Below are 71,107 nucleotides of genomic sequence, written 5' to 3' on the forward strand. Positions count from 1 at the left end.
CCGCACGGCTGGGGGTTTTTACCCTACAAATTCGAGTTGCGTACCTCGCTCGGGGTGCAGCCTCGCAAGCCTGGGTTCTTTACCGCAATCTGCGGCTCCTGTTTGAAATTTAGAGAGGGAATCATCTTTTATTCATTTTTCTCACTTCTCCACAGTATCTTACATTTACATTTACAGTTATTCATTTAGCAGACGCTTTTGTCCAAAGCGACATACATCTCAGCAAAAGTACAATTTATGCATTACAAGAGAAGGAGACATAGCTACAGACATGAAAGTCTCAAGCAAACCTAGTTCGTTACCTACCACTTGCTGCACCGAGGCTCATCATTCAAGTAGGTGCATAAAACACAGAACAGACAAATCCCGATACCCACACCAATTTTTTTTTTTTTTTTTAAATATTCTAAGACACACAAATAAGCAAGTACAATGCCAGCGTAGTGGCTGAATAGATTTTTATGTTTGTACGCTCAGCTGCTTACAATTATTTACCTATTTACACAGCAGGTTGTGTTTCTGTTTTTTTACTGCTCTGATTCAGAGTACATACCTTGCCCAAGGGTACTACAGGGGAAGCTGCGACTGAAGCAGTGACTCTGAGCACTACATCACATGCCGCTCCCTTGTAGAGATGGGGAAACCAGACACCTTTTTTCCCCCTCCTTCTCACCCGTGACGATGCCGACAAGGAGTATTCCTGTGCTCACGCTAACAGTAAAGGCCGTTTGTCTTCCGCTGACACCGGGCCTCGCCGAACGTCGGCCAGACAGCTTCGCACCGGCCTTCACGTCATCCTCCGCTGCTTCCCGAAAACACGAAGAAAGCGGTGAACTCGGCGGTGAGCGCCTAATCTGGACGCCGCGTCCTATGAAGGGAATCATATAGTCAACACCGTTGCTGAGGATTAACGCTGCTATTTTAAAAGCCTCGTCTTTCCGCTGGAAGCAGATGCCCTTATTTGAGCAGAAGGAAACGTTTTCCCGAGATGAGCGAGGGATCGCGTGGATTCACACGATGGCCAGTTCTTTAAATATTGTCTCGTTTACAACGTCCCTCTTTCGACGCTGTCACGAAGGGTTTGCATCAGCTGGGACCCCAATCACCTTCTGCCCAAGAGAACAGACACCCTGGAAATTTCCTCAAGCCCCTCACAGCCCACGCACGGAGTCATGGATAAAGAGCTTTACACTTAATGACAGAGGAGCAGCGCATGTGTTTTACGGACGTTGCCTTTGCCGGAATGAAGCTCTAGGTGACACCAAGCTCTTTCTACAGGCCAATAAAGCCCCCCAGGGCACAGGGGGTGGATGTGAAGGACAGCACAAACTGACATCGTCAATCCTAGTACACTGTTGCAGGAGCACACTATGTTGGTTCACAACCCCCTGCAGAGAGAGCTCACAGCGTAAAGTCCACATAGACACCACCAAAATCCAACTCTGCGAAGCAGCCCGAAGAAATACAGTTGACATTAACAACTGCAAAGGAGGGGTGTTGTGTTACTGAAGATTCTGGGTTTTTCTGCAGTAGGAAGGCAGGTAGTGTGGTTGATTGAGCTGCTGCCTTTCAACCAGTCGATATCAAACAACTGCTCTCCTTGAGTGGGGTCGCGGTGAGCCAGAGCCTATCCCGGAAACACAGGGCACAAGGCTGAAGAGGGAGGGGGAAACACCCTGGATGGGACTGCAGTCCATTGCAGGGCACCCCAAGTGGGACTCAAACCCTGGACGCGCCTGGCCCCGGACACTGTGGGTACCAGCCAAACCCACCGCACCCCTTTTGCTGCCTTTCAAGCAGAAGATTTCAGGTTCAAATCCCACCTCCTGCTGCCAAGGCTTTGATCAAAGTACTCACCCTAAATAACTCCAGCAGAAGTGACCCAGCAGTGTAAATCACGGTAAGCAGCGTAAGGTAACACGTTGCTTTGGGGGAAGTGCTCAGGTAAACAATTACATGTAAATGTACACCAGTGTGACAGGTTCTACTAGGTCTGTGAACCTGCTTCTGATTACTTTTTTTTTTTTTTGTTTTTTTTTGTTTTTTTTATTGTGTTCAGCTTGGAATTCAGTTCTTGCAAATAAATCTGATTAGCGACTAACTGAAAACTGTACCGGAGCTGCGGACAGGACTCCGTAGCACAGTTCCACGTGTGTAAAAGTGCACGTGGCTAAAAGATGGCTGTGAGCTGTGTCCTGGGGACTTGTAGTGGATGGGAACAGGTGAACTCCAAATTTCAGAGGCCTTAATAAGAAATGAGACTGACTGCGGGCACAGTGAGCGAACGCAGCCGGGTCCTGACACGGTACACCGGATTCTCTCCCTAAGAGCCGTTGAATTCCTTTTGACATTCAAGAATCGTCTCGAAACCCTTCTCCTCCAGATCTTCTAACCGCTTCATAAACGTGCATCCCATCATCTGTCACAACCATTGATCATCGCCTGTCAATTCCACAGGCGGTTACTCCCGTGAAAAACAATGGTATCGAGCAAAGCGACCGCTTCCACAATCCCGTCTATAACGGTTTGTTGGCGAAGTGCTCTTTTTTGCTCTGAGCCGCCCTTAGTTTTGGAGAAAAGCTTCTGCTAAACGTAAATGAAAATGAGAGGAGAGAGGAGACCCCCCCCCCCCTTACCGTGATTTACGCATTTGTAACTTAGGGTAAGTATCTTGCTAGTGGGTTCTACAGCAGGAGGTAAAGTGGGATTAGAACCTGGTCCCAGTGAGTCGACAGAGTTCCTCTAACCATTACGCCACCTGCTGACGCGGTAGAGCAGCGGCTCGGAAGTAGACGCACGTTGGGAGCGGACGGTGTGCTCTATTCTACTCAAACATGGCACAAAAGAGCCGATGAGTTGGCAGAGGTACGCAAGAAAAATGTCCAGTGCAGGCAGAATGATAAGAAAAACTAACCCAACCCCCAGACCAAACTGCCCGTCAAATGAAGCTACAAACCAAAGCGAAGCCGATAAAGTCAGTCTATCTAATTGCAACTTGTCCCTCTACATTCGTGCCAAATTCTTTCGAGGCTCTGCAGGTCAGTCCAACGGCCTTAGCAGCCGAAGGCTTGACCGCACCTGTTTTGCGTTCAGCGGAGCTCTAGAAATAAAACGTTATTTCTCAGTCGTTCGTCTACGGCGGAGCGAATGGCGCATTTGGTTTGGTTTCATTTCACCAGCAAAAACCGACTTCCTCGCCCCGCCTTCCCGAAGAGAGGCGTTCCGTTGGCGGCCCTTCGCGCAGCTCACGTGACAGCAACAGAGGCATCTCGTGGGGCCTCGCGAAGTCGCCCGTGTCGTCGCTCTCGGAGACACGAGCGAGGGGGCAGGATGCGGAAAAGCGAGGGATGAAGAGGGACGAAGATGATGTCTAATCGGAGACCATGTCGGTTAAAAAATTGGAGAGGGGAATGGCAGGGGTGTAGATAAGCCGACGTAAGGTTGGGAATAAAGGAGGGAAAGAGGAAAGGGTAGAAAGAGGGAAGGAAGCGATGGATAGAGAGGGAGGGAGGGGAAAAAAAGACAAGTTAGTTAAAATTCAGGCCGCCACACCGGAGCTATCATTACCGTACATCAAGACAATAAACGAGCCTTTCAGCTGGCTGTAATAAGAATTTGATAAATCATCAGCCGGGAATTAAGGAGACGTCAAAACAATGTGAGGGTCCTGATGGATTGGACAGGGGAAGGGGGGGCGCGATGGCACAGATTAGTCTGGCTGGGCAGCTCCGAGAGAGAGCGGCTGCAGGAGAAGGTGGGGTAGGTCCCGGCAAGGTCAAGACAGACAGAGATAAAGGGAAGGAGAGAGACACAGGAAGGTGGGACTTTGGAGCGGTGGAGGGGAGCTGGGACCGAGGGAGGTGGGGACATGACCTGTAAGATATGTGAGGTGGTGTGTGGGAACGGAGGAGAACATGTCCAGGGGTTGGTCTGGGAGGAAGAAAGTGAGTGGGCCCCTGTGTGGAAGACAAGGCCAACCTCAGGAAGATCAAGGAGAGACTCTCAGCCATCTCCTCCGAGGTCAGCGCCACTGCGGTACAGCCATCGCCGCGGTCATCAGCGCAGCCATCGCCGGGCTCCACGGGCTCCACGGGCTCCTCTCCCCTCGTCCATGTGACCGGCGCTGCCAAATGCACTGAAAACGTGCACCACTGGGCACAGAACATCAGCGCTAAAGCAAACTGGCATCGATGGACTGTGCAAATACACTGAGGGTGGGGTGGGGTGGGGGGTGACCCGAGAGCGAGCCACTTGTTATGGGCCCCATCATGTGGAGGATTACAGTTGTAACAGCCATTAGGAGCTCCTGTCAGAACGGCCGCAGCTTCCCCTGCGTCTCCCTCACGGCGACAGAGGAGCTTTAATTGCGAGGCACTGACCTTTCCCGAGTCGCCGTGACAACAATGTCGGCGGGGCCGGAGGTGGCGGGTGCGCGATCGCTCCTGACAGGACACTCCGGGCACAGCGGAAGCACTGCTAATTGGGGTTCATCCTTGGCATCGGTTCACTTCGACAGGGCACTGGGAGGCTTGCGGGGGGCGGGGGGTGGGAAGCTGGGGGGAGGTAGAGGGGAAGCACGTCGGCTTGATTCAGCTCCTCGCCGCGCGCGTGTCAGTTCCAGGGGCGAGGGGCTGAGTGGAGTAGACAGACAGATCAAACGGAATGAGGCATGATTACGATGAGACGCTCCGACGGTCACGGCGGTCCCCGGCGCTCGGCCCCCTTGTCTGACGAGGCCTCTAACGTCGCCGAGCGAACCCCCGCCCCACCGAGGCCTCCCGCTCGCCCTTCTCTTGGATCCCGCCTGCACTACACGGAGAGCTCCACTGGGGGCCGCCAGCGTGCACACGCCACAGGCGGCACCAGAGCCTGGAAACGATCACCGCTTTAAACCGTTGTGGCTGCAACTGCAACTGTGTGTTCGGTCATCGGTCATACACAGCGTGCCTTTTGTCATACGGACGCGAGAGGTTTTCATCGTGAATACATCCATCCGTGCACTGTTATTGCTCATGAGGAACAGAAGGTGGCGTAGCAGCGAAAGCCGCTGGCCTTCGCCTCAAAGAGCCCAGGTTTGAATTCCATCTCCTACTCTAGTTATGCTGAAGGGCACTGCGCCTAAAAATTCTCTGGCAGAACTTGCCCGACAGTAGCAGGGAGTAAATAATTGTAAGTTGCGGTGGAGACAAGTGAATTAATAACCTGGTTAATAACCTGGCTCTGGGGTCTTGTAATGCATTTGGCCCTTAGAGACTTTAACCTGTGATGTTTCGCTCACCTTCCCGCTTTCTTCACCAGCATGGACTCGAAGCCATTGCTGCGAAACGCCTGAAACCGCAGGTATGCCTTTCTCCCGCGATACCCCCCCCCCCCGCCCATTGTTCCCAAAGTTGTCCTGATTATCCGGTGGAAAAAGGAGGAACAAGTGTTTGAAGGAATTAAAAATAGATCCTTAAACAAGCAGAATCTATATAAGGACAGAAGTATAGATGCTTCCCCACAGTGCTACAAAAAAAAAAAAAAAAAAAAAACAGGAGTGACAAGACCTTGGTTAATGAGCGCCATCTGTCCCTTTAATGAAGAGACTCGTCCAAATGGCTGTTTTTTAATTAAAGGTACTGCATTAGCCTTGATATGTTGCTTATCAGCAGTCACAGTAATTATGCAAATGTAATAAGGATAGTCAGGCCGCTTTATAATTAATAACAGCCGTGTCAGAAAGTTTCTCCAAGTTCTCCAAGATGTGATGCGTGAATACAGCACCCCACCGCCCCCCCGCCGTGTGCAGGAAAATGTATGATGACGAGTCCTCATGAACAGTGCCAATGGTACAACAAACAAGTGTAAATGTAACAGCCTGTATCCTGGGTGGAGCAGAAGGTAATGCTGGTGCCTTGCGTTCCTGGGATGCGGGACTGGACTAGGGTTCAAATCAGGCTCCGTCTGTGTGAATTTTGGATGTTTTACCAGTGTTCGTGTGGGTTTCCTCCAGGGGCTCCGGTTTCCTCCCACGGCCCAAAAGACACATGATTCAGACATATTGGTGACTGTAAATTGCCTATAGTGTGTGAATGTGTGAATGCACCCTGCCTTGCCTTACCCGGTGTTTCCAGGATAGGCTCTGGACCACCATGGCCCTGAAATTGATAAGCAGTTACTGAAAATAAATTAATGGGTGGAATTCACAGTCCCCACAAGAGGGTGTGGACGGACATATGTCCTTTGTACGGAAAAAGCACGCATGAAATCGGACGCAAGAGATGGTGGATGGTGGTGGCTTGGGGACCATGAGGCTTTCACGATACTCTCATCTGTGTACAAAGACTCCGCTCTTTGCTCCTGACCCCAAATCCACATACGCACATCCTTCTGGGTTCAGGTTAACTCAGGTTTCGCTTTTCAGAAGCCCAGCCTGAGCTCCTCTGGGTCCTACTCAGGGCAAATTCGGGTGGATGTGCACAGAAGACTCATCCCACGGAGGAGGGGATGGAGCAAACCACTGGGCGACAGCAGCAGGGATGTATCTCTCCCCCATCCCGGAACAAACCTGCCCAGGTCCGCAGAGGCAGAATGACACCACAGGTCCCACCTTCGTGTTGTATGAGCGCTGATAACAAGCATAGCCAGAGATGTTTCCCGGTGAAGTGGCTCTGCAGGAGGGGAACACAATCCCCTGCATCATACACTCACGCACAGTGTGTGAGCAACCTTGTGCCGGACAGCAGCTCCTATAGGGCCGATAGATGTGCGGCGTAAGGAAGAACATGCGTAAAGTGCAATAGCGCAATGCCGGAACATGGACTCGTGTTGTTTTTTGACGAGCCGCTCTTGTCCAATATGTCCCCTGCGGTCAGCGCTTTCATTCGTCCCACGGTCCTGCCGGCGCGCACGCGAGAGGCCACGCGGAAAAGCGCGCGTGCCCCCCGTCCGTCGGGTTTCGCTTTCAGACAGGGCCGCGACGGAAGCGCCCGGAAACCCCTGCCGACGCCCCGCAGACGGAGGCTTGGGTTGTGTCACGAGGGATTAGAAATGCTTGTAAGAAAAATTACCGTGCCTGAATTATTGCACTTTTTCCCACTCTCGGCCCATTTTACCCCAGTGAAAGCAGAGGTTGTCTGAATCTAATCCAATATGTCAAGACAATGCAAAGGCAGTAAGAAGAACTGGCGTAATCACGTTTCCCTGTCATAAATCGCGGTAAACCCCATAGCATCAATTCCACTGGTGATATTACGCTGACATATATTATCGAGTTTGTGCTCCTCCATCGTGTGCAGTGCATTGTTTGAGTGTGTGTGTGTGTGTGTGTGTGTGTGTGCGCGCGCTCATGCCAGTGAGACTCTCTGCTGGGAAGTGTTCTGCTCCTCTGTGACCCTGTGGCCATTAATCTCCCTGCCTGTCAGACACTGTTGGATAGACCACTGTTTGCTCCTCGTCTGTCCACGCCCCCACCCACTCACTCACACACACACACACACACACACACACACACACACACACACACACACACACACGCACAGCACCAACAAACCCCGAGCCCTGCTCCCACTGACAGCTACACCCTGCAAAGCCATGCACTGTGCTGCACTCAACCCCGCCATGTGACAAACAGAGCCCCCCGCTAAGCCCCCCACAAAGCCCCCCACGAAGCCCTCTCACAGCACCAGTGGGTGCTGCACCCTGCCCTGTTCTGCCCTGCACTGCTCTGCTCTGCTCCACATGCACATTTTGTTACTGTAGCGCCCTCCTGTGTTGACTTGGGAAACTGCAGACAGCTGCTCACCCTCCTCACCCTCATTTCAGGACTCCCCTCTTCCCTCCCTGTGTGTCTCCGCCTGTTTCCATCAAGACCTGAGACTGACAGCCCGTTAGAGTTAGAATAGGGGGCGAAATAAGTTACTTTAATAGCCAAAAGCGTTGCACTCTTGACTGGAATGAACCCCTTAAAAGAAAAATAAAGCACTGGGGTGAACATGTGACTTTTCTAAAAGGAGTGTGTTGGAGCAGGAAGGGTAAGCATGTCTTTTTAGGGTGGCGGAACATGAAGGGCTCGGCCCGTCTGTGGAGCATTTATCCCAGAAGGCCCTGGCGCGGTCTACGAGCCCCCTGCTCCTGCTGCTGGTGGCGCTGCTCCCCACAAAGAGAGACCTTGAGTGAGGCTGCCCTGATTTATGTGGGGTACGAAGGAGCAGTCCAGCGGGGACCGAAACATCCAGATGTGCAGGAACCTTCAAAAAAGAAAAGTGCTTTACCTTCCAGGACTGCGGTGTTGGTTCAGCGAACGCAAGGTGAAAATCCAGGTGTGAAAAGGATGCGCACGCACACACACACACACACACACAGAGAGACAAAAAAAGTACCTGTCTGCTGAGGCAAATGGAGGGAACATTCCAGCAAGCGCAGCACTTCCCAGGGCTGTTCAGAGGCGTCCCGATGGTTTGTGCGCAGACGCACACCGAGGCCAGGCACCCCCCCCCCCCCAACCCCGCCCCACCCCCACAGGCCAAGATCCGGGCACCTCTCCCTCCAGCCTCCTCCGCGTCATCTCCTCCTTCCCCTTCCGCTCGGTGCGCTCGCTCCTGCGCGTTTCGAAGCAATTACTCCGTGTTGATTTACTTGTCATGCGGGGCATGTGTTTTAACATGATTTATAGACTGTAGCACCGTGCCAGTTGACTTGCAATAAATTGCACGGAATTCAGGAAGGTTCATTTGCTTAGCATTACATTAGAGGGCCGATGATTGCCGCACAAAGAAATGTAAATGAGTTCTGAGAGGCCCATCACTCATAATGTCATGTACCCAATCCTATTATTATTTATTACCATAATTGCCCAATGTTTCCTCAGGCCACGGCTAGGAACTCACGTATCAGGGGACGGCTTCACTCGGGCGCGCGCTTGCAGCGCAGCCTGTGTGTGTGCGTGTGTGTGTGCGTGTGTGTGTGTGTGGGTGCTGAAGCGCTTTTGTTTGCTGGCATGTGTCTTTTCTTGCTCGAGCTGTGCCTAAGTGCGTGTGCCTGCGGGAGCGCGTGACGGAGAGCTGGTTGAAGCGCTGCGTTTCCCCGAGCGATCGACCGCAACCGTCTATCCGACGCCGTTTCCGTGACGAGTCTTTTACCGTACGCGAGGGCCTGACGGGCGACGCCTTTATACTGTTGGGAAATTAACCTTGTTGTAAGCGGCGTGCCGGAGCAGCGCTTTATAACTGCGCGCGCTGCCATAAAGGCAGCTCTGCTGACCAGGCTAAGGCCGAGTGAAATATCACCGCAGCGGCAGCCGTCTGAAGCCATTGCTCCCTGATTTATTTACTGTCAGATCAAATGAACTGCAGTCATGTACGGCAGAGGGTAAATGAGATATTCATAGATTGCAGGAGCATCCTTGCCAAGCGAGCGCTGTGTCGTTTTACTGCGTTCCTTACGGGAGATGTATTAGTGAGCGTTAATGTCTCAAGTGTGTGTGTGTGTGTGTGTGTTTTCCTGGGAATAACTGATCAGTCTTGGAGCAGTAGGGTTATCCATCCATCCGTGTTTCTGCATCACCTGTGCAAGTTTCCAGCCCTGTCGTGAGCTCCATGCGACAGATTGACTGGTGTGTGCGTGTGTGTGTGTGTGTGTGTGTGTGTGTGTGTTCAGGAGCTGTCGTGCTCAGCCAGTTCTGTGTCTGACAGCATAAGCAAGCGTGCTCTTTTGAAAGCCTTCCTCCTGTGATCTCCGCGAGCAAGGAGTCGGCCCTGCCGCGCTACTCACTGCGTCGGGAGCTCTGTCACGAGGCTGAACCGACAGCGCAGCCCCTACAGTTGGCATAGCTCTACAGTGGCACACACGGAGAGGGGGGCTGCTGCGAGCCATCTATCAGCCCATATCACATCTTATATTCCTGCCAGAAACCTCCGCTTGACAAGTGATGGACGTCTTGTGGAAACTCCACCGTCCCTGCTGCTCCAGTGTGGCAACAGGTGCGGTAACGGGTCCGTGCGGAGCCCCTTCGGACGTGAGGGGCGCGTTGGGTAATAGCAACGAATGAAATGCACACCGTGTGGAGGGAAGAGAAGTTGGGAACGGGACCGGGCGTTGCGTTGCGTTCCGTTCCTCTTGTCATCCTTTCGCTGCCGCAGCCTCCCACATCTCGCCATGTCTCTGCTCTCAATTAAAAGTCATCATGTTTCCTTATCTTTTCCCCAGTCTCCCTCTCCCTCTCTCTCTCTCTCCCTGCTCCATCCCCTCCTCCTTGATTTTTAACAAATGAATTATTGACACAAACCGGGCCCATTAATCAGAGTGTAAAGGGCCGGCGGAGCCAGGCTGCCGGGCTATGCATCACCCATGGAGATGAGTACCGTTGCCTGCAAGCAGCCAGACTCCTCAATCATGCCGAACCCCCCACCCCCCGCCTGACAGAGGGCTGGCAAGGGGGCCAACAGAAAGAATACAGAGGGAGGGGGAGAAGACTGAGATGACGACATGAGCTACCACCAGAGGGCGCTGCGGAGAAATACCCCCACCGGATTCCCAGTGAGTTTCCATTGAGTGGGGGGTGTGCAGAGCGTAGGAGAAGGGCGGCCAGTCGATCTTGAGCCTCACCCAGCTTAGATCAGAGGCTCCGATGCTCAGCCCTAGAAAGAATAGACCACTTTCATCAGTCGGTGCAGTTCGTTACCCGTTTCATCATGTCGGCCTACGGTGCCGGAAAACGTTGCGAGCCTGACGTCTACGGCGCACCGGGACTGAACATCTGCCCCATCAAAGTCCCGAGCAGCTGCCTGCGCGGCCCTTATGGAGGAACCCCAGCTGCTTAGGCGCGGAGGTTCAGAGCGCACCCCGGTTCTCCCCTTACACGCCTAGGGCCCCGTTTGTCACATTTAGTGACGTCACAGGGCCAGAAACATTTGGGTGCTGCGCAAGAAGTGCAGCAGGAGACCGTGGTGAGACCGTCGCGAGACAGGTTGGTTTTACCCTACTGACGATGTGTTGCTGCAGTACTTCTCCGCTGGTGTGATGTTTGTGTGCACACTGACAGCGCTGGACTCACTGCTGCTCTATACTCTTCTATTAAGTAGCGCTTTGGAAAACACTGCTTTACTAGGGTCATTTACACCTGCTTGTACCACTAGAAGCATCACTATGAGCAACAGGTCAATGCAAATGTTGCTGCAGTACACGTTGAACACGAGACAGTCATGCATCCCATTCCAGCGCAACCTCACTCCGATTCATGTCCCAGATGGAAGAGGTGAAAAGAGATGCGTTTCAGTACATAAGACATGTGACAGCTTATGACGCAATAATTGTGAAACACACAAAGCCAGTAAATGAGCGGTAAAATGATAAGATATATGAATTAAGAAAAGTATATTACAATACAGGGGCGGCGGGCAGGTTTGGCTGGGTCCTGCTCTTCGGTGGGTCTGGGGTTCGAGTCCTGCTTGGGTGCCTTGGGATGGACTGGCGTCCCGTCCTGGGCGTGTCCCCTCCCTCTCCAGCCTTACGCCCTGTGTTGCCGGGTTAGGCTCTGGCTCCCCGTGACCCTGCTTGGGACAAGTGGTTTCAGCCAGTGTGTGTGTGTGTGTGTGTGTGTGTGTTACAATACCCAACTAATTACACTGAATTCCTCCAGTAAACATCCGGCATGGTGGAAACTATGCGGCTTCTGTGGAAACTCCTCGCTTGGCAACCGTCTAACAAAATAAACGAGACAGGTGTATGTCAGGACAGCGTGTCTTACCAACATTAAAAGCACACCTGTCATCACGTATTAGCGTTAATACCCCGATCGTCGGTGCGTTCGTCTCCGCGTTCCGCCACTCCTCCGTCCAGCCTACCTCCGCGATTCTCAAAGTGCGCTTTCGATTGAAAGTGCCTTTCTGGCAGCGTCAGATAAAGTGGCGCCAAGGTAATAACGACCGTGTCAAAACAATCACGCCGTTTCCAAGGAGTTTCAATCTGTGCCTTGCACGAGGAGCCGCCGACATCATCGGCAGTGAACCGCAAGAGCTGGTCCCGATGACGGGATCGCCGGCCGTGAACGCCGGGTCTCGCTCGTCCTCGCCTCACCTGCCCGCAGAGGCCAATCGGAACGATTCGCTTTTCCCATGTCGGCCTACGTGAATTCGTTTGTCTCTTAGTCATTTGGGCAGAGAACGAGCAAGTAAGGAAGAGGGGTCGCGAACCTCATCGACCAATTTCGCTCCTTCTTCGCACGGTCCGACCCAGGAGACTCCACCTCCTCCTGCGGGGGGTCGGTGTGTGAGGTCAGCACCGCGGATCACATCCCTGCCTGGGATGGCGTCTCGTCCTCTCCTTCCCGCCTTTCCCCTCGACCCCTGTTCCATGTGTTTCATCTCTGATTGGTGTAAAAAAGGGGCTACAAGCCGCCCAAAAGACTTCCCACACACACAGGACACAGTGCCGCCAGCTTGAAAGCAGCATTAGGAGTAATCTCGGTATTACTGCGGTAATCGCACTATCATTACTGCCCACTCCTTATTGCCGTCTGTCAGCTGGCTTCCAGGCCAGCGCTCCTGCCTGGTGACGGATGAGGTGATGCCTAGAGTCTACGCCCCCCATCCACCGCTCACTCACCTGCCTGCCACAAAGCCCCGGTCCCAGATCAGGAGGAGAACCACACCCCACCCGGCCCTCACCTTCCTCTGGCCCTCGTGGACAACCGTTCCCTGATGTCGAGGGACAGAGCATCGTGGGTAGCGCCACGGCGGACGTGTGCCATCCCACCCAAGCGCCGCTCTTCCCGCTTCCCCGGCGCTGCAGAACGATGCGCGTCAGGGGTGCCGCTGGTCCAACCCGTGTCTCCCCGAAGAACCTCGGAGCTGAGAGAGAGGAGCGGGATGGCCACCGCCCCCCGCGCATGCCGGGAAGGAGACGGGACGGGGTGTAATTGTCCCGCCGGGAGTCTCCGTGCAACGTGACTGTGCCGCACTAATGACTATTCTTTCTCGTTTCCTGCAGATTGCGCTTGTATTGTCATCAGCCCGTTTCATCTGTGCTCTCTCCCTCTCCGCACCTCTGTTCTTTCATCACCGTCCAACTTCTGTTTTGTGCGCACAACCACCCCCCACCCCGCCGCTATGTCTCAGCACAGCCATAAACCTATCAGCGGCTTGTCAAAAGAAAAGCCAACCATGAAACACCGTCAAAAATATCCCTTTGGTTTTCTCTGGAACGTACTTGTACATCTCATTTTTCTGACGGACAAAGTACATAAACACATGTTCGGAGGAGCGGAATCTGCGTGTTTTCTCCATTCGGAGTAATTTACGTTTGTGTGGGTGGGTGAGTGGGAGGCTGGGAGGAGGTGGGGCTGTCGTGGGGCTGGGGTGTTGTATTCAAAGGGTCCGAGGCGCCCGGACCCTCCGGACTAGGTAGCCACACTCTCGCTGGACAGGGAACATTAGTCAAGCTGGACTCAGGACGTCCCTCTTCGTCCTGCGTCTGTTGTTTCCTCTGGATCCCCCTAGATGTTCTTGCAGCCAGTTAAACAGGTTTAAGTGTTTGATCTGCACTCTGAAATAGTTGCGGAGACATGTGGGACAGCTGGTGACATAGTGGTTAGAGTTGCTGCCTTTGGACCCAAAGGTTGCAGGTTTGAATCTTAACTGTAATACCCTTGAGCAAGGTACTTGCCCTAAATTACTCCAGTAAAATTACCTGGCTGTATAAACAGGTAAATAACTGTAGGTAGATTGACATTGTATGTTGCTTTGGAGAGATGAGTCTTTGGATGAGAGTGAGTTCCTGAATGAGGAAGGGTGTGGATCCAGTCTGTACTGATGCCTCCCCCACAGGGTGTCTGTCCTTATCCTGCCCTGTCCCTGCATTCACACCCAAAAACTTCTCATGCAGCAGTAAGTGGCCTGTGATTCATAGGTGGGTTTACAAAACATGTGCAGATGCAAAGGGAGGAACAATCAATGTCCACTTCTTGAAGAAATTTAAGAACTGGTGCCACCTAGTCAATGACTCCGAAGCACATATTGACTCTAGAGTAAGATGGGAAAACGGTCACTGTCCATGTGTTCAGCAGGCAGTTTCAATATAGCCCAAGATGAAGGAGCGATCAGAGTCCACAGGGTAAGAACGAAGTGATCGGTTCACAGGCGTTCGCAATACGGCGCTCGGTCGTCACTAAAGCTGTTTTGTTGAGATCAGTCGATTTATTTCAGCTTAGAGCTTAAATCTGAAAATTCTAGTCAAGATCCACTGTTTTGATGGAAACCAAGTTTGAACAAAGACTCCAACACTACAGATGAAGAGGATTAAGTTGAGTGAGAGTTTGAGTTCCTTCGTGATGGTCTGACACCTACTTCTAGATTCACTTTGCCAGAAGATTGGATGGGGCAGGGGGGCACAACGAGTAGCGCTGCTGTCTCACAGCACTTGGGTGGTGGGTTCGATCCCCGCTCAGTCTGTGTGGAGTTTGCATGTTCTCCCTGTGTCTGTGTGAGTTTACTCTGGGTGCTCTGGTTTCCTCCCACACTCCAAAGACATGCTCTTCAGGTTCACCCATAGTCTGTGAGTGATAGAGTGTGTTCCCTTGATGTATGGATGAGTGGCCCATTGTAAGTAGTGTATCTAGCAGTGTAAGTCACCGCGGTGGATAAGGTGTGTGGGCTGATAATGCTACGTAGAGTTTGTTGGAAGTTGCTGTGGAGAAAAGTATCTGATATGCAAATGTAAACATTTTTGCATGAACACAACTCATCGAGTCTCAGTTATTTTCTTTTTTTGAAATTAATGTTTATGGACCGACACGCGCAGGACCACAGCAGCTAGGAGAACAGCTCCGGACTCCATTCACTACTCAAGAAGCACAAGTCCATTTGCAGAGGTGTGTTTCTCTGTGTGAGTGTTTTCATCAACGCACACTATTAATATATTGCTTAGCTGATATTTTTTTCTATAGAAAAAGTCATCCGTGTCTATGCATGTATTTATACTGGAGCATTTAAGGCGACACACCTTGCTCAAGAAATACAGATATTTTTTTGGGCTGAAACTGCTCTCCCAAGTGGCTTACAGTGATTTATCCATTAGTACAGAAGGATATTTTTAAGTGGTGCAATTTAGGGTAAGTACCTCACTCTAGGGTACAACAGCAGGAAGGCAGCAGCCGTAACCACTACGTCACCTGTTACCACACGTTAATGGTTGTGCCTTAAGTTCATTCTGCATATCCATGTGAGGATGTGATTTTGGATTTTGTGTGTGTGTATAATAAAGTCTGAGATTGGCTGAACAGGTCACAGCAATGGCATCACAAAGGTCACAGAGAGCATCACGGGCAAGCGGCAGAGAAACTTGTAATGCCGAGAAGGTTGGCCATGGAGCTTCACCCTCCTGCACCAGGGAGAAACACACCCAACACCTCCAGGACCACGAAACAAGAGGGGCATCTAAGGGTCAAGCAATGCAACTCTCAGCTTGGCTGAATTATTCAAGTTAGGTTATTCTTTGCTTCTCCTAAGTTAAACCAACCAACCAATTAATGTCCACAACTGCTTGTCCTCAAAGGGGGCGCAAGGCCGGGGGGGGGGGGGGGACACACCCAGGACGGGACGCCAGTCCATCACAAGGCGCCCCAAGCAGGACTCGAACCCGAGACCCACCAGAGAGCAGGCCCTGGTCCTAAGTTAAAGCCTGACCCTAAATAACAACTGGACAATAACGACTCATATAACACACACTGTCAAGTAAATAATGGACCACAGTACAAGAACTCCTTACTGCTTCCACACGTACGTGGGTGATTAACGATATCGTGAACTGTCCTTTTCCCTCTTTTTCCATTTTCTGAGTGAGTTGCTGCAGTGCTTTAACGTGCCTTATCGATGATCCTCAGCCCCACGTGACGATAAGCCCTCGCGCCATCAACGCGGCCCGCAAGCACGAACGTGCGCTTTTGTGCGCGAGCGTACCGCGGGCACACACAACACACACACAACACACACACACACACACACACACACACACACACACACCTTCAGCCTCTCCCCTAAACTCCTGAAGACGCTCATTCATAACAAGCCAGGGACAGACCCAGGCGCTGTGTCGTTATTGCGAGACAGCATGTCTTAATTATGGATTAATTGTGTCGTTAACACGTTTTTTTGCTGCTGGCGGCACATTGAGCCTGTCAAGGTTAATTACTGTAACGTGTTTATTTTCTGTCAGCGTCCATGGCAAGCTGTCAGGGACACGGTTTGCTCACAGATGCGGGGCTGCCGTCCCCTTCCCTCCCTCTCCGGGTCCCCTGGGCTCCTCTGCCAATACCGCTTCAAGCCCCCCAGCTCGTTATTGAGCTCCTGTCGGCCTCTGGGTCCAGTCCGCCGCACACACACACACACACACACACACACATGCTGCATCCTCCACAGCCAGACACAGCACGCACCCCAACATCAGGTCCCATGTTCGCACAGGCACCAGACCCCCTTAGCCACGGACGACGCTCCGCTTGACCCCGCAGGTCTGCTCCGGCGCACCGCGTGTCCCCTGTCCATCACGATGTCCTTCGGGGGAACCGGTGAGTGCCGGCGCAACCCGCCCATGGCGTCCAGCTGCAGCCCCACCTGCTTCCCCTCCTGCCGCACCCGGTGCAGCTGCTCCCTCCCTGCACAGGACACGCACTCGCGAAGGCAGCGTGTACCTCGAGGTCAGCGCTCCCTCCCGCCAACACTCCCAGCATGCCCTGGTGCTGACCGACACGCACACACCTAGACCTGGTGCATCTTTTACACGCTCACGATGGCGCCGGAACACGGAGAAAAGCGCTTCTCAGCTCTTTGTCAGGCGGAGCCCTTCGACGGAGGAGCGGACCGATGATGTATTTCAGCTCTAATCTGCTCACTAACTCATCTCCTGACAGCCCTCTCCCCTCTGACAGCCTTTCATAATATTAATGCCCAGAGCGCTGAAAGCCAGCTGGGAAACAGACAGATTTATCAGCCTGTCAATTCCAGGAACAACGTCGCCGCTGAGCTGCCCTGTGGAATACTACTGTGGCACATTAGCTGATAATAGGAGTGACAAGAGCGAGAGCGGCTCCGCGCCCTTCCTGCGCGTCGGCGAGCGTGAGCTCCTGCGCGGCCGAAAATAGTGCGGAAAGCTCCCGATGCACACGCGTGTGAAGTGACTGAGTGACACACACACCGCGCTGCCATCTTACAGAGGTACAGATAGAGGTGGCACCTGCTGAAAGATGTACGGCGTAGGCGTCGCACCCCCCCCCCCCCCGAACACAAGCACTCTCAATGAGGGTCATCCTGCATTCCAGTTGAGGGTGGCGCCTCCTGAGAGCGGGAAGCGGCCCAGGTGCACCCTGGGTGTTCGGAGCAGGATTCATGCTGACGGAAACATCTGAGGTCACAGCAAAGGTTGCTGTACTTGTGCAGCCAGAGGAGTTGCAGAGATGCGCCTCCTGCTGGTAAAATGTATGGTGATAGCGCCACCTGCTGGAGCTCTTGGGAACTGCCTTGAACAGCTGCATTACGAGTGATTCTCACCCAGATGTGTGACACTCTGGGCCTGTTGATGCAGGGAATCTCGGAGCGGTGACACCCTGTCCCTCTCAAGACCATATAAGCTCATAGATATGTTTAACGGAAGGGTCATTTGCTTTATTTCACACGCTTTTCATCACAAATGTTCAGTCGGGGTGGCTTGTAGCTATCAGCCATTAGCATCTGTGCATTCTTGGTGGTGTAAATATTATGAAATGTTATCATAACTGTTTGACTGATTACAGCTTCTACTGCAATCATCCACGGGGTAATTAATCATCCTTGGTCTAGCGTCTGTGTATGTTGTGTGCGATGATAAATGAGGGCTAGCAGCGACCTCTGATTATGGATGAGCTCAGCTGTAATTTCTCAAATCACTGCTTTTCTTTCTCAGGATATCACTTCTTCTGTTTTCCACGTTAACTGTCACAGCTATGGCTGAATTTGTTCAATTTTTTTCATCTTTTTTTCATCTTCAGAAAAGAAATTAAAATAGAAAAAAAGGACTATAAGATATCAGAAGCAGGAACAAGGGTGTTTCACAATACAGTATATCAATAGTGGTTAAAGGTGCTTCTTTTCAACTGGGAGGCTGCAGGTTCGAATCCCACCTCATTCTGTAGTACCCTCAATCAAGGCACTCACTTACCTTAAAATTGCTCCTCTAAAAACTGTCCAGCTGTATAAATGGGTAAATAATTTTAGGTATTTTAGGTATCTTACACTCTAAATCCCTTTGGAGAAAAGCATCAGTTAAATGAACTAATGCAACCAGTCAAGGGCAGCATTTGAATTAAACACCCAAATGTGTGACAAATAGAGTTTGTAAGCTACGTACGGTCTCCCATCATAATTTGCAGTTTCATGTTGTTTGAGCCCTAACTAGCAATATTTTCCCCTTTATAGCCTAATTAATTGGAATGCCTTTACGGAATCCATCATGTAGCACCTGCCAATTCTAATTTATTCAGCAATAACTTCACGATGTTCCTTTACAGTTTAAGTGCATTAGAAATGCACACATACAATCTGAAACTGCTTGTCCCAAGCAGGGTCATGGCAAACTGGAGCCTAACCCAGCAACACAGGGCACAAAGCTGGAAGGGGATGGGTCACACCCAGGGCAGGATGCCAGTCCATTGCAAGGCACCCCAACCAAGACTTGAACCCCAGACCCACTGAAAAGCAGGCATACGCCAAACCCGCTGTGCCACTGCACCCCCACCTTAGAAATGCTGCTTTGGACATTGTGTGAGAAAATCACAAGCTGTAAAGTAACTACAGCAGGCAGTAATTTGCACGTCGACACATCATTTAACACTGACATATATTTTGAAACCTTCCATAACTTGGTTCTGCAGTTAGATGCTCATTCACAGGAGGATGAACTTTGCAGCTTGGGGCTGGATGGTGGGGGGGGGGGGGCATGAACATGACCCGTAGGAGGAGATCCGCTGCAGTCGCTGAACGCGGAGGCACATCTACCTACAGAAAAGGTCCGATAAGCTGACTTTCGGCTCCGTGACATCACTGTTCTTATGGCTGAAATCACATTGGAAAGAGTGCATGGTGTCTCCGTAGAGCATTCGGTGATATGGCAGCGGCTGTCTCCGGCCTTGCGTGCCGTGACCTGCTTGCTGTTCGGGAAGATGTCTGGAGGGCAGAGCGCTCTCACAGACGCCAGATGCTTCGCAGAAGGGAGAAGGACCAAGGGCACCAAGAGAACATGCTCTGCAAGATGTGTCCTCAGCTCATGTTTTGCAGCTTGTAAACCTTGGTGCTGCAATGGACTGGCGACCCGTAGCCTTGCTCATAGTGATTTCGGGATAGGCTCCAGACTACTGTGACCCTGACAAGCACATGTGGTCAATGAAACTGGATGGATGGATGGATGGATGGATGGATGGACAGATCTCAGTGTAACACTTTTTTACGCACGTACATAGGGGGATCCTGAAGTACACATTTTTAAACTGTTCTTTCATCTCCTCTAAGCTGTTACTGGTTTAGCTCACAATTAAAAATGTAATTTTCATTATGCCTTAAATTCTACCGACCTGGACTGTAAGACATTCTTTCTCGTCCCATAAGGCGATTGCAAATAATTTACAAGGAACGCTACCATTTTTGTGCGAGCGCTTCGAATTTACGTTCAATTTGTTCAGCGCCTGGAGGAAACACATCTGAGAAATAAATAATTTCTAGACACACCGCACCTCTGGTCCATGCAGCAAATGTATGAGTGTGCGCATCCTGTCTGTGCGCTTGCGATAAACACCCAGCGTCTCTCCCGGCCAAGTTCCCGGTGAGGAGAGAGATAAAGAAGAGGGTGAGCGATGGTGTCCATCAGCGAGCTGGCCATCGTCCAGACGAGCGACAAACCTCAGGCTGTCAGTATGAGGAGGAATATGACGAGCGCACTCATTGACCCATTAACTGTACAACAGCTGAGTCATCGCGCAAGTGTCATCCCACCGGCTGACGAAAATAAATCAGGAAGCACAGCAGACATTTAAACATCATTCAAACTCTGGCAGAAGATGTCCAATGTCTGCGGACGGTACTTTTAGAGAGCTAACTGAAGCCGAAAGTTCTGCTGGCGTTTTCGAGGACGTTTTTGTGAAGGCATCTCGCAGAAGCGAGCCAGTGTGGAACAAATGAAACAGAGCAAAGATGCTCATTTAGCACAATGAAGTGGTTCATTGGTTTTTTTCCAGTGTATATTGCTATAATTTATATTCTCATCATCAGCGACCCTGGTTATGCTTTTTGATGGACAAGCCCTTCACGTTCACAGGCGTCTCTCCGAAAACTGCCAGGTGAGCAGGGGGCATGAAATAAGGCCACACTGTCAGCGCAAAGTGCAAACTCAAACTGCAGCTCTCACTGAGTATTTAAAATGATAATGACAAATTATTTATGTGTTAAAGCAGCAGTTTTGGTGAAGACCCATCGGAGACGACAGCCGTGATGGCCAGAGGAGAAGGGCTGGCAGCCTGTCAGTCTTCATTCCACCTATTGCTGCGCTGCTGTCTCACGGCACCTGGGTGGTGCGAGAGGACGTGGGTTCGATCCCCGCTCAGTCTGCGTGGAGTTTGCATGTTCTCCCCTGTGTCTGTGTGGGTTTCCTCTGGGTGCTCTGGTTTCCTCCCACACTCCAAAGACATGCTCTTCAGGTTTACCCATAGTGTGTGAGTGAGTGACAGAGAGAGTGTGTTCCACTGATGTATGGATGAGTGAGCCATTGTAAGTAGTGTATCTAGCAGTGTAAATCACTTCAGTGAATAAGGTGTGTGGGCTGATAACACTACAGAGAGTTCATTGGAAGTTGCTTTGTATATAAATGTATTGGCTGTAAGAAATATTTCACTGATTCCATCTCCAGGAACAAAATATAAAGATAACATCTGTGCTCCTAGTTATAGATGCCTATCTTCTCTATTAGCAGTAGTAACTCCGCAATTCTGTTTTTCAACCTTGTCTGAAGTGTTACATTCTCACCATTACATCATTTTTACACCGGCACCTGCAGCACTTTCTATCGGCCAAGTTTTCAATGAAAATATAACTTTGACAGAATCCGAAGCCTAAACTGATGGCAGTATGCTCTTTTAAATGAATACACTGGCTCCTCAATTGAAAAATGCAATTTGGACTGGAAATCTGATTCCTATTCATTTTAATCATAAGTCACTCTAGGGACCTACAAACCTAAGAATGGAATCGCACAAAATGTACATTCCTTTTTATTCATAGCACTTCTACATCCCACCTAAAACATTCCATGTAAATATGTGTGTGTGTGTATATAGTATATATATAAATATACACACACGTATAAAGAATGGCAAGTCAACAAGTATCTGCAATAATTTGAACCCTTTATTTTGAAAGAGCTAGAAGATATGGGGCCATGTTGGGCCTATATAATGATGCTGACAGGCAAGTTAAAGGTGAATCCAAGTGCAGAGTTTTATTTACATTGACAAAAAGGTGGAATCTTCCAGAAAAAAAAAAAAAAAAACAGACCTTCAGACAAACTCTACAAAGAACAAAAGCCTGAGAACAGGGTTGCTGGTCTAAAGGAAGGCAGGCAGGAGAAGGAAAAAAAAAAAAAAAACAAAAAAAAAAAAAAAACAAGATTCTGGGGGGGTTCTTCTGGGATCAGTTTCTTCTTGAAGGCAGACCGGATTGCAGGGCTGCAGACTGTGCAGAGTAAGACAGTCAAGCTCAGTGGAGCAGATGATACCTCCCTCTGATGTTCACCGCTGGTATCGACACTGTGCTTGGCTAGAGCCGCTGAGAAAGAATAATTTGCGCCTTTTATGATCCATAATGGAAGTGTAGCATAGCCAGCAGAAGTGTGTAGTAAACCCCTTTAGCCCTAGTAAACTCATCTAGTCACTCCGTTGTTCGAAAGAACCGAAATTCATCATCACACAGAAATACCAGAGTCCAGCATCAGTCATCAGTAAAGGTTTAAATAAAACAGAAGCCCTTTGATTTATTTGCCTGTTAAGCGCTGTAAAAATTAATATATAGCTACAAATAAAATGCTTAAGATTTTTTATGTGTCAGCTTTATTAACTTTCCTGACATCTCCTGTTCACCCCACAGACACGTGCAACATTAGTGATTCTGTTATCGATGCCCAACAGGAACATGGGGAGAAACACCAGGCCTCTATAAACACCATGAAGGATTCCACACCTTTCTTGTGTTTGGGTACATTTTAGTAACATCTATCAGCTGGACAGGTTAATACAGGTCACACTCACTGCAACGCAAACAGAAATGTTAGATTACAGATAGAAATTCTTGCCTGTATTTTTCTAATACCATGCTTCATAAAAAGGCATTTATTTGGTATTCATAGGAAAATCTCATTGTACACATTCTTGAGGCTGTAAACCTAGAAGGAAAAAAAATGTTCAGAGCACATTAAGGCTAGTGCATCCACGCTTGCAGTAAAAATACTGTATTTTACAACGCTAATATCTTTATTGGCCAAAGAATATGAAAAGCTCTTTCCATAGTCATTTAAACCATTTTAACTCACCAATGGTTTCTTAAAAAGCGAGAGTGAAGTCATTAAAGAGGAGTGTAGAAAACAGTATTTCAATGCATCTCTTATTTGAATTTCTATAATAAACTATTCAGTTCAGTGCACCACTGCAGAGGTGTTTTTAAAAACATAAAAACACAAGTATGAACCATAGCTTGAGTCTGTCAATGGTCTTGCTGATCAGGTACTATAAAGTTTATTTCTACAAGAACGCAAAAAACCAAGGTTCACTGCCCACCTTCCTGATCAAAGTACTTACCTGAATTGACACAGTAAAATCTGTTGGAGAATCTAGAGAGAGATGTCAGCAAAATGAATAACAAAGAATGATGACACTGAATAATAATAATAATAGCGGGCCCCTTATGTACTAACTTTTGTGTAACAAACTTTCTGCCCTTACATAAGTTTTTTGAGGTATTTAGGATTTATTTAGCATAAATAGAGCTAGCACACAATTCAAACCGTGCACCAAAGCTTGACACAGAGTCTATAGGCCAAAAATGAATAGAAGTGAGTGAACAAATAACTCAAACAATTAAGACCTGCTTAATTAATTAAATTCAATTCTCAAAATATGGGGGGGGAAAAACAACTTGCTAAACATATTTCAGTTCAGGTTGTCAATCAAAGCAGGACAAAACCCAATACCAACCTCCGGCTGGCCTCATTGCACAGAGAAATATTAACCCATCATGGTATTAATACACTGCTCATGTTAAGTTGATTACACAACATGCAATAGTCAAATGACATGAGTGCTACTGGGTTGAAGTAAGTGACTCAGTTTAACAGCCGAAAAGTTGAAACATTCATTACATGGGACAAATGTAAAAGTAACAAGAATAGGGTATAAGAAATGTAACATTTAAGAGTACACTTCTTCTTTACAAACATACGTTAGTAAAAGTAAAAAGTGTTGATACTGCAGTGGCTGAAGAAACCAAAATGTCTGGCAACGAAATGATGATTTCCCAAAACATTTTGGAGACAGACCAGCACAAACCAGTACTGGCAGATATCCTGGTGAAACTGCGGTAAAACATTGTTACAGGATACTTATATATTTAAATACCCATTACTGAAATGTGCCTTCAGTGGGTTCCAAAGACCATACAAACCTTGTTCCACTTTAAATGCTGGAGTAAGCGTACCTTTTCAACATCGTATTAACAATGTCAACCACGATTTTATCCTGAAGCAATGGGTTTGAGCAATGGCATGAGAAACAAAATAACCAAAGCCAGATTTAACTGCTTTCATAACACTGCATTATTGAGCTGCCATTGCCTGTTTAAAAAATTACTTTTCAAAGCTGCCCAGATGCCCAGGGAATCATTTAGTTATGCATCAGGGCTTCACTCGTGTTCTCAAATTTTGATTGGGGGGGGGGAGCCCTTTCCAAATGTCCTTTCATCTGTCCAGAAAGACCTCTGTCCAGCTGGGTGTCTTCAAGGCACAGTGTGTGGTCTTGCAACACACGCTGCCAACCCTTTCACTCCAACATTAAACTGCAGCTCACATGGTGTTTGGCAGGGAGGGGGTGTTAATATGGCTGCTCTCCTTTAAGAACATGTATATGATAAAAGTATGGGATCACTATTCTTCTTTTGTGATTTCACCAAATTGCACATCATCCTTTGTGACCTAAGTAAGCTGCACTGACAAAAGCAGGGATTTTAAAATCTGTGGTATAGAAAACGGGTGTATATTGATACAATTTTAAAAAAGTTACAAGACAAGAGTAATGACAGGCAGCATTGTTTATAATGCATTGGCATTTAGAATCGGACAAAGCAAGAACACGTCAGATTCACATTATCAAAACCCCAAAAAGACACCCTCTTTCTAAACAAGGTCTGAAAACGTCCATAGGCACTGCCTATTGTTCATAATGACGGGTTGAGATACAACAAACTCAAAATAAGGCAACACAGTGCGTTGTCCAACTGAGCGCACCTCTAAAGGGGCAGCAGTTCAAAGTTCTTTTGCTATTTAGGTCTTTTAGAAAAATACTAACACTGCTACTTCATTAATAAAAAAAAAAGGTGTGTTTTATACAGAGAATAATTTCTAAAAGGCAGTCATTCTTCTGATTACTTTGCACTCATGGCAAAGCAGTCTTTTCCTCAGAAAGAATCAAGAAAGTTGCACAATCCCAAACTCCTCATGGTTCAGCATTGAACACAGCTGCTAATGACAAAATGTACTAATTTTAAATACCAAAAAAGCAAGCAAGCAAGCTGTCATAGCAAATATTTGCACTGTTTCTTTAAACAGCACTTGAAACATCTGATGCTGACTCATTATTTACACTTGGAACAGTATACTTTTAGCCCTCCGAAATGTTAAGGAAAATGTGGAATGCAAAAAGAAAAACCTACTAAAAACAAAATGATGAAAATACAATAGTACTGTGCAATATTTTTCTGCCTTAAAATAGGAAAACAGTGGCAGTAATCCCTGCAATTGGTTTAGTTAAATGTAAGAAAAAGACATTGATTTGAATTTTTAAAAATAAAAAGCCTATCATATGAATGATGTCAACATATGGATACATTAAAACTGATATGGACAGTAAAAAAAACTGTAGCAGTTTAAATCACTGTAAACTAACAAAAAAAAAAATCACAATTATATTTTATTTATCTATGGCAAATCAAAAATGGCATAGTCCATTTCCTGTATAAATCGGTCTGACACCAGGCCAAACACCTTAAGGGTCTATTCACAGACTGGGTAACTCCAGTCCTCCAGGGCCAGAGGTATAATAGGTTTACTACCATCCCCCCCCCCCCCAATATTTGTAAGAAAAATTAGGGCTCAGAGGTCAAATCTATCGCCTGCACCCACCCCGTAAGGGTCACGTATCTGTTACGGATTGAAGAGGTTATATACAAATCCCTGTGGGACCCTGATGCCAGTGTCCACCCTAACAGTGGGTGAGGTAGCCCGTGCCTGCCAGACTGGCCGGGTTCGCCAGCATGCTCCCGTTTAGAGTCTGGGGTGGCTCCACCAAGCCTCCGTTAGCAACTGCACCAACACTTGTCCAGCCGGCACCTGGTTGTACGTGGCTGCAAATTGAGAAGAGGGACACAGACACACACATCAGTATGTTACCGGCCACCATATACTACATCACAGCATCAACAGCAAAGACCTGAAACCAACAAAATAACAGATGCAATGAAATTAGTTTCAAACCATAGAGGATGTTCCGAGTGTGGGTTATAAAATACTTCCTCCAAAATCCCCCAAACAAAATCGAAACCTTCAATGTGTCTGTGACACTAGCACAGCAGAAAGCTTATACTGCAAGTAAACTACATATTTATAGTTCTGAACAGATTTTCTGGATTCCTCGCATAAGTTTGAGACCCCTTTGAATGAAACCTTTTTCTCTTCAAAGCCAAGTAAAAGCATAGATAACATATAACTACATTATACCTGTTCTGTAGTGATACACTTCCTGCAATGAAATTTCTCTCTCAAGTCACAGGGATCAAGCAAAATCGAGCACAGTGTGTCCAGTGAGAGCCCTTATGCTACTCTCGCTAGGGGGAAAAAAGTGGGGCCTGGCTGTTAGAGACTCTTCCACATGTTCACAAGTCACGGCCAGAGGCGCCAGCACTACTGCTACATACTGAGAATCAGTCTTTGCGTTTAGGATGGAACAAACTCAGGAAGGCTGAGGTTCAGGACAGAGGAAAGCTGTAAGAGTCTCATTATGCAACACAAAAAAAAAACCCCTGAAAAATACTCCAGCTTCACTAAGGAGTCTAGAAGAACCCAGGCACTTACTTAAAGCCCTGCTGGTTCCAGGCCTGGCCGTAAACCCCATAGGTGGGCACCTGCTGCCAGCCGTTGGGCACGTACTGCCCCACCTGCTGAGTGCTGCTGTACCACTGGCCCCACTGGCCATAGGGCTGGGTTGCGAAGCCCACCTTGTTCTGCTGCAGAGTAAAGGGTGCAAGCCCATGTGAGTTGTCATGAAAAGCACACGCAGCACTATCTGCTGTAAAACATGTTTGGCTGAAGCAGAATGCTGTTTCATACTGGGGGAACCTGCACTTGATGCAGGGGACTCATCATGTCTGGTGTCTCCTTCCCCCAGTAACACTTCACCACATGACCCTCTATGGTGGTGCCATTCACAGAGACAATGGCATGGGCTGCCCCTTCGTGGGAATTAAACCTGCACAGAGAAGAGTCCGCATGACACGTGCCATTCTTTTTACATAACACAAACAGGCATCACTACTGCGTTGATGCAACTATCCCATCCAACAGCATCTCTTATTAGAATGAAGTACAGTCCAGTTTGCAAGCAGCACACATTCTACACTACTGCACTAGAATCACAGATCTGAATGACACCTGGCAATGTTGTTATACTACATTTCTTGCAAGGCATTAGAGATGCAGGTAATTTGAATGAATCGCATCCCTTTGGATCGTTCTAAAAACCCTTTTCGAATTATAACCTAAATCAAATGTAAATGTGAGATGTACGTCGCTTTGGAGAAATGCGTCTACTACATAAATTAATGTAAATATAACGTATTTTTAAAAAGAGCTCATGATCTCTTGAGCCCACTACAGCAGATAAGTCCGTGGTGAAGGCAGTTTAAACAATGTCCAACAAATCTTAAAATGTTCAGGGAGAAAGCAAAAGAAATTTGGAAACTGAAAGTAAGGCATACCTCACAAAAGAATATCCTTTTTCCGGAAACACTCGGATCTCCAGAATTTGACCAAATGGGGAGAAGGTCTGTCTCATCAGTTGTTCTAAAACACAAAGATATAAAACGTTTAGCACAATCTAGCATATACTCATGAAGGAATGCTTGCAGAACACTAACAAGTAATGCACACTTCTAATTAATTTATTTACAACTGTATTGGTGAGAAGACCATGGCTGATAGAAAAAATATGTTCAGAAGTAAATACACCAGCTCCTCCAGTTACAAATGGTCGAGTTACGAACTTTCAGAGGTAGAAACATTTTTCAGTATATTTTTCCATTGCATTACTTTTTTTTTTAAATTCTGTTCATCAGGGAGCAAACATTAACTGCATTTACATTTATTCATTAAGCAGAAGCTGACAGGTGTTAGTAAAGCTTACAAAAACAGAACAGCTGCATTGGACCACCTTAATTTACTCACTTTGACCATGTGTGCAACACATACCTGGTGTCTGTGAATCTCTTTAATTCTAACAGTGCCAGAAGAGGTGCAGTGTTACCATGGAGATTGAAGTGGAAATAATAGTATAACAACAACAATAATAATAATAATAATAATAGTGAAAAGGCGAGACGACAAACACATTCTTAGGGCATGAGCTGGTCAGCAATTGGAGACTGAATGAGAGAATGCATTTTCATTTTCAGTTAAGTCAATTTTCATTTTAAATTATAGTAATTTATTTATTAAAATGATATGAAAGTTTTTTGTAAAACCTAAAAAGAATACATTTTAGGACATATCTATTATTAAATTTTTATTGCTACTCATGGGTAATTATAAGCAAATAAACAAAATGAGTTCCAGCCTTACAACGTGTTGGTAAACGGAGAAGACATTCTACTTCTGTTTTGTGCTGTTGCCTTCTACAGTGGAATTGCAATATTTCAGTTTATCCAATGGTTCATTGGATGAGTAATAAATCTAATTGCTGAGCTATTCATTCTCTGCAATTCTTTTCGCTCGTTTCTATAATATTATCCTCATTGTAGCCACCAGCTATCAGCATGTTTAATTAACTTCATTACTTTCATTTCCTATGATTTTTGTGACCGATCCGCAGTTAAAGGAATTACTGTGGACACAATTGTTTTCTTTAATCGTAATTTGCTTTTCATCACAAAGATTGCCTTTAAAAATGCAAAACATTACACTATATTGGATAACAGCTGTTACCTATGCAGTTATTTATTGGGATCACTATCGCTTAAAAATATTATACGGTGATCACAACTAGTTCAATAAATAGTGAGAATGTAGCCAAACTATGCAATAAAGCAGCCAAAACAGTGGCATAATGCTAAGTGTGAAGCTAAGTGTGAGAGGTTGTTACTGTTAATTAACATATTGATTACGATATTTTATCAAAGCTCATCAACCTTGCATATCATCAACAGGCAAGTGACATGCCAGCAAATTGTAGCCCTTTGGGTCATCCCAAAAATCAGCCCGGAAAGACGAAAATACAAGACAAGGCTGACCTGTGAGGCCAGATGCGACACCACCACAGTACACAGTACAGTTACTGGGGCTGGACTGGTTCACCACCTCATCGAAGGTCAGGTGCTTTGTGTTCACTGTAAGAGAAACAAGAAATATATTAATGTATTATTTATGCATAGCTGAAAACAGAAGCGCTCATCATACAGGAAATTGTGTTAAGCTTTTGTAACCAAGTAGAATACAGCTACACAGGCTTATACCTGTCCATCCTGATTTTCAAATATGGTGAGGATCAGTTGTAAAAATTGTCCTGAAGAGCGAGCCCACAAACCCATCTTAATTCATACGGTTCATCATCGTACCGTGCTCTCAGCACTATCATGGAGCACAATGTCAGATCAGAGGTGACAGAAGGACAGTGGTTCCTCTCTTCCTCTGGAAAGCAGGATGCCATTTTATTTTTACGGCCATTATTCCCAAGACTGTGGTCAACGCTTACCTTCAGAGGTGGTCTTTGGAACAGAGGGCTTCCTTGTGGCCCAGTTAGTCCTGATCTGCCTGCCTCCCAGCCACTGGCCTCCCATCTGCTGAATAGCATTCTCCGCATCCTGCAAGAAATCCACAGCAACTTCCGCTCATCATTGCCATGCCCAATTAACTTGTGTTAAACCCAACTTTTTTTAAAACGAAATTCAAAAGGTGCCTGTCAAATATAATACAGCAGGAACAGGGGTAAGACCAATGTATGCATTTAACAATGTTTTTAATTTCATTAAAAATATGCTGTTCAGGTTCACCCATAGTGTGTGAGTGACAGAGAGAGAGAGAGTGTGTTCCACTGATGTATGGATGAGTGAACCATTGTAAGTAGTGTATCTAGCAGTGTAAGTCACCTTGGTGAATGAGGTGTGTGGGCTGATAACACTACATAGAGTTCATTGGAAGTCGCTTCGGAGAAAAGTGTCTGCTAAATAAATAAATGTAAATTTAAAAATGAAAGGTTAAGGCTGCTGCAAAGAAAATGACAGCGATGTTTGCAAACCACATTACAAAGCTGAAATTTATCCCAACACAATCCTGAATTTCGTAAGCCAAGATTTCCCAAGGCAGTTGAATTAAACAATAAGCAAACCCTCAAAACGGGGTCACAAAGCTCCCGCTGGTTGCAAATTAAATATTAAAACAATCTGACAAACACTGTACGACACTTTCCAAGACCACGACAACTTGGGATGATGAAGAGGACCAAATGAGACACATACCCATTTGTTGAAAAAAGAGACAAAGCCGTAGCCTTTGGACTTCCCCGTCACCATATCCTTCACCACACGTGCGTCCCTGCAGAAAAGCAGCCATCTGTTCAGCTGAGGCAAAAAGGCAGTGATCCAACGAATTGCACGGGTACCCTGACCTTTTTCACACTTAAGAAGCTGTAAAGCTTAACACCGTCAAAACCCAAGACAAAATGTGAGTGACAGACTGTCACACGTAGTAGGGCAGCCCCTCTACCAAAATGTAAAACCTGAAACTTTGCATTTATTTACACTGCTTTTCTGGCTTTATAACTCTTACCACTAAACTTTAAGCACAATAGTGCTACAGTAGTACTGACATCAAAAAAAGTCACAACATCTCAGCTTTGTGGCTAAATCTGTTGAGCAAGAGATGCTAAGGACACCGTGTTCTTGAATCCCTGAAATTCACATTCCCCGATCAGTGCAGAAATCAGACATCAGTTGGCAGGTGTTCTGATGGATGACTAATCTCACGGCATTCGGAGCAGTCTCTGACAAACACTTACGAAGTTCTGCCAAAGGGCGCAAAGGCAGCTTTTATGTCCTCCGTAGTAATTTCTGGACTCAGGTCTCCAACAAAGACGTGGAAATGATCTGATGATGATACACAGTATACATAGTTTTTTTTTTAGATAATTTCTGAAAAAGACCTTTTGGAACAGTCTGAAGGGTTTCCAGTTACCAAATGGAGCAAAATACTTACTGCTTGTGTCCTTTTTTTGGCTGCTTGGAGTTGTGGCCCAGTTAACTTTAACCTCCTAGAGAAGACAGAGACACAAGAGGGGAGATATAAAGATCTTTTTTTAAGAACAGGGAGGCCGACTACCGCACCATAAAGCAAACCTCCTACTGCATAATGCAAGCGTCCGAGTTCAGTGACGAAAAGGGGTAAGAAAAAACCAAAAGCAGGGAGACCCGATCACACTCAACTGTAGGGTGGGATAAAGAAATATTTCCAAAATATATATATTTCTAGTAAGTAAAAAGGTCTAAATAACAAGTGACTTACAAACGAGTGAAATTATGAACTTGTATAACTCCTCAAATGGTCCTTCATTACCTGTTGAGGATAAAATATTTGTACTGAATATATTTGTGTTGAGTTTAAATCTTGCTCATTTTTAATGTGTAGGTTTTGCAAGGTACAAATAATGCTTAAAGCATAAGATCAGAAACAAATAAGAACACAAGTTAAAGCTCCTCTGTCACAAATGCAAGTTTAGAAAAACAAAATGAGAATTTCATGAAGTGAGTGATGTCAATACAAATATTATAAATACACAAACACTTTCAGTCCCTTTATAAACTCCAGTGAATTATAACTAAAATATCTGATAAATTCAATGTATGGAGGGGCATATGATGAAACAAGTGAACTAAAATGAGGAGTTAGGACACATGGTTAACCGCTTAGCGAATTCAACTGACAGTATATTTAAGCGTGTTAAGCGTAACAGGCTTATTAACAGAAACTCCCCCCAGGTAACAGATACATGTCATGTGTGTATGCAAATGAAAATCTGCATAGCCTGAAATGATAAAGTGCGCTTTCTGATTTACTGAGTAAACTCACCAGCCAATCAAAACATTCCACGTAAGGAGAGACTGAGTAAATCTGTGCTTGCTTATAAAAATCAATCACAAAAATGTTATACCTGCATATTACAACTTCGTGACTATACAATTTTCCATATTATCAATAAGAAATCACTTGCCAAAGTGCAGCGGTCTAATTCTGATGGAAAATCAAGGCAGTGCTGGCATGAGAAACTTTACCCAGTACCCTCCAGAGGAAGTACCAAAACACATATGAAATATTTACTATGATACAATGTTGCTGGATAAATCATGTTAAAACCTTGCAGACTGTCATGAGTTTTCTTTTAGATGCTATTATGGTTCATTTTGAACCAATTAAAACTATGAGAAACATGTTAAGACCTCAAACAGGCAACTTACCTGTAGGTAATATCAGGGACTAAGGTGCTTAACTTATAACTAGGTAAATTGTACCTACAGCTAAGTAAAGATTTGGAGCACACCACTTTTTCAGCCCGACCTCCAAAGAGAAAAATATGCTTCATTTATATTAAAACACCGTGTTCTGCTTTCAACCCCATCACTGGCGAAAGATCACCTTTACGGTCAGATGGTAATATAGTGGTTAGAACTGCTGCCTTCAGACCCAAGGGTTGCAGGTTCAAATCCCACTTCAAGCTGTTGTACCACTGAACAATAAACTTAGCCTAAAATTGCTCCAGTAAAAATTACCCAGCTCTATAAGCTTAACACTGCACGTCACTTTGTCAAAATGAGTCAGCTAAATAAATAAATAAATAAATGTGAGGCCTGCTTTCCATGCAAATATTACAACATACTGCCAAAAGTGCGACAGGTTCAAACCCGTGTTGTTCGCCGCTGCTGTCCCCAAACGCCCCAACTCACCCTGTAGATACGATAGCTTACCTTACCCATTATTTTACGCCCGTTCATAGCAGCCAGGGCAGCAGCGGCATGCCTGTGCTCGTAGAACTCCACAAAGCAGTATGGGTCGTTGCCCGCTGTCTGGAAGTGTGAAACAGGACAGTTAACAGTGGACCCTTTCGCAGGACCACGTGAAAAAAAGCATTAAAGGGTGCAAGGTTTAAAACTTAAAGGTTTAAGTTTTATCCCTGAGCAAACCATTGAACATGACCTGGTCCAGCCAACAACAGAAATGGGTCGAGCCAAAAGTTACGAAAGTTGTTTTGGATAAATCTGACTGCCAAGTAGCTAAGTGTGGTAGCTGTCAGCACATGGCATTAATAACTGGAATGCACAATAGTGGAGAGACTCAGTAATCCGAGAAAAGTGAACGTGCAAGATGGAAGAGGGTGCAGGTACCAGAATGACTCACGACTGAACCTTTCGTAATGCAAAATGTTAATACTGAAAGCATTTTGTTGTAACAGCGGAAAAGAACCACTCACATCTAGTATCATTTTGCAGCTCTTGCAGGGACCGATCTGGCTGAAGAGCTGCAGGATAAGTGCTTCGGTCACATCCCTGGACAAGTTCCCCACGTACCTGCAGCGCAGGGGTCAAAGGTCAGATGTCAGTACACAGCCACATGTCAACAGCACAGCGTAAAAACTTTGGACTGATACAGTCCACAAGCTGGGTAATATCCTGAGAGCTTGAGACATTTTCAAACAGTATGACGAGATGAAAACAAACCGTCGTTTCTCTTTTTCCTCAGCAAGATATCTTTAGATCGTCAAAGACGACGGGGATATTTTTATTTATTCATCTATCTCATGCTGTTCTCCAATGCGATCGACAGTTATTTTCCCCATTTATACAGGGAAAAGGGTATTATAGCAGAAAGGTGGGATTTGAACCCGGGTGCTTCAAGTGCAAGGTGGCAGCTCTTAACTGCTGCACCAGAAAACGGGAATATTGCCCAATTCCTTCAAAACCAGCTAATACCCCAAGCCCGTGAAGAGGACAACCACTCAAACAGAGAAAGGACACTCCAGCTGTGCCACCAAACCCCAACTCATTGAACTTTGTGGTTTACTTTACCATCGCACCAGTGAGCACGCAGTCAAACAGAACCATGTATGGAAAGGCATCTTACACCACACGTGTTATGAATTCCTCAATGGAAATATAAGGTAACAAATCAGCCATAAAGAAAACACCAGTAGAAAGAGCAAAAGATACATCACATTAAACGAATGACTTTCAAACCCTTTCCAAAGAAGTGAGGAAGTGCGGCAGTGTGTAGACACCAGTCCACGTGTGTCCAGATCTGCCCCGTTGCCCCCGACTACAGAGGATTCCAAGTCTAGCGGCTGCCGCCTTGCGCTCAAAGGACACCGGGTTCGAATCCCAGCTCTTGCTACAGTACCCTTGAGCAAGACACTTAAACTGAACCGATACAGTAAAAAAAGAAATCCACAGCTGTATAACTATGCAAGTCATTTTAAATCACTCGGGAAAAACATCAGCGAACTAACTAAAAATAATGTACATTTACAAGCTGTTCTCTCAAAAGGTGATTATGTGCATTTATTCATTCAGCAGACACTTTTCTCCAAAGCAACACACAGTAAAGGTTACAATGATTACAGTTATTTACCCATTTCTACAGCTAGGTAATCTTACTGGAGCAATTCAGGGTAAGTACCTTGCTCAAGGGTACTACAGCCAGAGATCAAACCTGTCACCTTTGGGTCTACAGGAAGCAGCTCTAACCACCACTCTACCAACTGTCCCATTTAAAGAGAAACTTTACATTTACGAGGAACTAAGAAGGTGGCTGAAAAGTCCCAACTATATTGCTTTAAAGACATAATCAGAGCCAGTATTACCATTGGGGAGGAGTTACAGTTTCAGTCATTGGCCAGCAGGTGGCGTAGCACTTAGAGCGCTTGTCTTATACTGTTAGGGGAAGCAGTGAGGACCCGCAGTCCTGTTTACTACTGTAGTACCCCGGATGGATGGAGGTGTTTCGCCAGAACGGACAGAGAACGGAGGGAAAATGTGTCAATAAATACAGATTTTAACTCTGGATTCCGTTCAGTTTCAGATCCACAAGTACTACTAGTAACGAGTGTCACTGTTCAGCGTTAACTTAACGAGTTATAGACTGTTAACCAGTGTTAACAAGTGTCATAAACTGTTACTTAACGAGTATTAACCACCAGTGAATGTTCTGGACGAGTGTCAGGAGCTCCGGCCTCCCGCTCACACGATTCCGGCGGAGCCCAGTTGAGTTTGAACTCGGACTGCGTGTCAACGGAACCCGTTCACAAAGAAACACAACACACGAACACCCTGGTCTGACTATGTATGTAAGCGGCCCGCACCGCTCTCCGACGACACGGTGAAGGGCCGCCGGAGTCCGGACAACTACTATCATACTCACAGCGTCTTCGCCTGCTCGTCGTCCATCATCATCGCTACCTTGAATAACCAGAGCAACTGCAACTCAAGCCTGGGGCAGAAATCCGACCGAGTCCAGTTTAAAGCTAAATAACCACAACTATCGTCCTTATGATATTTTCTCGTTGCTCTTCAGTGGTCTGACTGAACAAGCTTCGAAACACATTAATCTAGATGCGCCTGTCACTGGTTGCTTTTTTTTTTTCCGAACGCGAACAATAGGCAGGCAACACAAGATGGCGGACGGATATCTGGTTGCGCATGCGCACTGGGACTGGCCGCAGGCATGAATACCCGTTCGGAGATCGCTGAACGGGGGATGTCAGCGAATGACACTGACATATATTTTGTGACATTTGTATAAATATATACAAATAGGAATAGTTTTACCCATTTTTTAAAAAAAAGAAAAACTTATGCGCCGCCCGGGAATCGAACCCGGGTCGCAAGAATGGGAATCTTGCATGATACCACTACACCAGCGGCGCTTCGAATGCGTTGCTGGCATTAATTCCTAATACCCCTATGTGTTACATTTGTTCTCTACAGTCTTTTTACAATTTGTTCAAGTGAAGGCATTGAATTTTATTTTCATACTTTATGCTCTTATTACGACTGCTCCTGAGCACCTGGGGCCATGTTTACGGTCATTCACCTAGGGAGACGAGTGAGTCCTGTTTCTACTGCTCCTCACGCGGCTCCTTTCTCACGTGACAAGGGAGCAACACGCGCAACCGTGACGTCATTAAACACTCGCTTTAAACACGTTCAACGTTCTTGCCTGATATCCGGCGTGTAATTTTAACCTCCTAACCTCTCTGTTACTGATTTCTTCCCAAGCTGTAACTTTGAGTCTCTTTGGGCAGGAATACAGTTGTTGTTTCAAACCGAGACCTAATGAGGGCGACACTGTACCAGGTACTGAAATCATAGGTCAGCCCAGTGATCAACTTCCCATACATGTGCACATGATGGACAAAAAACCACACACACACACACACACACACACACACACACACACACACACACACATTTTCAGAACCGCTTGTCCCATACAGGGTCACAGGGAACCAGAGCCTACCCGGTAACACAGGGCATAGGGCCAGAGGGGGAGGGAACACACCCAGGACGGGACGCCAGTCCATCGCAAGGCACCCCAAGCGGGACTCAAACCCCAGACCCACCGGAAAGCAGGACCGTGGTCCAACCCACTGCGCCACTGCGCCACCGCACCCCCTTGACAAAAAACCAACAAAACAAAAAAATAACTAAGTACCTTGATCAACAGTAACTGAGCAGGAGAGAGGATTTGAACTCACATCTATCGAGGGGAAGAATAAGGCCTAGCCGCTGCACCACCTGCAGCTGAATATTCAAGTTATCTTTGTTGGACATGATAGTCCTGAGAATGACGTAACACGAATAACATGTAACGTAACATGAAGATACTCTATTTTATGAAAGGTGTGGTCATCTGCGTAAGTCCTGGACCTTCTGCATACCCAGAATATGCAGGCCACACAGGAAGTGATGATGGGGTGGTACTCATCCCCCCAGCCCTGTTTGACACTGGTGGCTCACGAGGCAGATTACAGTGAAACATACTGTGTGTGAGAAGCTGGACTCCCAGGTTGCCATGGCAACCAGCCTTTGTATACCCACAGGTAAACTCTCATGGACACCTTGTCATGTACCTATAGAATCCTGACTGAAGGCCTGTGTGTTCGCTGTGGAGTAGGAGCAGCGTCATTTTCGTGAACTCTTTGCAGATTTAATTGTCACTGTTCTGCCCCAGTCTGGGGTTCGAGCCCTGCTTAGGGTGCCTTGCAGTGGACTGGTGTCCTGTCCTGGGTGTGTCCCCTCCCCCTCCGGCCTTGCGCCCTGTGTTGCCGGGTTAGGCTCCGGCTCGCCGCGACCCCGCTCGGGACAAGCGGTTGCAGACGATGGATGGATGGATGTTCTGCCCCAATGCGTGGAGCGTCTCTCACAATTGGTTGCTAGTTCCCATAGCGCTGTAGCTGTATTTGTAGAACCATATTGAGACACATCATGTTGAAAAAGAACACGGACAAACTGAGACTAAAACCGAGAGCCATAGAGTTCCTGCATCGGTGTTACAGCCAGTGTATTTGTTCTTGAAATGTTAACTAGATACACTGATGATGATCATTTACATTTATTTATTTAGCTGACACTTTTCTCCAAAGCGACTTACAATGGGTACTATGTAGTGTTATGAACCCACACACCTTATTCACCAAGGTAACTTATGCTGCTAGATACACTACTTACAATGGGTCACTCATCCATACACCATCAGCATCATACATCTGTTGTAACTCTCTGTATTAATACAGATTGAAAGTAGTTTTTTATACATTTTTATGTCTGTTCATGGCAGCCAAATTTTTTATCACTTTTTAAAATAAATCTTTTCAATACAACAAGAGATTTTCATAGAAAATGAAGCCCTAAACGGTATTATACATTGCGTAGACTTCCACAATATGGAGCACAGTATATAGGGAGGGGGTGTGGTGGTACAGCAGGTTTGGCCCAGGGGGTTCAAGTCCTGCTTGGGGTGCCTTGCAATAGACTGGCATCCCGTCCTGGGTGTGTCCCCTCCCCCTCCAGCCTTGCACCCTGTGTTGCCAGGTTAGATTCCAGCTCTGGCTTACCGCGACCCTGCTTGGGACAAGCAGTTTTAGACAATGTATGTGTGTATATATATATATATATATAGGGCAAAGACCTATCAGGGTTATGAACAGCGTTGATACTTCATTCTGGTTTCTATGCATTATGCACTGTACATACAGTACATACAGTATACTGTATTTGGAACTGTACTGACGCTGGAAGTAAGTGCACATCAGTACAGTGCTGTACGATATTCACTCGGAAACTATGCTGCTACAGCACAAAAATATTCTCTCACTATCGATAACACCTAACCCTAAAGGCAGGTTTAGTAGCCACACGCACATACATACTCATTCACTCAAAGTCACACGCTGTGAGCAATTTAGAATCACTGGCTCTGGAGAAATACACGACTCTGGACTGTGAAAAAATATACTTTAAATAATGCCGCAAAATACTGAATGATTAAAAAAAGCTTAATTGGTCTTAAATGATTTAATCTGCTGCACAACCATCCGACACATGGTGTACTACACAACCGGTGCTTTTTCACCGTGGTTACCAAGTACTTGTTTTATTTATTTTTTTATTTTACTTGTGTACAGTCAATCTCTTGGAAATTAATTAGTAATGGCCGAGTTTGGCCTTGTGCACACAAAGTGTGTGGGAATAACCGATGAAGTCGAGTTTAGCATTTTGACTTTGGTGTTCACAGCTTTGACATGAGTGTGTACTACGGTAACTGTGCCAGGCACTGGGTTCAACTGCAGCATTGAACACTACCAGTGTGAAAAATGTAATAATTACAGAAATTATTTTGGTGCGGATCAGTTGTGACACAGAAAATTATTCAGTTACATTGTTGGAGATATTGTTTTTTCAGCAGGTTTGGCTCAAGTGGTTGAGATTGTCTTATTCTCAGCGAAGACATTTCTGGTTTCCTCTATTCAGATTTATGATTTAAAAGACATGGTCTTATTCTGAGACCTTGTTATCTTGCTCTGCTGTGTACTTCCTTGCCCGTAGCTGATTTATGTGTATGGAAATGCAATGCTATGTAATTTGCCTTTTTATTTATGTGACTGTTTGTCTGAGCCTGTAAGTTGGAGTGGGTACAGGCCTATGTTCAAACAGATGATTTCAAACGAGAGGAAGTAAAATTAAGCAGAAAAGGGAGGAAATGTTGAGCTGGTTCTTCCTGTCCCCGCCTAATGGCCGTTTGGCTCTTTTCCGCTTTGCGTGTCATTGCATCAGGAAGCCATTTAATCTCTCACTTTGCCATCAGGCTGAGAAAAAATGTACAGTACAAACTTATCTCCTTCCACCTTCCCCTCAAGATGCAAACAAATGTGTTCAAAAAACTAAAAAATTGAAAAAAATGAACCCAACAATGAACCCAACAATGACAGATTCACAGTGCACGGGGTGCTTTACAAAGAACTGGATTTGTAAACAATTCGTTCGAGTACCTGTGAATGGAAGTAAAACACATTTATTTACACTCTGTAAAGGACTGATTTTAACATCCCGTCTGTCTCTGATTCTCTCTGTCATGTTGCGTCTGTCAATTGCTGAAGGAATTTCACCCCACAGACACCAGGGAGCCAAGCCTGCAAAAACATTTCTTTCTGGAAGAAATTTTTTTTTTTTTTTTTTTTAATTTTATCTTATTTATTTATTTTTTTTAATCTGGGGAGTTTCCCTGGGACCTCTGAATGACCTTATTTAAAGGTGCCCCCGGTACCTTCCCCATTCACACTGCTGCCATCCTTTACGTTTCAAAAAACAGCACCGCTTCGCACCTTTGAAAGAGCGCAGATGAAAAGGAACAAAAAACCAGAGACGAAATAAGAGTTTCCTAACTTCTTATTCCTTGATCAACAACAAATGTTGGAACATTAAGAAACAAACATTTTATGGTGTGTGAAATATTAACAAAGGAGATCAAAAACTACTGAAAACATTTTCACATTTTAATATTTTTTAGGTACATTCACACTTAAAGGACAAATGCACAGGTAAACATTGTTTCATATCAGCAACATTTTATTACATTTTATATACACTGTACACCCCCACCAAGTCAAGATTTTCATTAATATAAGAAAAGTTTCAATAGAAAATAGTCATGTTTTTCTTTGGTCCTTTTATACTCATTTTTAAATGTAATCATAATCCAAGCCATTACAATTGGAAACAAAATATGAAATGAGACAAAGTATATCCAGCACAACACAATCTCTGCACTCATTGTGTGACAAAAGAATCATATTCCAGATAAAAACAAATTGTGCAAACAAACTGTATCCTGCTATCAGGGTGCCTGCGATGGTGCTTCCAGGCCCTCATGTATACATGGCATCGTGTAGATTCTCCAGTCTGTGCTCCCTCTGTTTTCGTCTCTCCTGAAAGAAATGAGAACCACTATTAGCGCAAATGCAATTCTAGTTTCACCATGAAACTAGACACTTGCTGAGTCAGCAAGAAACAAACACACACACTGGCTGAAACCACTTGTCCCAAGCAGGGTCGCGGCGATCCAGAACCTAACTCGGCAACACAGGGCACAAGGCTGGAGGGGGAGGAGACACACCCAGGACGGGACACCAGTCCATCGCAAGGCATCCCAAGCAGGACTCGAACCCCAGACCCGCTGGAAAGCAGGACCCAGCCAAGCCCCCTATACCACCACGCCCCCTTCTCAACAAGAAACAATAGTACAAAAGGAACATTCAACTGTGTGTGGAAAAGTGAGTGAGCAACACACACACACACAGAGCACGTACTCACCTTGTCCTTCCTGAATTCTTCGTACTCTTGGTTGTCTGTAGGCAACTCATGACGACACAGTGGGCAAGAGTTCGTCTGATACAGACAAAACATCAACAAAACTGATTTCAGAGATCCATACTGCAATCTACATGAAGCATTACTATGTCCTACTGACAGTTAAAATACAAGCCCAATTCCAAAAAAACTACAACATTAAGGTCTTTACAACTATTTTTTCATTTTTCACTGGAACACTTTTCTAGGGTACTACAGCCAGAGAGGGGAACTGAACCTACGACCTGGGGGTTCAAAGAACAGTAACACCAACCACTATGCCACTAACTGCTCTTCATCACCAATATCACCTTGTTATTTCAACTTACGTCACATCGTTATTAATCCTAAACTACCCCGTCCCAAATTTCTAGAACGTATTGTAGGCATCAATTTTAGAATAAACGTATGACGAAGTAAAACATGAAATACCTTGTCTTTATATTGTTTTTGTTTCAATACAAGTCAATGTACAAATCACTCCTTTTTGATTTTATTAGCATTTTCCATACTGTCCCAACTTTTTTGGAATTGCAGTTGTATACATGAAGTCACATGTGATAAACTGAACCAGCAAGATGTTACCTGCTTAGATGACACATATTTGCAAATCTGAAAACACAACTGCAACAGTTTAGTACTCTGTCCAATGGCACTACAACAAAGTTCCTCGAGGCACTTCAACTGGCACATTTCAGGTTATTAAGTCCTTGCGCTTCAGGTGAACTGATGGCTTCAAATTGCCCATAGCGTATGTAGGTGTATCTATGTGTGATTCCACTGTTATGGACTGGCATCTTGTCCAGGATGTACTCTGCTTTACACTCTACACTTGAGACCAGCCTTACCCTGTGCTGGACAAGTTTTTATTGACAATATATGGATAGAGGACCACATTTCACTATGAATTTCACGTGTGTTCTAACATTGGGTTTCGGTGTTAATGAGGCTCATGTCCTGGACTGTACTTATTTGTTGCAGATTGGTTGTGCATTTAGAGTACCGTGAACCCGGGGCAGATATGGTTTTATTCCTCCGTCACCCTTTTCGCTGACATGTGACGGTTCCCTCTTATTCAAACTTCCCTATGTGCCGTCAGCAAACTTGCCGCCAGATGGATCGTGTCCAAAATGTGAATCCTTGATTCCACACTGATATCTTGAGCTGATCTTTATATCACCTTTTCCGCCACCCACCACCGAAATATACTTGCCCTGATGTAATTGGTAATAATTAAATAATTCTAGTAAGATGACACCGTAACACAGCTGGTGGCGAATGACCGCGGCCTTGATACTTCTACGGTGTGTTCCTGCACGGAGCGTAAGCCAGTTTGTGGCACATGGTCACGACATTTTATTTTGAGTATGTGCTTAAGACATTTTATAGAAAGACTTTGTTCATTTTTGTATGGTAAACCAGGCTACAGAAGGTCCACATCTCACAGCTGTAGAAGAGTGCAACTGTCAAACCTTCAAGAGTAACATATATTTGGTTTTGAGTACTTACCTAACATGATTAAGAATCAAACCACCAGCTGAGATACTGTTACATTAGATAACTTACACAGTGATCCAGGAACAAGCGTTGTGTTCTTTACATTAGTCGAGTCTTCATTTCCTTGCTGTGCACGTGCGCAGATATACTCTGAGAAAAGTGAAGGAATGGAGCTTTCTGGAAAGAACACGACTCATTTCCCACGGCTCACATATGTGTCACGTGCTTGAAGGTCTTATTCAAAACACATCTTTGAGTTTGTGCTAACTTCCTAACTGAAAAAGTCAGGAGTATATTCAGATGCGAGCCACTTATATCTTAAGTTTTTATAGGTCAAAAGCTAGCCTCCCAACACAAAGATTAATATTTACAACCTCATAACTCTTGGATCTAAGGTTAGAGCAGAACAATTTTGCAGACACTGTTTCTGTTAGGGGGTGCGGGGACGCAATGGGTTGGACCGGGTCCTGCTCTCCGGTGGGTCTGGGGTTCGAGTCCCGCTTGGGGTGCCTTTTGATGGACTGGTGTCCCGTCCTGGGTGTGTCCCCTCCCCCTGCAGCCTTACGCCCTGTGTTGTTGGGTTAGGCTCCAGATCCCCCCCGACCCCGTATGGGGCAAGCGGTTCAGACTGTGTGTGTGTATATGTGTTCTCTGTTACCACACTGTGTCCTATTATTGAAAATTTCTCACTGTCCATTTGGACTTGAGTGTCTTGTCTCTTTTCTACTCAACATCTGATGACTTGGTTTGTGTAAGATCACTTTTTCATCCTTCCCAACCACATATGAGTCAGAAAGGGATATTAAATTACTCGAATATGCACTGAATACCACGTAAAATAGATCAAGACACAAACTTCTCATGTTTCAGCACAAGTTGCATCTCCGAGGCGCTTCAAATAGCAATATGAGATTCAAATAGCATGTAAACTTTGGTAACTTTTCAGTTATTTCACAAAAGATCTCTGTTATAGCATTACAGTACAGTTTTGTTACCACCGAAACTGGATATAAATCAATTGTAAAAATCAACTATATCAGACTCCTGTTCCCCTGCAATAAGTCTGAAACAGCAAGGGTGGAGTGAATTTGAGGAGGGTGCACAGTGACCCTGGAAACATGATACTAAGTATTCAGTATGGGCCTGGACACCAGCTGGCTAAAAATACCTCTATGGAGCAGCCACGTCTAGTTTACTTCTTACCTTCCCAAGCCAGGGCAATATGCAACTGGAATGGAACAGGTGTTCACAGGGCATCTTTCTCACAGTCTCTTCCTCCTCAAACTCCAGCAAGCACACTGGGCATTTCAGACCCCGGTCTGCGTAAAGTAACATCGACAGATTATAGCCGTAGGATTTGTGTAAATGCAGCTTCAGCAGACAATTTTCACCATATGCACTGTCACTTCTAGTGGCGTTCCATCATGCCAGCTTGGGCTCACGTCAAACGCACCTGCTTGTTCAAAAGTGATGACAACAGTAGGAAGGTTTTGGACAGCTTGGCGGGCAGCAGGTGGCGGCAGTCGCTGGTCCCACTCTGACAAGTCAATTGGACCCAAGTCAATGTCCATTCCCTGCATCAAAGACCTGTGGACCAATCAGTGGGGAGTTTGGAGTTAGGGCTGGAGCCTTCCAATCTGAAGGGTCTTGGTTTAAATCCCACTCTTACTGTAGTAGTCTTGATTGCAGTACAGTTGTAATAACCTCCTGTATGAATGGATATGTCAAGGTAAAATTTATTAACTGGGTAGCATGGTGGCACAGTGAGTAGCAGTGTTGTCTCACAGCACGTGGCGGGTGCGAAAGAACGTGGGTTCGATTCCTGCTCAGCGTGTGTGGAATTTGCATGTTCTCCCTGTGTCTGTGTGGGTTTCCTCTGGGTGCTCTGGTTTCCTCCGGGTGCTCTGGTTTCCTCCCACACTCCAAAGACATGCTGTTCAGGTTCCCCCATAGTGTGTGAATGACAGAGAGTGTGTTCCACTGATGTATGGATGAGTGACCCAGTGTAAGGAGTGTATCTAGCAGTGTAAGTCACTGTGGTAAATAAGGTGTGTGGGCTGATAACACTACATAAACTTCTTTGGAGAAAAGCACCAAATTAAATGTAATTTCTAAGAAAAATTATCATCATAACACCAGTCAGACTCATAGAGCAATGTGTGAGCACCGCTTGGAGATCATATTTTAAGTGGTGAAGGACTGTGGAAACTGATGTTCACCTCGCCAGCTCCAGCAAGGCGTTCTGTCGGTACTGATCCTCTGGGTTCGTGGGCTCGCAGTCGTGCTCGTCAAAATAGGACGCCATCCTTCCTCGTGGACACCGGTCACTGCTTATCAGTACACATCCGTTATTACTGACGACAATGGATGGTGACAGTGATGTAGCGCGATCACAAAAAAAAACAGCGAGGAGAGACTTGGTTCACACGCCACTCCATTGTAAAAAATTATTATACGCCAAGTTAGCAAAGTAAGAGAGACTATTACTCCATTGAGTTGACGCTTTTCGCCAAAGCCACTGACAATTACCTACCCATTTATACAGTTATTGCTTTTTTTTTTTAGGATCCGTACAAGTTGGTACCTTGGCTTGATCGTTACATCACATGACACTGACAGCTGCCTGGCTGGGATTCGAACCTGCTGCTGCGCAAACTGCAGCACAACTGCCCTACCAGCTGTACCAATCATTGCTCTTATTACTATTTAGGATTTAATTATTCTTAAAAATTAAAAGTTTGATTACCTGTTCTAAATATCTCTGAGGTTTGTATCGTAGATGAGGAAAACAGTTTCAGTGCGATGTCATTCTACCGGGATAACCAGTATTTGCTGCACTCAACCAAACTTGAGGAGTGGCACTTTTTCATCCAATCAACGTCGGGCAAACGCACAGAAAGCCAATGAGAGAACAAATAGGATTGTGTTACGTCATGGCAGTTTGTGTGAGGTTGGTGGCTTCTCATTGGTTGAGTGATTTAAAAGGATGTTTTCGTATTGTAATATCTTCAAAAGTACCATGCGGTGAAGCACATGTTTCATTTTCCCAGTGGCGTGTGTCTGTGTCCGAATTCATTTTAGTTATCTAAGTTTCTCAAATCGTGACGCTTCTGCAATATCTTAAGACACGTGACATATTGATTTATTTGTTGTACTGCAAGGAAAAGACAAAACAACCATATACTGTAACATTAATTTAAAAAACGTAACAAGGACTTATTTTTGTTTGAATAAATAATGCCAATAAGTGAAAACTGTCTTGTGTCACGTAAAATCAGATGTATCTATTGTTAGGACTTGATGACAGTTACTAATCTTCTTAACTGGAATTCTATTCTTATATAATAAGAATATTGTATATGTTATATATTATATAATTCTGTCTTTTGCACAACAAAAAACAATATATTTTACTTTCATGAAAGTATTCCTGTGCTTTTCTTATTTTGAATGAACCTGTTGCTTAGTTTATTTGGTGTTTATTACTGATACATGTTGGTGTTTGTTATAAGTCAATCAGGCCTAATTCATTACAGAGTGCCTGGAACAGAAAGCAGGAGACACTGCATTCTTTCACACCCTTGCAACAGGGTAATGATAGAGTAGCTGGTCCAGCACAGAGGAGGATTCACCAAGTACTTCACAGCCTTCGCCTTGTAGCTTACCTGGCACCTGGTTACAGCTGTATGCGGCAGGTGGCAGCAGGCAGCTGGATTGGATTAGAAGATTGCAGCCTGCCAATACATTCTAAGAAGAAAAAGAAACCAGGAGGACGTTATGCAAGAGCTGACACACTGCAGTCTGTCACAGGAGAAAGGATCATGTGTTTTAGAGCCTGAATAGGGGTTCTTTGGGTGCTGGCTTGAACTTGGGGAAACTTGTTTATTTTCTTTGTGGGGTGACGTTTAAAGTGCATTATATAATGGCCTTTATAATACACAATAAAGGGGTTTTTTTTTTTTGGATATTTATCAAAGTTTCGCATTAGTGCAAACCTTGCACTGGAGTGAAGAGTTTAATCAAATAGGCCCAGTGTGTCGCACTGTGAAAACCCACACTAATTAGTAAATGAATTTGCCACTTGAGATCACTCTTCTCAGTAACATTTCAGGTAGAAATTTAACTAGCCACAATACAATTTACCACATTTTTGTTGTGAATAGGCGTGTAATATATAGGCTCTTAGCGGATGAAGCGGGTGAAATTAACAAATTGTCCGGTGTGATAGAGAGTTCCCGATAGGTGGACAAACCTGCTGGGAAGGGAAGAATCTTGGTTTGGGGTTGCGGATTGTGATCAGTCACAGGAACACAGAAGCAAGCAGTCATACATTAGGATATACACTATCTGTAGCAGCAGGGAGAAAGAGAAGAGCTGAGTGTCACCGCATAGCAGTGTTAGGAGAACCCATGAGAAGTGATGACAGAACCAAGGGAAGAGGTGAAGATGGAGAAGGGCAGAGGGCCCAGTTCTGAGCCCAGTGGAACACCAGCTGAGCGAGGCTGAGAGGCACACAGGGAGCTACATCAAACTATCTGGTAAGATCTAACAGGCAGGTAGACCTTAAATCATTTCAATGTTGTTCTTTTGATGCCAAGCTGTCTGAGAGAGGAGAGGAGAACCTGGTGATTGACCGTGTCAAATGCTGCAAGCAGCTCGAGGTGGATGAGGACCGAAGAGAGGGAGGTCGCTCGAGCAAACTAGAGAGCATCTGACACTGCAGGGAGGGCAGTCTCAGTAGAATGGACTTTGAACCGAGACCAGCCAACTCTCACAATGGGTAAAAAAATAAATAAATAAAATTTAAAGTTAGGGTTTTCCTCGGAGTCAATTTCCCCACCCGTGAATAAACTAGGCTGACAATGAAGGTAGATCAAAACTCAGGTCTAACCCCTGATTTTTAGCACTAAACTCTGATTCGTCTCACTGCACTGAGAAATGTTATCCATTTATGATATTAACACACTGCTCATACGCTGTTTGCCAAACATGGTGTATTAGCCTATTGATATGTGATACCCAGGTTTGTGTACCATTCTTGAGACCATTACTAAGAGTTTTTTTCAGTGCCTTTATTTTCTTCTTTTTCTATACAGCATAATTCATTTATTTCACCTTTTTTTACATTCACTCACAGAGAGGCATGCAAAAAAATGGCTTGTGGTGGCCACATAAATTCATGTAAGTCCACAAATCAAAACCAATGGTAGCATCAGCAATGAGTATAAATAATAATCTTAAGATCTATTGTATTAAAGGAAGAATAACATGAAAAATTAAAAAAAAAAAAAAAAACACACTGGCTGTGACAGGATACAGATACAGCAGCAAAGGTGTGATGACTCCACCCAGTATTTAAAAAAATATGAATACTGTACTTTACTTTTCTGCAACTTTAAAGTACCAAATCTGTGCTAACCTCTAAAGGATATGATTATTCCTGAAGTTAATGCATCACATTAATCCAGTCTTTTCTGTGCTAATACACAACCAACCTACTTACATTTATTCATAAATTTAGCAGGCGCTTTTCTGCAAAGCGACGTACAGCTCAGAACTTAGTACAAGTCCCTGAGTGAGGAGGCAATGATGTTTCTTTCAAGCTTGGGGAACGTGGTTCCGGGTCCTTATCTATTCTGCAAAATATTTCCTATCTGCAAAGAAGTGAGATCGATAAATGACATCAGCGTGGATTCCCTGCCTGATATTTCCCCATTTGACAATGACTGGGACACTGTTAATCTCACATATTTCCCATTCTGGGCTAAGAACACATCTGAACGCATGTAGCAATTCTGAAATTCTGAATATTGATGATATTCTGGGGTACATGTTTTAGTCTGAGATGTGACAATATTCATGTTTCGCTCCAGCGCTGTCCTTGTTCAATAAACTGGCGTCAAAATCTGTGCTACTGAAGAACTTCCGTGTGCATTTAATTGTCATTTCTGCTCATGTGACAGAGGTCAACACTGGCTTCTTAAGGCTCTGATTTACAGCATCTCTGCCTAGACGCATTATGGAAAAAAGGCAATCTATCTTTAGAAGTGGCCTACAGGTGTGGCAGTGGTAAGCTCATAAGTTATGCACTACCTCTGAAAAATGCGAAAGAGCAGCAGCTCAAGCAATGGTACCATTTTATCCTGTGGGACAGAACCCAAGCGCTCCCTATATGAACAAAGCATTTCTCTCAGCAGCTGAGAAATGTGTTCTGTCGAACCTGGCCAATATTCCCTGTCACCTTTTCAAGGAGGCCTGCCATAATTCCCTGCTAAGTCTCTTTGCTCCTCTCTTTTTCTCGCTGCGTTGTTTCTCGGCAGTGCTAGGTTTTAACAGACAGCGTGGGGTTAGGAGCTGTGACTTGATTGGAGTTCTGCTGTCCGGAGCTGGGCACCATCACGGAGATGACTACGATGATGATTACCAAAAGCACAAAAACACCAATGCCCCCGAGTAGTATCTTCATCTTCATGGCTTCACATCGTTTCTGCTGCTTCAACTTATGGGTCGTCTTTTCGAAGCCTTTACTCTGGGAGAGAAGCAAACCAAAGGTTGTCCATTAGACAGGAGCACTGCAAATGCAAACTGTACAATAGAAACTTGAGTGAAAATTCCATTAATATATTTTTGCACGAACGCTGAGGTGGTCTTACCAACTCTCTAATAAACATGTAGACCCTACTCATGATTATAATTTCTTTTTTCCACTGGGCCAGTGGAGAAGGAAGACAGCTTGGTCATTGTTTCAAATCAGATGCACTCAATGTGAACAAACATTCTACACTGTGTTCAATTTTGCCTTTTAGCATATGTGGTACATAGGGTATAAAGCATAAATCAATACATACAGTAAATATGTATACATATAGTATTTTCCAGCATGGTAAAGAATATTGCTGCTTTTGAAGCAATACTTTTCTTTGCTACAGTGGCTCATTCAGAATGAGTTTTCAGGAAACCTTGCGCTGCAACAGGCAAAAGAATGGAACGTGACCCAGGAGGTGTTAACGGTTTGAGTGGGAAACCTGCACTGCACTTCTGTTGTATAGACTGTCACACCAGGTCATTCTGACTTTCTGGAACTGAGAAATAGGCCTCAACTCATTCACCTTATGAAAAAGGAAATGCCATTCTAAAAATATCGACATAAAATAGAATCAGGATGTAAATTCTACATTCTTCTTTGACCTAACCCCACCCACAGCATATTTATAGGCATCGAAGCGATTTCAGATAGTGTGTCTGTATGTGTGTATGTGTGATATGAGGGACTGGGGAGAGAGCTTTAGGGTAGACATGAGTCAGGTTCCATTACCGCGGCAGTTTTCTAAGCATGCGCTGCACAGTCTCGGCGGTGAAAGTGAAGCTTGGATGAGTCTGCGTGCCTAGCCTCCAGCTCACCATCTCCAACAGGTGTTCGGCTCGGTCCTCAAGCTCCCCCAACTTGCCCGTCCGTTCTTCTGCCTTGTTCAGGTTGTCCAGCATGATCTCCTTCACCTCCTCCACCTCCTCTTGCGCCTGCTTCAGGCGACTCTTGCCGTTCTCCTAGGAGGGGGACAGGACAGACACTGATACTTGCCGCAGGGAGCGAGTCAGGTTGGGTAAGGACAGCCTCATGGCTCCCCCCATTGCCTCATGGTGTTCAAACTAGATTGCAGCTAAAGGCAACTGCAAACCATGGACCAAGGACTGGTGGTAAATATTTACACTGATTCTTAAATCCAAGGTTAAAAACACTTTTGGCAGGCAATGCAAACAATGTCAAGAGAAAAAGAATGTCTGACGGTTTGTCCCCGACAATTTTGTGATCTATTTCCTCACAGTGGATAGCGTAGATAAATAAACAGAAATGACTTTGCGGAAAGAAAAAGGGTTCAGGAGGGGTTTGTTCGTTCTGACTTGGACTCTCCCACATACCAGTTTGCAGGGAGCTCAGACCTTTGTTTACCATAATCTCCTGGAAGGCATTTCTGGAGCAGTATTCTCCATCCCAGAAAACTCAGCTTTTCAGTGGGATGGACAAAAGACTTGCACAACTTTTTGTCTATTCAATTCGAAGCCTCGCATTTCCAAGCTGAAAGAGATAATTCCAGCACCCCACTGTGGGAAACAGTGTAAAATGGGAGTATTTTGTGGGGGGAAGAAAGCCATGCTAGCATTTGCCAGCAGTGAGACTGAACCTGCCACCTTTCCAGAGGAATGGGAAATGAATCCTTTCAGACAGGCTTTGTGAACAAAGAGCTAGCGGTGAAAAAAATTGGAAAGTGCCAAGTTCAAGGCAAAAACACTTCCCAGTAAATCAGACACTCTAACATCAGAGTCATTAATTACCCTGAGGCTGAATGCCAGAGTACAATGAAGGGAAGCCAGTAGCACATGAAAGGGGGGATGATGTGAAAAATAAATTAATATTCTCTGGCTATGTCCTCCCTCTGAACCCTTTCCCAAGAGAATCCATCTTACTTTTTATTGTATCTTTGTTTATTTTGTACATGAAAATAAATAGAAAAGCTAATAACAATAATAACACATCTTACTGTCACTCTGAATCTGTTATTAAAGGTTTCTTTTTTTTAAAAAAAAAAGAAATCCCTGGAGTTTGATATTACAGTTCCCATTGAGACTGCTCAGTCCGGCCTCTCGCTGCTTCAGCTGAGTCTTCAAAGGGAGCATCGGTCATTCGTTTATAGTTTCATCACATAATAATCTGGCAGTCTCAGTGTAAACTATTACTGAATTTCTTGTGCCATAAAGAAGACACTGCCAAGAACTAACTCCATTTAGCCCAGGGACTGTTGGATTCTCTCTTCTTCCAAAAAAAAGGGCAGGGTTTGTGTGAAAATTTTATGACTTTTATCTCCTTGTAACCAGGGCTGTGGAGTCGGTACACAAAACCTTCGACTCCGACTCCAGTATCCCAATAATTGCTTCCGACTGCGATTCCAGGACTCCGAGTCCGACTCCACAGCACTGCCCAAAAGTTGCACATTATTTTGGGGGTTGACTTATCCAGCGAATATAGGCCTAAACCTATATTACACCTCTCAGCTTACACACTGGATCGTCTTATACCCCAGCATATACGATACATTCAGTCAGAGTTGGAACACTTATACCGTCTCCGACTCCAATAACTCAATAACTGTTTCAGACTCCAACACCACAGCACTCCTTGTAACAACATGTTTTCACTTTAAAATTAGCAGAATTTCACTGTTAAAGTCAGTTAATCTTCCAGGCTCTTTTGATTGGCTGCAGCATGAGCTCCGCCCACAGATGCCCCCAAGAGCCTTCAGGTATTGGCTGCTAGCTGTGGCAAATGTTTTGCTCCTCCAGTCAGCATTGAGTAGGTACCATGTGACCAGCAGTTCATATAGAAAAATATCTGCTTGAAGAACATTGTAGCAGAGGACTGCCTGTCTCCAAGTATGTGTAAACATTAATGTAACCTCCAGCTCGATAGTAGAAAACTGGTGAAAATATAAAGCAACACAACAGCGATAATAATAATAATAATTTCATAAATTAATTCTCTGTAGAAAAAAAAACGTAATTACCACTAATTAGGGGCACATTTTTTGCATGTTATTGCTCATTCTTGAGCTGAACAAAATATGTTTATCAATTCCAAGCTGAAATCTTTCTATCGAAAATTATATCATAAAATTTTGGACATTCATAAAGAATCTTTTCACCAGTCTTAAAGTGAAACCATTTCTTCTACATCTCATTTCCTCTTGATTCCAGCTGTTCAAAACAAAAAAACATCCATTGCTTTCAAGTTGTGTCACTGAAACTGGCGGAATAAGAACTTGTTTTTTGCCATGATCACACTTTAACGCTAGACTGGTTCTGTGCCTCAAGTAAACACACACACATGCTGTCTGAAACCGCTTTGCCCAAGCAGGGTTGCAGCGAACAGGAGTTTAACCCAGCAACACAGGGTACAAGGCTGGAGGAGGAGAGGACACACCCAGGATGGGATGCCAGTCTGTCACCAGGCACCCCAGGCAGGACTCGAACCCCAGCCCCCCCAGAGAGCAGGAACAAGCAAATCCTGCTGCACCACCACACCCCCCTCAACAAGTAAACACTGGTACAAAAATTTCTAAAAAGCTACAGCTGTGACCTAGTAAATGAAAATAAAATACAGACTGTAACACATACTTTCATTTAACCACACAACACATTCTCTTCATCTGTTGAGAAATGCACTTTTGTGTATCATGCATTGTGTCCTTTGGAGAAATGTATAATTTCACTGAACAAATGTAAATATAAACTATACAGCTTTGCTTCAAAAAAATCTGAATGACAGACCTGAGAACCATTTCTGAAATCAACAAGTTTTATGTGATGTGAGGAAGTCCATACATGTGTGATTTTTATGATTCCTGCAATACTTGCCATTTTGAAATAGTTAACCAAAAGATTTAATTAAGTATATTATGTTACAGGCGGGAGAGTGCGGTGGCGCAGTGGGTTGGACCGGGTCCTGCTCTCCAGTGGATCTGGAGTTCAAATCCTGCTTGGGGTGCCTTCCAATGGACCAGCGCCCCGTCCTAGGGGTGTCCCCTCCAGCCCTTTGCCCTGTGTTGCCGGGTTAGGCTCTGGCTCCCTGCGACCCCGTATGGGACAAGCGGTTTCAGATGATGTGTGTGTATGTGTATTATGTTACATCACAGCATTGTCATTTACATTTATTCACTTAGCAGATGCTTTTCTCCAAAGCAACTTACAATGAGTACTATGTAGTGTTATGAGCCCACACACCTTATTTACCAAGGTGACTTACACTGCTAGATACACTACTTACACTGGGCCACTCATTCATACATCATTGTGAAATGTCAGTATCCAGTTGCCGATACTCTATTGTATAACTGCAACCTAAATTCCATTTCATAGTAAGCAATCTGAGAAACAACAGGCATTTCAATAGCCCATTTTGATAACCAAACAATAGAAGTAGGTCATAGTTTTGTAATCTATATAAAAATCAGTAATCCTGTTCTTTTATCAACCATCAGTGGCCTCCTAACTTGAGAAATGCTGTCCTGTCTAGCTGTCTTCCTTCCTTCCTTACTTCCTTCCTCCCTTCCTTCCTCCGTTCTGCTCCTCGTTGTCTTTCTCATGACCATGCCTCGGGACTGATAAATGTACCTGGCATTTCCTGCAGTGCACCAGTGCTTACTCTGGTACATCCTTTCTTTCCCAGCATTAAGGATGCAACAGTCAACTGAAATTTTTGTCTTGCTCCACGATGAAATTCAAACTCTTAGCCGGAAAAGTACTTTTAAACAAATGTGCCTTTAAACCCTTACATCTGCACAAAAAAACATGAAATTAACCAAATGCATTCTAAAAACATGCATGCTGCATAAACTCCAGTGAAAACAGTTTACAGACATTTTTACTATTCCAGTTCAGATTTTTACCAAATGCAACTGACCACTGATTTGCCACCTTCTACAGCAGATGGTACTCTGCTGAAGTTCTCAAAAATTTCACTTGTTTCCCAACATAACCAAGTGAAGCAATTCCAGAGGAAAAGCGAAAGAACACAAAACAAATGTCTGCTGATGTAGTTTTTATTTGTGACGCTGGTGTTAAACAGCTACCTGCTTTATTTACATTTAAGGTAATTCATCTCATGACACTGGCTGCAACAGAATTGCCTGGAGAGGAGAGGAGAGGAGAGGAGAGGAGAAGGATAAGGAGGAGAGGAGAGGAGAAGGATAAGGATGAGAGGAGAGGAGAGGAGAGGGATAAGGGGGAGAGGAGAGGAGAGGAGAAGGATAAGGGGGAGAGGAGAGGACAGGAGAGGAGAGGACAGGAGAGGAGAAGGAGGAGAGGAGAGGAGAAGGATAAGGAGGAGAGAGGAGAGGAGAAGGATAAGGATAAGGGGGAGAGGAGAGGAGAGGAGAGGAGATGAGAGGAGAGAGGAGAGGAGAAGGATAAGGGGGAGAGGAGAGGAGAGGAGATGAGAGGAGAGAGGAGAGGAGAAGGATAAGGGGGAGAGGAGACGAGAGGAGAGGAGAGGAGAGGAGAAGGATAAGGATAAGGGGGAGAGGAGAGGGAGAGGGAGAGGAGAGGAGAAGGAGGAGAGGAGAGGAGAGGAGAAGGATAAGGGGGAGAGGAGAGGGAGAGGGAGAGGAGAAGGAGGAAAGGAAAGGAAAGGAAAGGAAAGCTGGTACTGTGATGGCTAAATCTGCTGCCTTCAGACCCAAAGGATTAATACCCTTGGCTTGAGTAAGCCTTACCTACCCTAAATTACCCAGCTGTGCTAATGGGTAAATAATTGCAAGTTGCTTTGGAGGAAAGCATCAGATAAATGAATACATGTAAAAGAGAGGAGAGCAGCCCTGGTCCAGGGTTCAGGTCGGGGGACGACACTGGCTGCTCGCACAAAGTGTCACGTGCAGGTTCGAAAGCTGTAGCTCCACTAAAGAAGTGTGTGTGACTGAGAGTCGACACGACAGTACAGCTCACATGTATCTATCTCACGTTCTTTATTCTGAGTTTATTTTTTTGAGTTTTTTTTTTTATTTGTTTGCATGAATTGTTTGCTGAGAGATGTGTACGTCGTCGCTTTGGACAAGCGTCTGCTAAATGAAAAAATCATGTAAATGTAAATGTTTGTTTATTCTGTTTGTTCGCCCTCCTCCTCCTCCTGCCAACAATTACTCAACGGGGGCAACGAAACACAGCGGGACTTTGTAACACACCTGTTCTACTGAAATGCGAAGACTGGTACGAAAATAATTTTAAACACACGCCTCCAGGTAGCGGACTGCACACGTTCACACAACCGCACTCGTTGCAACTATTTGGATTCGGTGCAAATAATAATAACATATTTCCAAGCAAGCGCTTGAGGAATAAACTCGGTGCACAACGTACACGAAATGAACATGTATTGTTGACAAGCATATCTGGTAGAAGAAAAAATAAATAAAATGTGCAAAGAAAAGTGAGACTGTGAGAAGCGCTCGCGAGGTGAGGGATCCTCGAGTCTGATAACGGGTTTCCAGCAGCTGTGTCCTCGTACCGAACTCGAACTGAATAACAGCTAAAATAAATCTAAAAAAGAGATAAGTTGGGTAAAATTATTTTTAAAAAAAAAAAAAAAAAAAAAAAACGGTTCACACCTTTCTTGTTTGGCTGAAGAGTGGAGCGAGAACTCACCATTTCCGTGCCGAATCAGCGCATCCGAAAGCGCAGCGCGGCGCACGGCAAGGACCCCGCGCAGAAAGAGCAAGTAATGAGCGCGCGCTCGCCCGCCCGCTCGGTCTATCGGTCGCTGTTGTCCCGCTCCGAGCTCGTGCCGTGGCTCCGCGGCTCCGTGGCTCCGCTCCCTCCTCCTTTGCGCTGTCACTCTTGACAAGGAGGTCCCAGTGCGCAGTGACCTCGCGCGGAAGAGCCGCTTTCCTTATCTATCAGTGGCAGCACAGCAGGCAGAGACACAAAAAAGAGAGAGGAGGTGACGAACGCGCAGCGCACAGAGCGCCTCTCAAATTACAGCACCGGGGCCCCTCCGTCTTACTCTCCTCATTTATTACTTTCACTTTCATCCCTTCATCATGCCTCAGCAATATCGGTATATATGCGTGTCAAGTATATGAATCATTCCCACTCTGGGGGGCTTGCGCTTATGAAATGGCGTGGGGGTGATCTTCTCGGTTCTCCCTGTTCTCTCTCAGCTGCGTTTTTTACCAGTTTACACATCTCCAGGAATTAATTCGAATTAATTTTACATTGACATTTCGTTAATTTAGCGGACACTTTTCTCCAAAGCGACGTACATCTCGTAGAAAACACGATGTGTTCATTACATTAGCAGAAAGAGACACTTAGATGCGGACTCATGATTCTAAAGTACAGTTAGTTTGTTACTTTCCACTATATGAACCAATGTTCATCACATGAGTACCTGCCTCAAGGTTTATCTGTTATCCGAGTTATGATCTCAAAGTTATACAGCATTAACATTTACGGAAGAGTGTGTGAATCCAGAAGAGGTGAGTTCTAAGACCCTTTTTAATTGTGGGCAGGGATTCAGCAGTTCTGAGTGAGAGGGGGAGGTCCTTCCACCACAACGGAGCCAGAACCAAGAACCTTCGTGCTTTTGGACCTCACAATTTTGAGAGACTTATTTTGTTGGAGCTCTCACTCTATTCCTGATCACTGGCTGCACCCTAGCAAGGCTGCCAAGCCCCCCTCCCCCTTTTCCACCCCCCACACAGACAGACACATTTTTGAACCGCTTGTCCCATACGGGGTCGCGGGGAACCGGAGCCTACCCGGCAACACAGGGCGTAAGGCTGGAGGGGGAGGGGATACACCCAGGACAGGACGCCAGTCTGTCGCAAGGCACCCCAAGTGGGACTCGAACCCGAGACCCACCAGAGAGCAGGACCCGGTCCAACGTGCCACCATGCCCCCCCGCCCAACACAGACAAGAGGCCCAAAATCAAAAGCATGGAGGTTTTCAGTTTGGCTCTGCTGTTCTTAATGAACATGCACCCGTTTGCATCCAAATCTCTTGATGTAATGCGCTGAGAATGTATTGTTGTCTGCTAAATTAATAAATGAGAATGTATTCTATTGATATCCGACTGGCCAGATTAGCAGTAAATTGAAGCAGCTGCCACAGTAAGGTGGCATTTCAGGTGTGTGTGTTATAGTGCCTGCTGTCCTTTCCTCTTAACTGCTCACATCATTTCTGGTTCATTGTCCTTTTTGTGGGGGGCGCGGTGGTGCAGTGGGTTGGACCTTGGCCTGCTCTCCGGTGGGTCTAGGGTTTGAGTCCCACTTGGGGTGCCTTGCGATGGACTGGCGTCCTGTCCTGGGTGTGTCCCCTCCCCCTCCAGCCTTACGCCCTGAGTTGCCGGGTTATGCTCCGGTTCCCTGCAACCCCGTATGGGACAAGCGGTTCTGAAAGTGTGTGTGTGTCCTTTTTGTGCCAAAACCAGTGTCTTCGATGACATCAGTGCCACATCTCGACTGACAGCATCGACAACTCAAGGGGTTAAATGCTTTGACCTAGAATGGCAAAATCAAAATTAATATTTAATAATCAGAGGACGGGTTGGACCCCAGTGCTGGTTTTATTGAAGAGAATCAGGACAGGGGTTCTTTGGGCAAAGTTATGAAGAACCCTGGTCAAGGTCAATACAGAGTTGGATATCTTGATTACTGAGGGGATCAAGGGCCCTGGACCAAGAGCACTTATCTCACTGAGATTCTGGGAGTGGTGGAGCTGCTTTACATTTATCAGACACTTTTTTCCAAAGCAACTTTCAAGGAACCCTACATAGCATTTTCAGTCCATACCTTATCCACTAAGGTGACCTACGCTGCTAGATACACTATTTACAATGGATCACTCATCCATACATTAGTGGAACACACTCTGTCTGTCACTTACACACTATGGGTGAACCTGAGCAGCATGTCTTTGGACTGTGGGAGAAAACCAAAGCACCAAGAGTAAACCCACACAGACACAGGGAGAACATGCAAACTCCACATTGACTGAGGGGGGGGGATTGAACCCACATCTTCTCACACAACCCAGGCACCATGAGAGAGCAGCACTACTTGTTGTGCCACCAAGCTTTTTTACCTCCCTTTGTTCTGATTCAGGTGTGCCTGCTTGAGCTGCTGGAACATTCCAGGGCACACACGCACACACACACATTTTCAGAACCACCCATCCCATACAGGGTCACAGGGAACCAGAGCCTACCCAGCAACTCAGGGCACAAGGCCAGAGGGGGAGGGGACACACCCAGGACAAGATGCCAGTCCACCCCAAGGCACCCCAAGCAGGACTCAAACCCCAGACCCACTGGAGAGCAGAACCTGGTCCAACCCACTGCACCACCGCACCCCCATTGTTCCAGGGTATGAAAGATGTAATGATAAAACAGCTTGGTTAAAAGTGACATACAGTATATTAAGTGAATATTGCACAGATGCTCATTAGGTTATGACCCTGTATGACAGACTATTTTCTATTCCACACACACTGACCAAAACCACTCGCACTTGTCCCAAGCGGGGGTCGCAGCAAGCCGGAGCCTAACCTGACAACACAGGGCGCAAGGCTGGAGGGAGGGAAACACATCCAGGACAGGACACCAGTCCATTGCAAGGCCCCAAGAGGGACTTGAACCCCAGACTCACCAGAGAGCAGGCACAGGCCAAGCCTGCTGCACCACCACACCCCCTTTTCTAATCCTATGGGCCAGATTTTTTAAACTATGAAAATTATACACTTGCTCCTCAGATAATGCATGGCAGTGATATGAATTTAAGGAATGATAATTTTCTGCATTTTTCCCAAAATTTCTGATTCTACTGGAGCGAAGGCAACTTATGCAAACCCACGAAGATGGGATAGATGTTGGAGAAATGGCATATGAATGGAATTAGTTGTGAACCGAACCACCTAATTCAGCTCATTATCACAGTGTTTACAGCTGTTGTCTGATCTTCATGAGTGTTCTGATTCCAATGTCCTGTGGAAGGAGAGGTATACCATCGTTATGGAAACCAAAGTGGAGATAAATAAAGCTGGCTTGAAGCAGAGGTACCCCTCCTCTTTATGGGATGCACCGGTCAACAATCGTAACTGAATATTCAGAGACAACACTGCATTATATTCATTAATTTTACTTTTTAATTTTAATGCACCTGGAGGTTAATACAATGAAACCACAAAAAGACATCTGGTAGTGTAGTAGCTAGATCTGTTACCTTTGGGCCCAAAGGTGACAGGTTTGAGTCCCACCTACAGCTGTAGTACCCTTGAGCGAGGTACTTACCCTGAATTGCTCCAGTAAAATTATCCAGCTGTATAAATGGGTAAATAATTGTAAGTTGCTTTGAATAAATGTAAGTTCAGTCACTCACTCTTTTTAACTTCTCGTCAGGGTCATGGCAGTCTGGAGCCTATTGCGGAATTGCTGGCACAGGGCCAGGGAGGTACACCCTGGACAGGATGTTAGTCCATCACTAGTTTCTCAGAGCATTTTTACTTATGGTTGCTATATCTGAGATTTAGCGGAACCTGTCCCACACATCATTTGAGAAATTACAGATAAGATTTTGATGGTGACTTAGTGGTAAAAGTGAATTTGTATTTACAAACTCAAATTATGAACACATTTCCAGTCCCCGCTTTCGGTGCTGAGGACCAGCTGTACAGTAATTTGTGCTGGGATGGGAGAGATTCACCGTTCAAAATAAATGTGATAAAACACAAAATTGTACTAAGCTGAAACCAAACTTTGAAATGAAACAGCACGTGTTTTGTCCAAGATCAGCCAGACACAGGTTACATTGGCATATCCTGAATAGCCTTTTTGTAATGTTGTTTACCATGTCAACAACAACAAACTCTTCTTTAAATGACATTATGACAATTTACTGCAGTGGAATATTAGCTGTTATATAAATTGAACACTATATAATGTTGAAGTGAAACCATCTGAGGAGTAAAGACAGATGTTTTTTTCCTTCTGTAAAGGAGGAAGTGAATAAACCGCAAGGGTGGCTTATTTATTACATTTCAAGACCATTTCATGTTGCTCACAAACTGAAGTTTGTTGAAGCATGCGTGCAGTGAGAACGCACCTGTTGCACTTCACCGAATTCACGTGGTTTGTAAAAGCATGGTATGGAAATAGGCTGTAACGTGTCAGATCATGCATGGAGAAAACCTGAATATGTCCATGGGTGTTACTGGGATTGCTGTGGTAATCCTGTAGTCCTTCAATAGAAAGAAATGTTCACGCAGTGTATTGGGTAACAAAGTTGTGGAACCTTCTCTTTCAGCTGAAACACATGGCTGGAGCTCTTCGTCAATTTTATGGGTCCATAAACAAGGCCCCATGTGAAGGAAACACTTCTTTGCCTGCATTGCTGCTTGTTTGTGGATAGTCCCTCAGGATCTACTCAGCTGCAGGCCTCCTTGGAGGAGCACGTTGGTTGCTTGGGTAACAGAGCAGGTCGGTTCTTCTCAGACTGCCAGACTGTTCCGAGGGACAAAATGCGGCTGCATGTTATTGGTCCCTTGAGGGTGTGTCTCTAACCAGCACCACTAAATTAGACATATGGAGAAGTGCCCAAGTAGTGGGAAACGACCCAGCATGTGGCGGTATCTTCAGGAGCCTGGAGCAGAGGACACCTGTGAGCAGAACATACACCTGGGTCTCCAACATAGAGCTCCAGGAGGAAGTGTGTGGTGAAAGCCAATTAAAGGAGGAAACTTCCACGACCCTCTTCTTAGCCGTGTCACCAAGTGCGAAACTGAGAGATGGTTTTTCCACAAGTGCGCATGAACTAGTGAAGCAACATGTTTATGAAGGTTACTCTGTTTGCGTGGATGTTCTTTCTAGTCTCATCTTACCATTTTTTGACCCACTCTGAGCCACTTCTGCCTCGTGTGAATCCAGGATTTTGCTCAATTCCATTTGTTAGTGCCACGTGGTATGAGGCCACTGAAGGTTAACCTGAACATCACTGCCCATCAGCATCCAGCCTTTCTTTCTTCTCATTAGATTGTGCATTTCCAGACTCAAAAGTAGTTTATACTTTATCATGCAATTATGTATTTTCATCAGTCATCTCCTTATCATCCTCCGTGTCTCCATGTATATAGTAGATTTCCAGAACCACAGCTCTGGACAGTATCTGCAGTAATTCTAGTTTATTCGATTTTAGAATCAATCTGTTGACAGTACTTATTCTTGCCGAGTCTGTTTTTTTCTCTCTGCGATGAATACCACGTGATCCTCACTCAGCCACATATCTGAGCTTTGACCGAACCTTTCCCCAGCCACGGTGGCGTGGTGGGTCACTTCTCGGCAGTTTAACTCTCACACAAAGGCCGTATTCACTCGCTTGTTTTCGGCTTTTCTCTTGCGAGCGTGTGCGTGTTTGTGACAAAACCCTGAGCCACACTCATGTGATGTGCACGGTAATTGTGGACCATCTGACGAAGCAGGCGCCGGATGAGCAGTAAACGCAGTCACATTATTGATGACATCATTGCAATAGTTCTGCATCACTAATGACGTTAACCAGCCTTTGAGGATTCACACAAGGACTCAGTTGAGCTCGGGCTCCCACACCAGTTCGAAGAATTCCGCATCAGCACTAAGACATGATGACCAGGCTAACCATGTGACATGTGCACATCCACAACATACAGTACTTGAGGAAACATCAGCTGGGCTACAAACTACATCTAGTGAAATCTTCTTCACTGCCCTGAGCTACATATTCAACCTTCTAGGAACAAGCCAAAACCATATGGCTGTTTAAAAGACCTCATGTGTTTTGCATGAGCCTGTGAAGCGGATGAATTAATGAGGCTTTTGTGGGAGTTGGCCGTATGCAAGAGGATCAAAGTCATGAAGCTAACCGTTAGGAAATGAAAATGAAATGTTTAGATTTCAGGGCAGACAAAACAAAGCAAAAAAGGATACACTACCCTGTTTTCTACATCCTTTCAACGGCTTTGTTGTCATTTATTGGTGATTAAGGAATTTGAGTCAAGTGGTTGGAGATACGCATAACACTTCAGTTTTAATCAGGTGTACAAAAGCACGTGCCTTGTGCTGGAATGTTTATGGTTTCAGTACCCTTGCAGTTTATATTCCTTCAGTTATATGAACTGTGCACATTATTTTTGGAATTAAAAAAGCTCAGGGTACTTCCAAATAGGCAGAATGCACAGCTGCTGCAAAATACAACCTGGAACTCCCCTACTGAATGAAAATCAAGTACTTTGAATATTTCTGGTTTTACAAAGTAAAGAGCTTTTCAACAAATAATTCATTCATCACTACAGTCATCCTCTGTAGAGGAAACTTGTTCCCCAAGAGCACTTGCACATTCCAAAGAGAAAGATTTAGTACAGAGAAGTTCGCAGCTCTGTTGGATCCACCAAAATGCACTTGTGCTTAGTTTTTGCAGTGGACACGTACTTAGGATTCTTAGGCTATTACCGTAGTACTGAAATGAGCAGGAACCAAAAGCCTAGGCCTTTTCAGAGGAGGTGAACCTTTCATTATGCTGCTGTTTCTAACCCCCCGTTAGGATGTAACGGTCACCCAAAGAAATAAAGCAGAATGTGGGAGTTTCAAGGTGTGCATCCTTTATTTATTCTTCATCCATGACCAGATACTGAAGCATTTTCACTTAAAACTATGCAAGAAATAAATCAAAAGTTTTCAGAAAGACAATTTATATTGCATTTGTACTTTGTGCAAACAGCAAAAAAATCTTTTTTTTTTTTTTTTAAATACGCCCAATGATTTATAACAACTTACAATACAGTCCCAAAACTAGTCTTAAAAGTATCTGCAGGCTAGTTGTGTAAATACATACAGAAACACACATCCCACAAAAAATATACTTGCAGGAGTGTTTCAATAGACTTCAGCAGCAGAAGGACACATCAAGCTTCTGGGGTCAATGTCTACCTCTGCTGGACACTTTATAAACAACACATTTTAAAGAGCAGTTGTGGTAAGCAGTTTACATTTGTCGTCGACATTCGACAACAAACATTTCCCCCTTTTATTCGTATTATTTTTAAATCTTAGTTACAATAAATAACACCTACAGATAGACTGGCCCAGCATCCCAAAATACAAGCAAAGTACCATCCTACAGCTTCGTAAAATTCCTCACTCCTCGCAGATCGCTTCAGATAACTTGCCTCTGGCCGGGTGCTGAGGCTGACATAGTTAGTCACTGACAGCACATTGTGGGCATAGTGAGGAGAACTGACCCCGTGCCACACCCATCACAAAGGAGCCTCGACTAGTTTGCAGGGAAGGCATGGTCAGCTTCCTGACTATCAAGATATATCACATCAGAGGGGCTGGGAGGATGATGATGATTATGATTGACTGGGATGATGATGGGATTGACTGGGATGATGATTTTCAAATTTGATGATTACAGAAAGAAAAAAAAATCTAACTGCATTAATGGGATATTCAGAGTTTACAGGTTAGCAGTTTTACAAATACATAAGTATACATACAAGGAAGACAACTGACCTTAGTACAAACAGCACAACGGCACAGGTGAAAATAAGAAATCAGTCCCATAAAAAAATGCACTCATTACTGTTCTGTTTGATTAGCTTGTGCAACCTCCGATATTCAGCCAATTAAGATAATTTCCACAGCTAAGAAGTGAAACAATTAACTGTCCCCTGTGAACAACAGAGCTGTGATGACATGACCTGTTCCTAGAGTCCTAAAGCTGTTGATGTTCCAAATCTTGGTTAACAAATGCTGAAGACTTGGTTCTCGACACACTATAAAAAAAAAAAATTCAGATAAGAAATAAAAGGTTTGAATGGAAGAAGGGGAAAAAAAAAAAGCCATCACCTAAACTGCACTAGTAGGGTTACCCACCTATTCGTAGAGAAATCAAGGTTAACCACCATTTTGGACCATTCACGTTCAGCACAAATGTCTGCCTGCCTACGGATGGCGCTGTCCATCAGTCTACAGGGGTCAGAACTTATACAGAACCAATAGCCGTAAGCAGGAGCTTGGGAGTGTGTAGGAAGTGTTTCCAGAACAACTTAAACAGCAAACCATTAGAGTACTTTTTCAGCAAATCAGAATCCTCCTAGGAATAACAAAATCACATTCTGATATGCTGTTCACTATTGTACAATTGCTTGCATATCATATTTATATCTTGAAAGGGTACTCGTACAATGAAGCTTTACGAAACAAGCGATTTCGACATGTCTGAACAGAGAACCACAGTGACCCTTCCTACAGCCACCAAAGGAAGCGAGTATAAGAAAGGTTCTATCGCAAATAAAATATACTACAGTACCAAGGGTAATGACTTAACCTGTTCACATCAATTAAGGGAATTTCAAACAGTCCAATAATGGGGGATGGGACAAAGTAGAGCATCTGTATGGCAGAAAAGTGGTGTTACCCTCCAGCTTCTGACCTGAAGAACGGCACAAGCTTTATCAATATAAAATTAAATATCTCTCACTCCCAGTGCACCCATGGGAAGAAAATATCATTTGTATGCTTCCATGTGAGATGCTATCAATTATCAAAAAATAAGGCAGGAAAAGTATCCGCCAAACATTTAAAAAGGTAGTTTTGTAACGTGACCTGTCTCAAAGCATAATTTCCCTCCGATACATATTTTAAAACCTCTATACATTTATGTAATTAATCAAAAACTCTTTTGCTGTGCAGATCATAAGAACACCAAGAAAGGAACTCATTGCAACCTCCAATTATTAATAAATAAGGACAAACGGACACGGAACCTGGAAACAGATAAGGTACATTTTCATGTTCTTGCACTTATTAGTGCATGGTGGCAATGAAGATTATTTTTGTTAACTAAATGTTTAAGATGTTTTTAATCAGTAGCACCTCAGTTTTTCCCTATTAAACCATTGCTACTCAAAGACTGAACAAACGCAGAATAAGGGGTCATAAGGCCTTTGTGCTATATTCCCTGTGCCAAAACAGTGCAGCAGCAGTCCCTAATTTTGAAGGGTTATTGCATGATCCAGCTGTTGCACCACAGTGATGTCAGAGGCTGCATCAACTGCTTAAAGTAAGTGGGGATATCTTGTATTGAGTGCATTAGGCTTCAGTGGCTAGATGTACTTGCCCAGAGCCTTGGGAATATGAGTGTGTGTGTCTGTGTGCATGCCTGTTGTCTGGAAGGTTAGGGGTTGGTGGAGCCAGTGGGGATCACTCCAGTGGCCAGCAGCACAATGATGAGGATGATAACCAGCACGATCACAACAATGACCACTATCAGCTTCACGTTCTTCCACCAGTAGGAGCGTGCCACCTTTTGAGACGTGTGCTTAAAGTTCTGAGCCTGGAGAGACACAAAACATGGCCAGAGTCAGTGGGGCAGTCTAGGGTGGCAAGGGCTGAGGAACTAGGAAGAGAGCACAAAGAAGTGAGCAGTCAAGAAGGACCTTTGAAAACAAGTGCAACACAGTGAAGTACTGGAACATAACTAGGTTCAAAACACATGTAGCAGCAAAGAGAGGTCTTCCAGAAGAATGCTCAGGAGAGCAGGGACACAGCCTGTTCAGTCACCTCATGAGAGAAATTTAAAGTAAAAATTTCCCACAGTATTATACTGGAGATACAATAATTGGTACTGACTCAGATGAAGTAGGAACTTTGACACTTAGAATCATAGCAAAACAGCTCAGCCCTTTATGGTCATCTGCTCTCAGCTGGTGTAATCTGTTAAAGTGTCCCAAACACTGGAAATGAAGAATATTTATAAATATGTCTAAAAATAAATAACCCTAAACTCAGAGGTGTTGCTTTTGCTGTTGGTTATAGCTTATACATGCATGCAACTTACCGTTACTTCCCATGTGAGAAAGCATTTCCTACTGCGCCATCATTTACTGTTATTATTCAATACTGCCAAGTGCTGTATTAAGGTACTCGGCACACTGCACTCCTTTTTAGCTGTCAGCCGATGCTCAGTAGCATTCATCTTTCTGCCTATTATTTTTTACAATTTTATTGTTTCGCTGGACACCATGGTTGCTTTACAAGTGTAAACCTTGCTTATAGACATTTTTCTAATTTTAATAGATTTAAGCAATGTCTGTAAATCGCCGGTGACCTGCTCTTGGTAAATATATCGCACATTCTCCATAATACAGCACATTTAAGTAAAAAAGTAAGAAGGAACATAAGGAATGAGCGAGTAAATGGGAGAGTAAAGCAGAGGGAGACAAAACACTAACCCCAGCTTGCAGGTCCTCCGTTTTGCCCATCAGATCATCCAGCCGCTCCCCTCGCGCTAGGATACGGTCCACATTTTGGGTCATGATGTCCTTGACCCCATCTACTTGTGACTGAAGAGTCTTAACCCGGTTCTGATGCACAGCCACCTCACCTTGTTCCTGTCAGAGAGTGATAGTTGCGGGGTTGATATCAGAGAGACATGAGCAAACATGGAGAGAAGAGGTTGGCAGCAGAGCTGTCTCACACCATGAGACAAAAGCTGCTGCTGCAGACTCTGGCATGCAATATCTTTACTAATAAGATACATACAGTATAGCAGCTGTGGCAAAACACTCAGAATGCTCCAATAAAGGAAACTGGATTCAAGAAGCTACAGGCAACAGAGAAGGAGTCACAAACATCTCCACACTTCTCCACTACTATGGCTCTAGTCATTCATTTATCAGACACTTAATTTAACAGATGGTATAAATACTGTCGCTCTGACACAGGTGAACATTTGAAATTTCCTATGACACTATACTTTTTTAAAAAAAAAAAAAGCCAAGAGCAACTGAATACTTTTAGAGAGCTGAATGCAAAAGTGCATTACCACTAAGCTCAATGTGATCAAATCAGCCTGCTGTGTCATCTAAGGACCTAAGATTACTCAAGGTACCAGAAGCAAACTTTATGCTGCTAAGGGTTGCCTTAAACTTTCAGTATGTCTTCATATAAACCCTTGGAGTCACTGAGACAAAACCATTTATCAATGCTGACATTCAATAATGATTCTGAACTTGCCCAGGGGAATGATGGGTGCAACAAGTGACCATTTCAGCATGAGTGCAATCACCTAATCCACTATATAGTTACAGCTTTTTGTCTGCTGTGCATGTGATAGCTGCAAAAACAAACAAGTAAAAATACAATTATTTACCTATTTATACAGCAGGGTAAGTCGCTTTGGAGAAAAGCATCAGCTAAATGAAAAAGTGTAAGTGGTTCTATTAAAAGCTTGCTGCTGAAACTCTGTTCACAATGAGATACTAAGTGCAACTTAAAAACAAGAAGTTCTTAGCAAGCAGCTCATAAGCGGCAGCGTGAAAAGATGCTTAAAAAAACAGCACTGTTGCGCTGATAAAGAATGTGGGGCCAAGTTGCACATTTTTGCATATTTTATTGTACAATACAGTCTAGTGTAAGAACATCTGTTTATATGCACTTAATGTACATCACACTGAATCTATACAAATTTTTATTACCAGAAATCTAGTGGTGCTTGAAAGTATGTGAACCCTTTAGAATTCTCTATTTCTTCAGAAAAATCACCTAAAATATCAGATTTTCACACAAGTCCTAAAACTAGATAAAGAGAACCCAATTAAACAAATAAGACAAAAAACATTATACTTGTTCATTTATTTATTTGGGAAAATGATCCAATGTTATATATCTGTATGGCAAAAATATGTGAACCTTTACTTTCAGTAACTGGTGTGACTCCCTTGTATAGAAATAACTGCAACTAAACATTTCCGGTAACTATTCCGGTAACTAGTCCTGCACATCGGTTTGGAGGAATTTCAGCCCATTCCTCTGTACAGAACAGCTTCAACTCAGGGATGCTGGTGAGCTTCTTCACATGAACTGCCCACTTCACATCCTTCCACAACATTTTTATAGGATTAAGGTCAGGTCTTTGACTTAGCCATTCCAAAACATTAACTTTTTTCTGCTTTAACCATTCTTTAGTGGAAAAACTGAATGACCAACTTTCTCTGGAGTTTCAGGTCACAGACAAATACCCAGACATTCTCTTGTAGAATTTGCTGGTACAATTCAGAATTCATCGTGCTATCAATAATGGAAAGCTCTCCTGGTTCATAAGCAGCAAAGCAGGCACAAATCATGATACTGCCACCACCATGTTTCACAGATGGGATAAGGTTCTTATGCTGGAATGCAGCGTTTGGCATTCGCCAAACATAACGCTCCTCATTCAATCCAAAAAGCTCATTTTGGTCTCACCCATCCACAGAACATTCTTCCAATAACCTTCTGGCTTATCCACGTGGTCTTTAGGAAACTGCAGATGGGCAGCAATGTTCTTTTTGGAGAGTAGTGGCTTTCTCCTTGCAATCCTGCCATAACCACCTTTGTTGTTCAGTGTTCTCCTGACGGTGGACTCATGAACACTGACATTAGCCAATGCAAGAGAGGTCTTAGATGTTACCGTGGATTTCTTTGTGACCTTACAGACTGTTAGATGTCTTGTACTTGGTGTGATCTTTGTTACTTGACCACTCCTAGGAAGGGTTAACAATGGTGTTGAATTTCCTCCATCTGTACACGATCTGCCTGACAGCAAACTGGTGGAATCCAGATTCTTGAGAAATAGTTTTGTAACTTTTTTCAGCCTGGTTAGCATCAACAACACTTTTGAGGTTCTCAGAAATTTCTTTGCTCAAGTCATGACACACTCCCACAAACCTGTGTTGTGAAGACCACACTATGATAATGAAGCCCCGGATTTCTGTTCTTGAAATAAGGCAGGGCCTCCCCCATTCACACCTGATCAAAGAGAGATCCTAAATTCATCCTAAAAGTTCACAGACTTTTGCCACACACAGATATGTAACACTAGATCATTTTACTCACTAAACAAGTATAATGTTTTTGTCTCAATTGTTTAACTGGGTTCTCTAGTTTTAGGACTTGCATGAAAATATGATCAGGTTTTAGGTTATTTATGGAGAAATAGAGGAAACTGTAAAGGGTTCACAAACTTCCAAGCACCACCGTACTTTTACCATTGTAGCACAAGGATATGAATGACTTGTAGACGAAAGTAGGTAAACAACACAGCAAAAACTCATCCCTCCTCCTTTTCCCGTGGTTAGTGCTCTCTGGTCTGTGCGTGCAGGAACAGGACACACCCAGTTCAAACCGCTAGAGAGGTGAAACACATGCATAGGTGTCTCCAGGAGACAGAATAACTCTCGCCAGTTCCCTAACTCCTGACTCCACCTCCAGTGCACCTCCTCCCTGTGCCAGGCAGAGTGTAGACCTGCCTCCAACAAATGGCTGAAGATCATCAGATGACTCCTCACGCACAAGAGAATGTTCCCAAACAACAATGGCAGCCCAACATGCCATACCTTCCTTTTTCAAAATGACTGCATCAAATAAATGCTTAAGATGAGTCAGATAAACAATAGGCCATTTGAACTTAGAAACTGGAAGTGTCAGTCCATGTTACGTGTCTGTCATCAGACTTGTTGGATAAACACAAAGCACAGAATGTAGATGGTAAAAACAAGTAAAATAAACATTTCTACTCAAAATGTTCCATTAAAACACAGAATTACAACACCGTTAATTCCTAATATCACAGCTTAAAGACCTCCACTTTCTACAGGCTAGCTGAGTGGTAGACTGTATAGCCACAAAACCAAGAGGTGTAAGCTGATATTTGCTACACTCCTGAACCAGATGCAGTATGAGAGGTCTTCAATCTTCTCGGGGGGGGGGATTCAAAAAAAATTCCTTCACCACACTCTGGACAAATGGCAGCTTAAAATTCTTCTGCAGACTGGACTTGTATTATGCAAATCCTTTGTTCGTTCTCCATTGCAGAGCATCAGCCAATGTGGCCACACTCACATGAACAAAGGTGCCCTTTAAGGAGAACTCTAAAACTTAAACTGGCACCTGCCCGCCTGAAACAGAGCTTTACTGGCATCACCGTGGGCCTTTATGTTCCAACGTAGCTCAGACAGCGCCAACCATGGTATATGAACCTAGGACACAGCCTGCGTGTAACCATGGCTTTTGCAGCAAATCCTTGGATACACATAAAAGATACTGTAATGCAGGACAGTTTTGCACAAAGCATAACTGTACTCATGTGTTTACTCTGCCTGTTTGTTACTTGCAATCCTTCTTTAGTCCCTTGACATGATAGCCAATGGCCATGTTGTGATTTAAGCGGTGGCATTAGAACGGAAAGATCATTCCAAACAGCCCCTTCTCATTTCTAGATGGAGGGGTTTCTGGCTTTTCTAGCGGTCTGAATCGTCGCAACGGACGTACTGCCTCCTGTTAGAGGGGTACAATAATATGTGTTCTAGGACCAGCGGGCTGCACAGGGGGTTAGGAGCTCTTGTCTAAGTCTGAAGGTCCTGCCTGTGAATCCCCTCCTGTTGTAATAACACTAATGAAGGTACAGTACTATAATATCCTGATGTACATGGGTACATTACTATAGAGATGCTTAAAGGTACCAGTGAAATAACGTTTATTGATTTGCAATAAGAGTCTCTGGCCTTCAAGCAACCCATCTTTGGGGAAAATCCTTGGGACTCTTGGTTGGTTAAAAAGGTGTCAAGTAAATATAAATAAAGTCAAACTCCCCATACAAAGGCAAGTTGGAAGTGTTTTAAAGAAGCACAAATATTATAATAAGCAGCGATGTGCTTAAGACTGAGAGGTTCCTCGTTTCTGTCTTTGCAGACAGACACGGCCTCGCATTTCTTCCTCAAACACACTCCCGTTGAGGAAGTTTTGCCCGCTTAAATGTACTTAAACGACAGACAAGCGCTGTCGAGTGAAACAACATGATCGCTCGCAAAACGGCCCCGTGCAGCTAAGTTTATACTGATGATGATATATTTACTGATGGTTCGTCTCCGCGCAAACCGGGCAGGCGCGCGCGCGAGCTCGCGTGTGTGATTTGTACCTGTGTATTTGCATCGTGCCGACCTGATAAAGGTTTTTTTCAGTATCGAGTTAAATAACTGTAATGGTAGCACCGAACAATATTGAGTTATTTTGATGTCACCAATCTGCCACCACCAGTGTACGAAACTCTCTTCTCTTCACGACTTGTTGCCTTGCGTTTCTGGTTTGTCCACAACTTGACTCCGGTCGTGTTCAAATTCCTGCTGCGGCCGACAGAGAGAGCCATGATTCGTTCGCAATCAGTTTACCTGAAAGCTCGCAGCAGCATTACTTCGACGACGTAAAAGAAGAATATAAATATATTATCAGCAACAGTACACGACACGACGTCGCTCAAGGAACAATTTCGGAAAAGTACAACAACTGACTCATAACCGTGTGTTTGAAAATGGGTGACATGTCATTGCTGAGCAGAAACACAAACAGAACACTCGCGTTGTTGTGGCAACTTTTTTGCGAAGTAAACTTACCACGTCTGCCATGGTGTACTTTTTCTAAGTTTGTGGCAGAAGCAAGAAACGCCGCCGTCCCTTTCGCCCTTCGAGATCTACGCTTCCTGACGTCACACTCCTCCGCTCACAAAGTCAGGTTTTCCACGCCGTTTTGCTGCTGCTT

At 44.9% G+C, this 71,107-nt stretch overlaps 4 protein-coding genes and 1 non-coding gene across 7 annotated transcripts in view; all 5 read right to left on the bottom strand.

The window, feature by feature from the left end:
- Positions 1–23,953: 23,953 nt before the first annotated feature.
- On the bottom strand, positions 23,954–35,252 carry LOC108940343 (nucleolysin TIA-1-like). Of its 2 annotated transcripts, none has more exons than XM_018762431.2 (12): positions 34,981–35,252; positions 33,038–33,134; positions 32,535–32,633; positions 30,772–30,826; positions 30,575–30,662; positions 30,036–30,111; positions 29,273–29,381; positions 28,812–28,907; positions 27,285–27,369; positions 26,647–26,776; positions 26,383–26,534; positions 23,954–25,655 (listed from the first exon to the last, which is right to left on the bottom strand). In XM_018762431.2, the coding sequence occupies exons 1-12, from the start codon at positions 35,010–35,012 to the stop codon at positions 25,514–25,516; spliced, it is 1,161 nt and encodes a 386-aa protein (XP_018617947.1). In that variant the 5' UTR covers positions 35,013–35,252; the 3' UTR covers positions 23,954–25,513. The 2 variants fall into 2 exon arrangements, with proteins under 2 accessions (XP_018617947.1, XP_018617946.1); XM_018762430.2 differs by having other exon boundaries at positions 26,638–26,776.
- Positions 35,253–35,414: 162 nt separating this feature from the next.
- On the bottom strand, positions 35,415–35,485 carry trnag-ccc (transfer RNA glycine (anticodon CCC)). The gene has a single exon. It is a non-coding gene; the product is annotated as a tRNA-Gly (tRNA).
- Positions 35,486–39,569: 4,084 nt separating this feature from the next.
- rnf181 (ring finger protein 181) lies at positions 39,570–44,805 on the bottom strand. Of its 2 annotated transcripts, none has more exons than XM_018762475.1 (6): positions 44,710–44,805; positions 44,183–44,290; positions 43,417–43,550; positions 43,167–43,282; positions 40,431–40,505; positions 39,570–40,045 (listed from the first exon to the last, which is right to left on the bottom strand). In XM_018762475.1, exons 2-6 carry the CDS (start codon positions 44,266–44,268, stop codon positions 39,986–39,988), a joined length of 471 nt encoding a protein of 156 aa, XP_018617991.1. In that variant the 5' UTR covers positions 44,269–44,290; positions 44,710–44,805; the 3' UTR covers positions 39,570–39,985. The 2 variants fall into 2 exon arrangements, with proteins under 2 accessions (XP_018617991.1, XP_018617992.1); XM_018762476.1 differs by having other exon boundaries at positions 44,183–44,293.
- Positions 44,806–47,069: 2,264 nt separating this feature from the next.
- vamp5 (vesicle-associated membrane protein 5) lies at positions 47,070–55,416 on the bottom strand. The gene is made up of 3 exons (XM_018762480.2): positions 55,152–55,416; positions 49,365–49,508; positions 47,070–48,492 (listed from the first exon to the last, which is right to left on the bottom strand). Exons 1-3 carry the CDS (start codon positions 55,152–55,154, stop codon positions 48,286–48,288), a joined length of 354 nt encoding a protein of 117 aa, XP_018617996.1. The 5' UTR covers positions 55,155–55,416; the 3' UTR covers positions 47,070–48,285.
- Positions 55,417–62,094: 6,678 nt separating this feature from the next.
- vamp8 (vesicle-associated membrane protein 8 (endobrevin)) overlaps positions 62,095–71,107 on the bottom strand; it is a 9,086-nt gene continuing 73 nt past the window's right edge. The window contains exons 1-3 of the mRNA XM_018762481.1: positions 70,963–71,107; positions 65,770–65,928; positions 62,095–64,871 (exon numbers count right to left, since the gene is read on the bottom strand). The exon at positions 70,963–71,107 is cut by the window's right edge and continues 73 nt beyond it. Coding sequence (XP_018617997.1) covers positions 64,713–64,871; positions 65,770–65,928; positions 70,963–70,974 — 330 coding nt within the window. The 5' untranslated portion in view covers positions 70,975–71,107 and the 3' untranslated portion in view covers positions 62,095–64,712. The remainder of the gene's footprint in view (positions 64,872–65,769; positions 65,929–70,962) is intronic.

Source organism: Scleropages formosus, chromosome 12 (genome assembly GCF_900964775.1).
Source record: "Scleropages formosus chromosome 12, fSclFor1.1, whole genome shotgun sequence".
NCBI lineage: Eukaryota > Metazoa > Chordata > Actinopteri > Osteoglossiformes > Osteoglossidae > Scleropages > Scleropages formosus.

Excerpts from the sequence above, each read along its gene's own strand:
- vamp5 (XM_018762480.2), bottom strand. Across the intron at positions 48,493-49,364 it reads CCGAACACCTGTTGGAGATG|AGTAAAGGCTTCGAAAAGAC; the intron begins GTGAGCTGGAGG and ends CTTCTCTCCCAG.
- rnf181 (XM_018762475.1), bottom strand. The coding sequence starts at position 44,268 with ATGGCGTCCTATTTTGACGAGCACGACTGCGAGCCCACGAACCCAGAG. Across the intron at positions 43,283-43,416 it reads CATCACTTTTGAACAAGCAG|ACCGGGGTCTGAAATGCCCA; the intron begins GTGCGTTTGACG and ends TACTTTACGCAG. Across the intron at positions 40,046-40,430 it reads AAGAATTCAGGAAGGACAAG|GAGAGACGAAAACAGAGGGA; the intron begins GTGAGTACGTGC and ends CATTTCTTTCAG.
- LOC108940343 (XM_018762430.2), bottom strand. The coding sequence starts at position 35,012 with ATGATGATGGACGACGAGCAGGCGAAGACGCT. Across the intron at positions 30,663-30,771 it reads CCAAAAAAAGGACACAAGCA|ATCATTTCCACGTCTTTGTT; the intron begins GTAAGTATTTTG and ends TATCATCATCAG. Across the intron at positions 30,112-30,574 it reads GCGCCCTTTGGCAGAACTTC|GGACGCACGTGTGGTGAAGG; the intron begins GTAAGTGTTTGT and ends GCTTTTCTGCAG.